Source organism: Phoenix dactylifera, chromosome 2, assembly GCF_051530095.1.
Source record: "Phoenix dactylifera cultivar Ajwa chromosome 2, Ajwa_hap1_PhDact_Kaust_v1.1, whole genome shotgun sequence".
NCBI lineage: Eukaryota > Viridiplantae > Streptophyta > Magnoliopsida > Arecales > Arecaceae > Phoenix > Phoenix dactylifera.
This window is the reverse complement of record NC_143191.1, coordinates 4,760,449-4,831,227: the sequence shown is the minus strand read 5'-3', so window position 1 is coordinate 4,831,227 and position 70,779 is coordinate 4,760,449. Positions and strand designations below refer to the sequence as shown.

Here is a 70,779-nt window from a genome sequence, read left to right as displayed (position 1 = left end):
ATCATATGTTATAGTATATATCGATCGCTTGTTTTTGTATTTCTTGAATAATTCGACATCAATGATCAAGAATACAAATTGGCTACATAGAAAACAATGTCTTTTTTTAATATTTTAATATTCAAAAAAATTTAGACTAAGCAGTTTAGGGAAGATGTCATGGCTTATCAACACATTCATGTGGACAAAACATTCGCATGCAGCACCCTCCATGCAAGCACTTACCTTCTACCATGCCATCTCATATGATGCCATGTGTTCTCCTACAAAACTCAAAAACTTGCCAAGTACAAATCACATGTCCATGTTTTTCATGTACATGCTTCTCTAGATGATGCATTTATTCACTCGTAAATATATTTATCATATATTCTTCGCTCGTATATCTCTTTTTTTCTTATTTGGATGGACGATGCATGGAGAAATCTTTTATTGTTAATTATAAAGGTTATTGTACATTTATTTTATCATTATAGATCTAAAATCTTTGAAGAGCTTAAAGACATTTTTCATGCAATACAGAAAACAATTTAAAATAGTGAAAAGCTTCTGTTATGAGGGATTTGTTTTAATTCACCCAAAAAAGTTTCAATTTTCTTTGAGATATTGAGATATTGAATTAGGTGGAGTATATTGGGTAATGGAGTAAAGTGATTGGTTCCACTGGTTGTACGAGTGCAATCACTTACAATCTGCTCATCAATCCATTCATCACAAGGGACTGCAAACACAATAGTCTCTCAGCTTTCCTCTCTCTCTCTCTCTCTCTCTCTCTCTCTCTGTTTCTAATTTATCTCCCTCTCTCTATTTCTTTTCCTTTACATTCATCTCTCAAAGAGGCAGCCTATATAAAACCAGAGACGAAGAGAGCGAAAGATGTCAAGGTGACCAGGTTCAAGCTTGGGCAGTTGATTAGATAGAAGAGAGAGAAAAGGAGATTATGGGAGGTAAAGCATGAAGAAGGCCATATTAGCAGGATTTTTGATCATTGCTGCTACTGTCAAATGCATATATATATATATATATATATATATATATATATATATATATATATATATATATATATATATATATATATATATATATATATATATATAGTTTTAATTAAAAAAATTATTTTTTTATTTTTTAAATTTTAATTATTTTAAATATTTTAAAAATATTTTTTTGTGGGACGCCTCTCTCAAAAGAGTTGTGACTTCTCGAAAAGGAATGTTAGTTTCTCAAAAGATACGAAAATATCACGTCTCTTCAGTCTTTCAGATAGAGCTGGGATTAATAAAAAAAACAATCCAATCCAATCTCTCTATTTCTCATCGGTACTCTATTTTTCGAGAGTTTCTTTCACAGACAGAATTTATCCACCCCTTAACTTTTTGCTTTCTATCTTTTTTTTTTTTCTTTTCTGAGCATCTAAAATAGTCGGTCAAGTCAAGCCTCTCCAATGATCGTGCTCATTAGAGAGGGATCAAGATATACCAAGTTGTTGTACCTTGTTGACAAGATCGCCGCAAACCAGCATGTAGAGGGCGAATCACGTTCTTAGGGCAGCGTATATCACACGCCTTGATCTAGGTAAGCTCTTTTCAATCTTCTGATTTTATTCTAATAGATTATTTTTTTATAATATTTTTATAAAATAAAGGTATAGTAGTTTATAGACAAAATTATTTTTTTAACAATAGTTATATATATATATATATATATATATATATATATATATATATATATATATATATATATATATATATATGATGATGATGATGCATGGGTACACTATTTTTTTTTCTTTTTTGTCATCACTGCCGCTAATTTTTAGCCCTGCCTTTCCTCTCGTGATATCTTTGATCCCCACTATTAAACCCAATGTGCTGCATGCCATCCCCCTTGGTTGCCATGTATCTCTTTCTACCATCCAAAATAGCTCTGTCGTCGGGCAGATGAAGTTGATGCCTTGATTTGACAGTGTTTACCCTTGGAGTAGTTCAGAGCCATCCACTTCAAAAGCATGGATGTCCTGTCCTAGAAATTAAGAAATATACGGAGAAAATCTTATGTTATAGTTGCATACCCCATGGCCATGCATTCAATTTAATCTGGCATAAAATGACAAAATGGTGAAGTCATGGCAGATGTCAAGATATTAAATAATAAATAGTAAGGTTCCCTTAGGTGGCGTCATTTAATTGGTAGAATTTAATGCGAGGAGCATGGCACCTACATGTAGCAAAACTACGAGGATCCTGAATCAAATGAAAAGTTACATTCACGAACTGCAAGGATAGAAAACCAAAATAGCTATTTCCTAGAAAATACCTATCTAGTTGTCAATTATGTTATCAACGGTGCACATCAAAAATTTAATAAGAATCACTATCTTTAGATTCAGCACGGAAGAGTTTCTTGGATCATTTGAAGGGCTAGTGGATCACGCATCGATCGAGTTGCATGACTTTCACCAAAAATGCATACGTGATAGCTACTGATGGTACGTGCTTGCGAATCATGGGATAATGACTAGGGCTTGGTTGGAAAATCCAACAGAGTTTTTTTATAGAAATTAGGCTTGTTAACCTTATCTAAAGATTTATTCTAAATTCAGCCTAAATTTTATATATGGACTTGTTGGACTGAAGGACAAAAAAAAAAGAAAAGAAGATATATGTATATATATATATATATTTTTTTTTTTTTTCTTTCCATAGAATTTAGACTGGAGAGGGGTTGGATTGATATGGGCTTACTTAAATAGACTATATAATTTATGATCCCATAGAAAATTTAGGACTTGATTTTCCAAATAAGCCCTAAATAGAAATTTTAGGATGTTTAGATTTTCGTTGCCGACAATTCAATCAATATAGGGACAAGCCAGTTAGCTTCCTCCAAGGGTTGAGAACATGGAATACCCCATTACTCAAGATAGATATGTGGAGGTTTAAAAAAGTATTTTCTCCAAAATGACCATTATTACCCTCAATCATTTCTTATTTATCCCCTCTCCTTTGATCTTCTTTGCACCCTCTTTATTCTGGCCACATCCACCTCGGTTTGTGATCCATCTGGCCAATTTGTTTCATTCTGCACTCGGTTGAGCCTTTACTCCACCATTACTCCTCTATGACCCTGTGAGGTCTATTTACTCAAGCCCTTAGGTGCTTCTTCCTTCCCTTCTATATGACCCTATTGGAGATGTTTCCTATAATATAAAATTTTATAGTTTATAATTTATTTCTTAATATGTTGAAAATAATATGTTAATGTGCATATGCAATCGCATTATTATATATCAATAGTTTAACTATACTGTATTATTTATGCATATTATACTATAAATAAAGCTATTATAATTTCTTCTTACCATGATTCAAATATAATTTATTATTTTAGTATTTAGTATCCTTTATTATCGTAATAATATTTTAATTGTTTTCAAAAACAATTTACATTGCAAATATATAGAGAATAGTTATGGTGTTGCAGAGACAAATTTGACTAAGATGAGATTCACATTTTCTAGTTTTTGTCAAATTTTCATCCAAATCTGATTTTCTTATTCTCAAAATGCATCCAGTTACATAAAATAAAAGCTGCGATTCAGAACAAAAACTAAGGACGTACCAATCTCAGTTAAATTTATCCTTTTGTGAGTTTACTCTCATGGCAAAGAGAAAACAACCCAACTAGGGAAATAGTTTTATACGTAATTTATCAGTCCTCAAATGAATCTACGTATTAACAAGTTGTTTACTCATCCAACGCAGAGAAAGTTCTTTCTATTTCCTTTAACAGGTTGAACCTTTTCTGAAGATCCTTGACTATTGAAGACCTAAACTTTTTGTTACTGAGGATGAAGTCTTTTTGTGCCGAGAATTCCTATTCCTTTTCCAAACTGGGTCAAAAAGTTGCACTCCCACCAAAGATGCTGAAGTGCCGAAACTTTGCCTTCACAAGTGGCACACCACATGATATGTGGGAATCGGCATTTTATATGCAGTCAATCCCTGAGTTACTGCATTACCATTGGGCTAAGTAGCATTACAGTTGTGAGGAGAAAATTTTTCATACAGGGGATGGGGCCCATGGCACTACTATTCGATCCCATTGCATTCTCAAGGAAAAAAAAATTACATTTTCCTTTCTGTTTGTCCCCCTCTTTCTAATAGATCATTCAAATTTTGATTGAATCAAATGACAAACTCACCGGCAGGGAGTTCCCACTGAGCAATAGTGATATCCCTGCGTTTAATTAAGTCTTTGTGGTAACTTTGGATTCTCTTCTATCTGCTTTGGAACTGGAAGAGGTCTTGGACGAATTCACTCTCCTCTCCCTTGGTATCACGTAATAGCGAGTAATTCAATATGATATAGGACATGGATGACTCGACCTCGTACGGTCATCTGACAATCCCTAAAATGAGATATTGTATTGGTCGATATTTTGTAGTATGCAAACTACAGTATATAAGATTGTTGGCTATCAAACAAAACAGTTTTAAATGCAATATATATTATATAGCTACCGATAGCCATCCAATCTCTTGATGAATGAAATCTATGCACACTACGAAGGATTTTGGACTCCAATTCGCACCCAGAGAACATCCTCAACATAGGACTTATAAATTTAGCAGTAACTGAATGAGTGATCTTTAGTATATTTCATCATCTCTAGAGAATTTTTTCTTCTCTGGGTGAATCAGATGCATGTTCCTAATCAGTTTTTTTTTTTTTTTTTTATTGGCTGTATTCATTTTTGAATGGTGTGCGGAGCCAGTATAATTAAAAAAAAAAAAAAAAATCTTTAAAACAAATCAATAGGCGAGGGCCTCAGGAGCTTTTAATTTGATCCCCAGTTACCCACCGAATGTGGCTGCTTCCACCACCCCAATGTCTAAGCAATCAATCGAGCAAATCCTCCGGTTATCATTACCACTACGTTGCAATCATAAAGTAATCCCATCACATCCCCTCAATCCAAGCCGTCCAATCCATATACTCCCTACCATACCCTGGTCCCCGCTCCCTACCCAATCATTGGACAATCAATTCATAGAATATCCCATCCAATGGACGGCCCTGATCCTCCCAATCCCGCTACCTTCGCTCCGAAGGAAAAGTTACCATAAATAAATAATTTAGCCAATCTTTCGACGAGAGAGAGAGAGAGAGAGTCTGTGTTATATCGCTCTAAGACACTCGCAGATTTTTGGCAGCTTTTATTCCTCAGTGGATTCACCGCCGTCCTCGAGAAACTCCTCCGCCACTCTCGATCCCAGATCTCGAAGAGCAGAGGGATTAGCGAGAGAGAGAGAGAGAGAGAGAGAGAGAAGGCGATGGCGATGGGATCCGGATGAGTAGAACTCAGTACTAGTCCTTGGTGAGGTAGTGGTTTCGAAGGATCTGTTCTCGTTTTTGAGGGATATTGGAAGGGTGGGAAGTTGGGGAGATCTGCAGATGGAGAAGTACGAGGTGGTGAGGGACATCGGATCGGGGAACTTCGGGGTGGCGAAGCTGATGAGGAACAAGGAGACGAAGGAGCTCGTCGCCATGAAGTACATCGAGAGGGGCCGCAGGGTTGGTTCTTGCTCCAATTTTGATCTGTATCCGTAGCCCTTGATCTCAGATTCTGGATGGATCTGATGATGCTTTGATTTGTGTTCTTGGAGTGCAGATTGATGAGAATGTGTTGAGAGAGATCATCAACCACCGCTCGCTGCGGCACCCCAACATCATCCGATTCAAGGAGGTGGGAGCTTAAAATCCAATTCCTTTTTTTTTTGCCCTTTTTGGGTCTATTTCTATGGGATTTATTCTGCTATTTTTTTTGTCGGTTATGATTTGGTTAAAAAATTAGGTGGTCTTGACGCCGACGCATCTGGCGATCGTGATGGAGTACGCCGCCGGCGGCGAGCTCTTCGAGCGGATCTGCAACGCCGGGCGATTCAGCGAAGACGAGGTTCCTCGAATATTCCGTTTTTTTTATTACTTTTTACACCGTCTTTTGCTTTTCTTAGTATATATTAATCCCGAAATAAATATCTCATGACGATCGTAATAATTCTTCATTTATTATTAATTTTTTTAGGCAAGATATTTCTTTCAGCAGCTCATCTCCGGCGTCAGCTACTGCCACTTCATGGTAAAAAAAAAAGAAAGGAAAAATTGCTAAAAGGTGAATAACTTTTATACTTGGGGATTAATTTTTTTTTGATGAATTTTCAGCAAATATGCCACCGGGATTTGAAGCTGGAGAACACTTTGCTGGATGGAAGCCCCGCTCCGCGGCTTAAGATTTGCGACTTTGGTTACTCCAAGGTTTGATTTATTTTTTTTTTAAAGTAATCTTCATCGGAAAGTTAGGAAAGAATTTCTTTGGAAAGAAAAAGAGAAATAATGTCAAAAAAAAAATTGGGGAGTGCAGTCGTCGCTGCTTCACTCGAGGCCCAAATCGACGGTGGGGACGCCGGCCTACATCGCCCCGGAGATCCTCTCCGGCCGGGAGTACGACGGCAAGGTAAATAAAGTCCTCCTTTTGTACATTTTTTCACTATTTAGACTACTCTTACCATGATGCCAGCTAATTTTACTCCGCGTGATTACTAAAAGACGGTAAGAGACTGGAAGCGTGGTTCGGGTTGGAGGTGGGTCCCACTAAAAGGGTACGCTTGGGGTGACAGGTTGCAATATTCCGTATACGTGTGCGTAGGTAGGAATATACTGTGTTCTATGTGGCCACTAGCAAGTTGCCACGTAGGGTTGCATATGAAGGAAGCCTGCATGAGCAGGACAACCGTCCGTAGGGTTTGGTTGTCGTGGAATTTGGAAGGCGGGGACCATTTGGGACAAGCGTTCCTAAAGCAGAAATTTAATTAAATTATTTACAGCACCAGTAACAGCATTGGAGAGAATTTAGCTGTAACCATTTATTTTTTTTAAAAAAATTATATTTGGAATCGAATGGTGCATAAATATTAAAACAAAGAACAAAAAAAAACAAAGCTATGGTTTTTGTATGATAAACAAAAATTTCTTTTAGATAAATCAAAATCAAGGGAACAGTATCATCTTTGTGATACTAAATGGGCATCAGCCCAAGAAGATCCTCTTTCACCCGTCTCTTTCTTGCTTTTCGGAGAGAGAGAGGGGGGGTTGTGTACAAGTCAATCTTTATCGTCTGTAGAATCTTTTGGAGAGAATCAACACTTCTCTTTTTCTTTTCAAACTTTGCCTAACAAGTTTGTCTCATCTTTCTTGGAAGATCCTCTTGATCCTTTGACAAAATAAGATTTTCTTGGCTCCCAAATTTAGATTTGTATGATACAACTTTTGCTAAATAAAATGAGTTTCATGCCTGCTAAGAGGCAAGAAGCAGCACGACTAAAATGCTAACTAAAAATGTGGCCACACTAGAAATGCACACAATTGGCCAGTGGCTGGAGAGCTGCACTCTGAGTTGACTACATGCACCGTGTGGTACCCACTGCGCAAGGCAATCGCCATGCAAACACAGGGAGGACCATAACGAAGAATCCGTGCCATCGAGAAATTGTGATTGCAGAAAACTGGACACCCCAGTGACTGCTGAGGCATAACATGGATGTCCATTTGGTTGTGTGTGTCTAAAGAAGCATTGCTTGTTGCTAATGCAACATTTCTTGCGGTCACCAAACTAGTAGTTTAAGTGCATAGATAGGGCAAATAAAGGCTATGATCATGGGTGCTACTGATAGGACATAAGACCTTTTTCTTCTTGAAAGAAAATCTTTGAACTAGAACATGGCATTTGCCTTGCTCAAGATACTTCGATTGGAGTGTTTGATGACTAGCTAGGATCTTATCAACTGTTGAAATATGTATATCTTAGACATTTTTTGTCAAAACTAGTAAAAATATTTAGTTTGGGTTATAATTATCCTCTCACTATAACACTGGATTCTAGGAGTGCAACTTAATTTTCAGATTTGTTTGAAGAGCATGAAACAGCAATGCTGTCAAGTTGCTACCTTAAGATTTAGATGTCTGGTTAAAAGCTTTGTTGCTATGTTTAAGTTCTTTTCTTATATACTTCCATTCTCCAATAGAATTTAAGGATGGTGTAATCTTGTCACAGATTTGGCTTTTGATATCATCCCAATTTTTCTTGGAGTTTTTTATAATTGAAAATTTTGTTTATTGAAATTTTATTTATTTATTTACTCAGAAAAGAAAAACTTACTTATTTGAGTTCATTATTGATTGAGTGAGTATGGAAATTAATGTGTTAAAACCAGGGGCCTGCACAACAGATGAAATCTGATAAAGCAAGGGCGTGAGGAACATGGGATGTTAGGTTGGATATGAAATCTTTCTATTCGTCCAAGAGATTATCTTAACTGAAAAATGCTTTCGTAAAAGATCAATTAATGGGACGGATTATTATAAAAGGGTCCAATTACTATAAATGCTCCTAATTTCAAGAGCATGCCATTTGTCAAGGCCTCTTCTAAACAACAAATCCAGGTGCCTTAGACACTTTCATAAGCATCCTGTAATTTGAAACAATAATGTGTTAACAATTCCTTTCCTCCAAAAAAGAAATGTTCACGATTTCCTTTACTTCTTTTGAGAGAATACATATTCCCTTTATTCTATAACAAACATAAACAACAAACCTAATGACATGTATTAGTCGTTCTCGAAGCTTTGTGTCTATGGCTGGTCACGTTGTTTTTTCTACCTTTTTTCATAGCATTAGTTACAGTTTTAGTTATCTTTCTTTTACTTTTTGAATCCTGTGTGTGGACTCCCCACTTGAGCTAGCTTACTCAGCATGATCACCTTAAGCATGTCCTGCACAAGTCTAAACCATCCTGAGTTGTTTTCCTTATTTGATCCATTCAATGCTGAATTTTTCCTTAATCTGCTTGTTTCTAGTTATCTCCCTCTTGTTCTGTCACACAGTAACCTTGGAACTGGTTCATTGCATGCTTTTGAGCATTCCTCTTCTCTTATTATATTTTTAATTGACATTGGAGGGAAAAAAAGAAAGATTAAGCATTCAATCCTTTTGTCAAAGGCAAGTATTCTATGCCTCAACATCCTTTGAGTGTTTGTCTCATTTAAAGAAGAAAAATCCTTCGAGTGGTTTGGCAGCAGTTTGCCGACTACCTTTTATTTAGCTGTGAGTTTATTTAAAACTTCTTTCTCCACCTTCTGTTTTAACCGCAATTAATTTTGATATGAAAGTGCATCTGGTTGTGCAGCTTGCAGACGTATGGTCATGCGGAGTAACTCTATACGTGATGCTGGTGGGATCCTACCCATTTGAGGACCAAAATGACCCCAGGAATTTACGGAAAACCATTCAAGTTAAGTCACAAGTCTTAATTTGTTCTTCCCTTCACCTCATTACTTTTCCTTAACGCTAACTTTTCATCAACATTTTGTCAACTAATGCTGTTTATAACTTTGGAATTCCGTTATTCGATCCTTGATGTTATTATATACTGATGAATGATTATATATTGCTTGCTTTCTTACCTTCTCTGGGTGCAGAAAGTCATGTCAGTTCAATACAAAATACCCGACTACGTTCACATATCCCGGGATTGCAGGCAACTTATCGCCCGTCTCTTCGTTGCGAACCCAGCTAGGGTAATGCTCACAACCATATTAGAAAGGCCACTGTTAAATGCTCGCTCTGCTTGTTATTGTGTTTATTATGAAAAAATAGTTCATAAGATGCGATAGATATCAGAAATTACTCCAATAATACTGGAACTGGGTTGGTGTTTCTTAATACAGAGGATCCCAATAAGGGAAATAAAGAACCACCCATGGTTCTTGAAGAACTTACCAAGGGAGCTAACAGAATCAGCTCAAGCAGCGTACTACAGGAGGGATCGTAATGCACCTACCTACTCAATTCAAAGTATTGAGGACATTATGAATATTGTTGGAGAAGCGAGGACTCCTGCACAGGCATCCAGGTCCATCCCAGGCTTTGAATCTGAGGAGGACTCAGAGGAGGAAGAAGAGGAGAACCAGCAGGAGCAAGAAAAGGAAGAGGAGGAAGAAGATGAGTATGACAAGACCGTAAAGGAAGTGCATGCCAGTGGAGACTACAAGATCAATTTACTGAACATAAATGAGAAGTAAAATGCGAGTTGTTCTCCATAAAGCAAAATGCTATGTCTTCTACTTAACATTCTACTGCTAGCTATATATCCCTGTAGAAATCTGTGTCTTTTTTGCTTTTACTTATTTTGTGTCTATCGTCGTTGTAATATAATTTAATGGTTTTCTTATTTCTAAGGTCTGCTATGTTTATCTGGTAAGTTTTTGCTCTTCAAACCCATTTTTATTCTTGAAAGTAGAAGCAACTACAATCCCATGCTTAAGTGAGAGGTGGGAAGAGCAGTGGAGATTACAGGATGAGTTCGGATCCTGTCAAATTAGCTGCATGAATAGAGGTTAATATCTGGATAAAATGCAACTCCATAATAATTTCTTGGCTTTTGTTAAGACCTTGGCGAAGGACCTGCTAAAAAATTGAAAAGAGGAGAAAAGAAAAACTCTGCATATAGTAACGTGACCTACACAACCCACAATACATAGATAGGTTTAGAAGATCGGCTCTCCAAGGGAGTGCACCGTATACACAACGGCTAAAGTGCGAGAGAGCCCTTTTGCAGCGGGACCAACTCTATATTTCAGCACGTTTAATCGAGTTGAAAGGTCTTTGAAAAAAATAATGGCATTACGCTTTACTCCTTCCTTTCCTCTTAAGGTTTCCATAACAATATTATTCCGTTATAATGAACCTTATCCTCTTAGAAACTAGTTTAAGATAAATGGAAAAAATCTTATGAAAAGATAGTTCAATGTGGGGAAGGAGATGACATTGGCACCATTGGTTACAATGTAGAGAGAGAGAGAGAGAGGCTGGAATATTTCAAAGGGTATTGGGCTCCAGATACTTTCCAGTGAAAGTCAATGAAAGGCCACCAAAAATTGACGCCATTGATTGCAATGTACGATAAAATAATGTGGTTAGAAACCAAAAATCATGAACTTTTGTACTTTTATATATGATCAAATGAAAACAAAATTAATAATTTCAATAGTTTAATATCATGTTTTAATTTGATCTATAACTAAAAAGAATATAAATAATTAAAATCTAATCTACATATTTTTTAAAATATTTAGATCAAGATCAATTATTTGGATTTACAAATTAAACAGTTTCTATTACATTTTTACTCACTAATTATATTGCTATCATCCACTTTTGTCAACTATATCTATAAGTTAGAGAGTTTCAAAATAAATAAATTTTAGTTTTTAGCCATTTCATATATCTTGATCAACGGTGTTGATGTTCATTTTTCATAAAATCTTCATTGATTTCTTAGCTAAATAATTTTCAGAAGCATTTCAACTTAACTCTCTCTCTCTATATATGTTTATATATTTGTATGCGTACATGAATAAAGAGAGAGAAAGATCATATGCATTATGTTAACATATATTATATATTTACAGTTAACTCCTTTAGAATGAAATTAACAATTTTAAAATTAACAATAATAATAAGATATCTAAATTGAAGATCCAAACTGTTAACCATAATCTACATGATAAGAAATGCCTAAGAGGATAGTCCAATGTACGAGGCTCTCATCATTGTAGAGTCTAATAAGAATTAGATGTACGCAACCTTACCCACAAAAATAGGTTGTTTCTATGTTTCAAATCTATTGACATTTAAACCATAATGAAACAACTTCACTGTTGCACCAAAACTTACCCCCATAATAAAAAATATATAAAAACTAAACTTCATATATTTTTATGATCATTAATCTATGCATCAAGTTGATACAAGAATAAATGATATCAAAGGTACTATTATGATTTATGACTTGACAGGGCACATAATTGAAAATCCATTTTAAAGATCTATACAAGTTAAAACACAAATAAATTTAAATTTATTAGATTTTGATCATTAGAACGTAGCAAAACATAATATCATACTATTAAAATCATCCACACTTGTTTGACGATTAGGTTAGAGACCGTTAGAATATATGAATTTTGGTTTATAGGTATTTTTTTTCGCTCACATTATAGAAACTAAGATAGATCCAAATCCAGCCAAGCTAGGCCCAAAAGATCTGTGACCAATCGGTCCATGTTGGCATCTTTGGGGACCAAACATTACCCATTTGCCAGAAATGCTTTTGTCACATGATTTTCAACTTATAAAATTCTATTATTATCACTACCAATGCAAGCTGTGATTATACCAAATTAAGCAAAGACACAAGGCAAGAATTATCTTTAAACTGGCCAAACAGATCCATGAATAACTTAGAGCAGCAATGAAAAAATGTACGGAGATGCAGGTGATCAGCTGTACAAACATATACAGACCTAACAATTAAAGATAGGATTAGTACGATTCATTGGCAGTTTGGTTTGATTCTGTGACTATCTTCCTTCTTTTTGGTCAATAGGGACTTCCGTTACGAATATACAACAGCTGAAATCAAACAGTGAAACTTACCAAAAACTACCTTATGACTTCATTCTCCATTAGAGATGACAACAAAAACATCATCAAGGGACCACTTTCTAATCTCTGATTTGTGTGTAGGATTAATTATCGCATTGTCAGTATTGGCTAGGCGATAGCCAATCACAATCTCCTGTCTCTCACGACCCCTAACCATGATATCGTAAAAGCACAATTCCTCTTGCTCATACAAATAATATTCTGCAGGCCGTATGCGCAGCTCATTACCCTGTTAACATATGAGCAAATTTCAGTTCTATGAATATGTATCCAGGATTGCCAATGCTGACACCAACAAAAGCAAGGAAAAAATATCTTGTGAAATCTTGAAATTATGCAAGACAAAAGCGATTCAACTTGTGTTCATGCTAAAAGTATAATGAAGAACTCTTACCAGTCACTGCAAATCAAAATGTGGTGTGAGTATTGTAAAACAAAATTGAAAGGTTTCTAAACTTTGTTCTTCAAGTGGCTAAGTTGTGGGTCTGTTCAGTGACATTATGGCAGGGCCAATGACCAATCAGAGTCAGAGTTATTACATATCCTACTAAAATAAAATTTATTTGCAATTGTGCCTCGGAACAAGTTTGGTGCCATCTTGTTATAGAATATTGAACAGTGACAAGAAGTACCTCTTCAGCAAAAAGCTCTTCAAGAACCCGGTTAATTTGCTTGTCTTCAGCTACCATAGCTAATGCCATGCTAACTAGCTCATTTGACAGAACATAATCACTTATTCTAGAGACAGATACAAGGTTCCTAGTCCTGGAATCCAAGATTTCACTGATGATTATTGATTTATCTGAAGCTTGCTGCATCTCACGGATCCAGGAGCTGTGAGAGAAGCCAGCAAACCGCAGAGATTTTGCTCCCTTGGATGGAAGACGCTTGGACTGCAAACAGGCAAGCAAACTAAGTAGATGCTAAGTAGATGCTTTGCAAGATTAACTAACTTGATTAAGTTTCATACAGCATCAGTTATATGCTCCATACAGAAGCAATTGTAGCATTCAAGTGTAATGATCCCTCTTCAAGGAGTAGCATTGCATACATGCATATAGATAAGGGTGAGTGGACATGGACACACAAATATCAGAGCCTTCCAAATTCTACAGCATCAGACACTACCTTCAATATATAAGATTTAAAACATAAGCTCAACCTCCCGATCAACTTCATCCAGCACTTCATTCAAAACAATTAATGTCTCACCTTCTTCATTAGGAATTTGTTATGGGGCGTAATAATTAGTGCAATTTGACAAAATGATTGCAAATAAGGTATGTCAGGGTTGTTTCTTTCTCTAGACCTAGATCCGTTGAAAGATTAGATTAAAATGTCAATGTTCCTTGAACTATGATGGAGATGTGGACATGGGTATTTTTGGCTTTTATCATAATTGTTTTTGTTGATATGCTTGCAAGCAAGATGACAAATTGTTCGGTTTATTGTTCGATATGATAACATACTCTCACATAACCAGGCAGTATTTAGTATGGGTTAGGCCTCATAAATCACTAAAGATATGAAATCATCCTTTTCTGCGACCAGTGTTAACAAACTTCACCTTGGATCCATTTAGCATAATCAACCCAAGGACACTGATTTTTAACAGCAAAGCAACATATTGTGTAATCCATTTAAAAAGATCAACACAAGGTTAATTAATCTCAATAATAGAGGAACCAATTTGTTTATCATTCGAAATAATACTTCTCTATCAAACCATACAGTATAAGCTAACTAAGCTTTTCCCAAGATATACTGTAAATAACAAGAAGGAAATTGTTCTGTCACCAGTGCTAAACTGCCAATAATCAAAATCCATTTTATCTCTACTGTTCTACTGAAACAAGGCTTCCAACTTGTAAACAACAAAGCTCAAAGCCACAAAAAATCTTCATTGTCTTCGTGATGGACAATGTAGTGCATGTCGTATAGCATATTGTCCAGGCCAAGGGCTGGCACAGTATGGAAAATAGTACTAATGCTGACACTCCAATGGAAGGATAGCAACACTGATGGAAGGTATGAACGTGGCAGGCTAAAGAAAGGTTTCCATCTTTGCCAAGATTCGGTTGGTGTCGGCATTGGGCAACCGCCATATGATGTTCAGAATATTGGCCTCAATATCCTGGCCAATACACATCAATATCCTGAGATATTGGCTGATGTTTACTAATCACCATTTTACTATCTTAATTAGAGATTGAACTCATAAATTTCAAAATCAATGCCTCACTATAGTTGCTAACCTTTGATTCACCGTATCAGCCAAGATTTTGATACCTCAGTCCTAGAATAGCAGTTGAAACTTCAAAAACTCTCAATTCCTTCCAAATTTTCCTACCTTTTGTATAGGCCGAGAAAAACCAAGATCTCTGTTCATCCTGGTCTCAGCCACCCATTGAGATGACCGTGATCTCAACTCTTAAATCCTGGGCTAAGTATACTTCGATAACCTTTTTATGTTTTTGTTTACCAAACAAGAATTAAGTTTTCAGTTGAAACCAATCTATTCAGTCACAGATCGCTTTTGGCCGACATCTATGTGAAACTGATTGAAGTTTTAAATTTCAGCCAACTTTTCATTAGTTTCAGTTAGTTTCAGGTGGTTTTGACAATATTTGCTGATTGGTAGTTTCCACCAAAAGTAACCAAAATTAATTTTTAGTTAACAAGCACATATATTTATTGTTTATTCTCCTTTTCCATGGTTTTCACTAATTTCTTTACTAATTAAAAACACATTGCATGTTGATATGATCCATTTTTCCTTGCATGTTTTCAAAAATTAAAAGAAATATTAAGATGAATAAATGAAATAAAATGGTTCGATACTTAGACTGGATTTCTCTTTCTTAGATAGGTTATCCAAATGAAATAGAAAAAAAATATGTTTAGATGGGCCGTCAAAACAAAATAAATTGGCATATGCTTAGATGGGTTATCATTAAAATGGCATGCTTAGAGTCCCTTAGTTGCCAAAGTTGGTAACAGGTGGAGGAGCAGGTAAGTGGATATTTTAAAAGCACTTTAACTATGAAAGTGCTTAGGAACCGGAAGCAGGTTAAAGATTCCAATTTGGGTGCATTATCTTAGGTAGAAGATTTTGGCTACCAAGTCTTAGATTGGCTTTCTTGCTTAGCTTGGCAATCAAAGGATATAGAACAAAATATGCTTAGATGAGTCCTCTTGCTTAAATGGGCTATTAGTTTTATCCAGTATTAAGTAAGGTCCCATTTGATATGGCAATTGGAGGGCTAAAAAGCTCTACTTGGAGAGTCAAATGCCCTTTTGGATGATTTTAAGATGTTTGGTAAAAATTTTGAAATAGCCTTCTACCACCTCTAAAAGCTTAAAGAAGTTTACAGTGGAAAGCTCCAATTTCGAGCTTCTGAGCAAAACCTTTGCTCGACAAAACAAAAGGGAAGTTGTTTTCGTTTCAATAAAATTTTTGCAAAGATAGAAAACCCCATACTAATTCTTCATAATTCCATTTGTGCCCTTTTAAATACTTATTAAAACCTAATTCCATTTCACATTCTTCTAGTTCCCCCCATCCAAGTCTAACCAAGCTTTGGGGACCTCAAACCCTGCCATCCATCCATGGTCGCCGCTAAACCCCCCCAACCCAATGACTGCTGTGGTGGATAGAGGTGCCACCCCCACCATTCCCCAGCCCTATATCCTCTGCATGAACTTGACAGCCACAAGTGTGTCATCTCGTCAGTAAAGTCCCCCCCTCCCCCCATGGCTCCCTCCTTGCTCAGCCTCCAACAAGACCCTGCATCTGGTCCATCGTCGACCTCTCCCTGCATGTCGAGCTCTCTAGCCACGATGAGGATGTCTCCAACATTTCTTCCACCAACAATCACTACCGCCCCTCCACCTTTGATGATCGAACCATCTGCAGTTGGAGACTTGCCACAATAGCCCCCATCAAGACCCTCACTGGTCACACCAACTACGACTTCTGCAACTCCTTCAACCTGCAATCCAACATGATCACCTCCGGATCCTTCAAAGCGACCATCTCTCTAGGAGGTCAAGTCCGACAAGTGCTTCCACGTCCTCCCTACCCACTAGGAGCTCATCGCTACCATCAACTTCAACCGCAACTACAGCCTCATCGTCTCCAACAACTATGACGGTCTTTGCCAGCCTTAAAACTTGGCAACTAGGTTGGGCAATGCATGAAGACTGTCATTGATGTCGAGAATGAAGACCCTCATTGATGGCAAGAGCCCTCCAATGTCATTTGTCAAGTTCTGACCCAATGGAAAGTTCGTGACAACCACACTCAATAGCACGTCAGTCTGATCACTAGCTTTTGTTCCTTTTGCGGTACATTTTGCATTGAATAATGAAATATGCATTGCAGTAGCCAAGAACCTATTTCATTTGCTGAATCCAAATATAAATGATCGTAGAGTGGTGAATTTGAAGTTTTCGGATCAAATTTAAAAGTATAATTGGATATTGAATAAATGTACGAACAATTTTATTGCCACTTTGTATGTGGGTAAACAAAGTCAAATATTTATGTTGTTATTAGAATCAAGAACTGCCCCATTTGATATTATGATATTCTTTGTTACTTGGTAATCACTGCTAAAAATAATTACATAATTTTTTTATTATTTAGATTAATAGTAAAATAAATAACTTATAGGATAACAATTTTGATAGTATAAATAGTTAAATAATTGAAAGCACTATGCAATATCTTTTATTGTCATTTCCATCTACTAAAAGCACTATCTCAGTTCGGTACAAAATAGATGTTAACAGTACTTCAAAAACATAGTTACCAAGCATCAAACAATTTTTATTATTAGTTTATGCTACATTGAGTGATACTGGTATTTATTCAATAGATTAGTACATTATTGTGAACTACTTAATGCATCAAGATTCAACTCGAGTCTACCCACATCAATCTCAAAAAATCCAAATTTGGTTTGTATTCATGAGCGGAGTACACGTCAAACACATAGATACTCATTAGCTCTTTGGTTGTAGATTTTAAAGATCGATGGAGAGTAGACCATCCTCATAATGAGTTTGCCCCTCCATAATGATGTTTGACTTTCTCAAAATAACTTCACAAAATGTCATAGTTTTGGTGTCCTTAAGCAAATTTTGGAGTTCGAATGAGAAACATGTATACTTAAACACCTTAATGAATAATATATTTTAATATAATCTATCATAAAACATTTTTAAAAAAATCAAAGGCGCATAGTTTAGTTAAAAAATAGTACAGTTCCAACATGTCCCCATATCTCCATGACTTCCTCATGCAAAGTTAAACACAGGAACACTTTTGTAAATTTGACTCTGACAGCTGGCTCATGCAACACAACCCAAAACAAGTTCATGAAACATGAAAGAGAATGTTGTAACGTATCTGAGCACAATAAGTATAAAGAATAAGGGAAGGGTAGAAATCGTACAGCATAATGATCAGGATTTTTTATATATATATGTAAACATATAAGTTATCTATATTGAAACCAACTGCAGAATCCATGAATGGCAAATGTCTTGATCTCTCCAAGAATGAACACATAAGAACAAATGTTGCAATATATATCAAATTGATAGAATGATGAAATAAGTCGAAGCTTACTTTGTAAGTTAACCATACTGATATGGTATAAGAAAAGATAAAGAAATTTAGATTGTGGACTATGAGGTGACTTTGAAAGCAGAGAAAATATTAACTCACATGAATTGAAAGTCAAAGGAAACGAATAAACTTGTGAACTCAAATTCACAATCCCATGCACTAAATACCTGAATATCACGAATTAGGAGAAGGGTAGCCAGAGATCGTGAGTCAGAATGCACAATGGAGTCCTCTACAGACTCATCTGCCAGTATTAAAATCTGTTGGTTCAAGGTTAGCATTGAACATAGTTGAAGAAATTAAAATATTTGAACCAAGCTTTTCAGCATAAAATCTAAATATATGGTGCATAGCATTGAATTTCGCACCAAAATTGAATAATGTTACATAAATTCTACAATAATGTCTTAATCTGCCAAAAAAGTGTCTAAAAACCAGGGTAATATTGGCAATATCACCAAAAAACCAAGCCTCCTAACCAATATTTATCATCATCATAGAAATGATGGCTGTTATTTGCCTGGTCAACTGTTAACTTGATTTTTTGGAAAATACGATAATAGCTGTTCAGATGACCATTATTAGTCAACTATAACAGGTAATAACTGAGAATAAAATAATAACATTATTTGTTCAACTAACCATACATAAGACAAAATATATTTTCTGAACTGGTATGGAGATTTGAATTTTTTAAAGAAATTATTTTGACTTGATGAACAGTGAAAGAGTCATGTACCTGCCATTAAACTTGTCATATTATGACCAACACACAGACATTCAAGCACACATGCACATTACCTCGGTGCATGTACATGTATGTCTGCTTGCATACGCGTATAATGGTCAATATAGTGTTATTTTATCCATTACTTTAAATCTTAGTCCTTGCTCAAACTTCCACTAGAAGGTGACCATCACACATTTGACTCCTTAGCAAGATAACTCATAAGGTTAAAAGTGGCCACCATATTTTTCAGGAAACTGCATTAACCATGCCCCCGCATACAGTATTGATAAGAAGCCTGAGCAGTTGTCATGTGTAGAATGATCAACAGGAAGCATATTCAATTGTAATGTATATAACTTTTTATAGCCTTTGCAAGCAATCCTGTAGGCTTACTATTGATAATCAGTAAAAAGATAATATGAATCATTTAACTAAAAAAACGTGTTACCCAAAACATACAGTGGGATCGCATACTTCTGATATCTGGCCCACTAACTCAAGCAGCAAAACAGTTGAAATAAAAATCCTGAAGGCATGTATTTCTGAGATTAACATGAGAAGAACATAGGTCTCCTAATAATCTAAGAGCACAGAAGACTCTTAACACCCATAATTTTGCCTCTCACCATCTGAATTTATGCTTCTCAATAACCAACAGCAAGATAAGCACAGAATATAGCATTGATCCCCCTCACCTCATGCCTCCAAAGTTCAAATGTACAATCCTCTGAAAGTTCGAAAGTTAAATGGACCACCAATAAGTTTCTGAGAGGATTATTACATTTTCTTTAAGATAACCCATTGATTAGCTTAGTGGCTTACCAAATTATCTTAGCATTTGCGAATCATATAAATTCAATGTCTCAATAAGACTTTGTTTGCTGCATGAATCTAATAAAATCAAGTACACTGGAATACCTTCCTATATGTTTCCCAAAGTATGATAGTTATTCACCTCACTGATTAGCAAAATGCCCTTGGTTCTTTGATGTGTGAGAGCTCTAAACCTATGCAAAAGATTTTCAACCTAACAATAATCACATTGAAATTCGAGGGACTTGGATAGAGATAGATGGACACGAATCGAAGGGACTATTCTGATAAGTTGCCGAGCATAGCTCTAGAACTAGATGACCAAGCCAGAAACAATGGCGAAGGTTCGATATGCTCGCATTCTTACATGAAAATAAAATATGTGTTTAACCGGCTCTAGAAATTGTTATCCTTCTGGATTTAATAGACTAACCTTGTTAATTTCAAAATTTTGTTCTAACAAAAAGAACATCAAAGAAAAAGCTGAGTCAGGGCAGATATTAAAAAAAGAGAAAATTTTCACAATAATTTCAAACATTCTCATTTCTTATATCTTAAGTCAGACTAGATTTCCTGAGTCGTTACTCTATGAAGTTAAAACCTCAACTTCAACAAAGTTAATATTCAGTATCTAGGAATCTGTGAACACTTACAGAATCGAATGTTTCCAAAGGAAGGCTTTCTAAATGTCGACGGATGACAGCATTTCCCTCCTTGTGGACAAGTTTAATATTTATCAATCGTAAAGGATCTAACCCACCATCTGCCAGCTTCTTTTCTCTTTCCTTCTCTGGTACCTCATTGAACAACCACAGTTCAGAATTTGGAGCAAGAAAAGCCTCTAACACCTGAACATGGAAAACTGGGTTTGGATCAAGGCGGTAACTATTTATATCTAAAAGGAAGAAGAAGAAGGCACACAGGTCAGTACATGTATGGAAATTGAAGACCTGAAGGTACTAAACAGATATATAATGGTTAAGGAGAGAAAACTATAATCAATATAAAGTTACCTAGTATCAAAAAGTCACAAAATTTTGAAGATAACTTAGAAAATTAATGCAATACAAGCTTCGAATTACCATTATCATATCATCAATGTCCCGACGCCAACCACAGAACAAAATCTTTTCTGGATATTTACGAGGGCAAGGAGCATTAGGTAGAAAACCTCTGCGTACCTGAGACAAGAAATATCCAGAGTGAACCGTGCCAACAGAAGAGAAAGAAAATGCACAATCAAATATTACTCAAATTAATCCACCATCCAAAACAAAGAAGTGTGGACAAAAACATGAATATTTTTTTAAGATACCAAATAGTAGCTTGGTATTTACTTTTGCTACTAATTTTGTAATACAGAATTGAGAAGCAACTGGTGTCTAGTTACTCAAGGCAAAAACCAAAGGTCAAAAAAAAAAAAAAGCTCAAGAATTTTTAGATTAGTAACCGTCAACACAAATGTTTTAGATATCGCAATGATGCAAGAACGCAGAAAGAAAAAAAATGAAAAAACAATCAGATAACAGAAAACTCTTTTGAAGAAAACTCTGCACAAGAATCAGAGTGAAGCAAAAGAGCAGACTATCACTCTATCCTGGACAACCAATAGCTAGGTAGCTACCTCCCCATAATCTAAGAAGCTTCTAGAATTCCTATAAAAGTTTTCACCAGTTAAAATCAGGCTGAACAGTGGCCAATTAGAAGGGGAAAAAGGAAAAAGGACTCAAAATATGAAATGAACATCAAATTTTAGGAGAAAAGTTGTTGGAATTATTTTACTGAAAAAGTCAAACGAACTTGTTTAAATGGCTTATTTATTTTATTTATTTCACATTCACCAAATTTTCAATGAAAACATGAGAGTTATATGTATAGAAATTGTCTACTGGAAGTCAAACTGATTATTGGTGATTATTTCTGTTACTCTGTTAGAGTCAACAACAAGATGCACAAGGAAAATGAGAAATGAGAATTGAACAGAACAGAAAGTTCACAATGAGTAATATGTTTACCACAGAATGACCATTCTTAAGGATCAATAAGAATATAAACCTGCAGCTGTTTGCCATACCTATCACATATGGTATTTTTGCTTGGAAAGAAAGCAGAGAATACATTACATACAGCATATCTCCTCTCTTTCAAGTTTTTTCATGGACCTAACAATGCATTTTATACAGAAGAACATGGTTCATCATTAAAAATGTGGAACACATAGATGCAACAAGCTTACAAGAATCTATTCAAGTTAAACTTTTAGTGTTGTACTTTATGTGCATGCACACAGATAACACAAGCACATAAACAAATTAACTGGTGTGAAGTAGCTCAGTATTGATTTACACTGCAAGAAAGGGCACCGGTGGAAGCAGACTGCCCAAACACAAGATTTGGATGCTCAAGATCTTGTGATACATGAAGAAAAGTCTGACGGTATACCTCTGGTAAAGGACCCGGAGCATAAGTATCATCATCTTCAGCAATAACGAGGATTTCGTCGCCATCATTTAGAACATAATTGTCATCAGGGTTTATTATGATTTTCCCATCATTTGCAGCAACCTTAACTCCACAAGGTACTGCATCAGGGAATGAAATTAGTACATCCTCAAAATGCATACCATCCAACTGAGGCCACCTTTTTATATAGAACTCAGCATTCTCAAATCCCAATATATCTTCCCATATCTGCAAAAGTTAGCAATAGCAATACTATTTTATGTATGATCCAGATGAACTCAAAGAAAGATTTACACAAAATAATTTGTAACCACAAAAAAAAGAGGAAAAAAACACTATCCACAAGTTTCAAGTCTGAAGAAAACACTTGTCCAAAGAATAAGACCACTTATGATTATTTACAAGCCATGCCTATGTACAGTTTAAGTGCTGCAAAGAGTTCCAAACACAAAAACTTTGATACTTATATGTCTGTAATCGCATATGAAACATTAACCATTCCAAATATATGCCCTTTTTTACAACTGATTTTTGCTGAGCTGGGAGAAGTAAACATAAGCCATAAAACTAATACTTTAAATTGAAAGCAAGAAGAGATTTCTCAGCTGAAAGTTTAATTTAAAATCCCAGCACTAGCACTCAGTTCTTCCAAAAAAAATTCCTGGTAGTTGCATGTTCCTGCATAAATGGGACTAAATCAGAATAGATAGACGAACTTGAGTATACAACAACATTCTTCTTAGGAAGACCACAGCGGGGTGGAAAGAGAAAAAATAAAATGAACAAGAATAAATATAGAGCAACTCAAAATAGATAGAACTAACCAATTTCAACGCCCTCCTATTAGGAAATCAGGGGTTGAATGCTATCAGTGCAAGGCCCATATGGAGTCCACATTATATGATCAAAAACACAAAAATTGAGGAAAAAAGAAAAATGTAGGAAACAAAAGGAAAGGGAAAAAATGAAATGCTTTTTAAAATATAACTCGCTAATCTTAGCACCAGATAAATAAGTCAGGGGTTGAACATTACCTGTGCAAGGCCAGGTTGGAGAGCGCATTGTATCATCAAACGTCCAATCACATCATGAGCAACCACAGTTTCAATTAGTTCTCCTCCAACAAGTTTCACTAAAGGCTCATTATCAAGATCACTCATCTCGACAACAACGTGACCCCTTAAGCCCTCTTTTACACCAGTAAGGCTCAGTACAACCCGCAAAGCACGTGCATCACTCTAGGAAAACATAATACAGATAAGAATTATTGTCTGGCTCATAAGGTCTAAAAACAAGTTCTGGACCCTAGAAGATGTTGGGGGAAACTACTAACTTGGTCTGCATTTTCATCAGCCGCCAAAACAATGATAGCACGTGCTTTGGAAACTGAAACCTATCAATATGCAGTTAAAAGTCAAGCATGCAGAAGCTTACCGTTGTCTTGAAAATGACAAGAAAATTTGCAGTCAAAAGGCTAGATAGTAAACTATGTTGCATAGTTTCACCTAGGGGTACCTTTTTCAAGTCGGCCAGTATGAGAGGACTGCCACTCCTACAGATAACAGATGTTTTCATGAAATCAAATTCTAGTTTTGCTATGTCCATCTCCATTTCTTCTTTGTCTCTTTCTGCTAGCACCACAACTACACCACCACCAAGGCTCTTATTTGCGATTGCTAGCTGCTTGAGAAGAGAGCCCTATTGTGCAATCATCAGAAAATAGTACATCACTTAGCAAAGAAAATTATAGATTTCTAAGATGTTAATTTGAGATTAAAAAAAGAAACAACACTAGAAGAAGCAATTATCATCATGGAAAAGATAATTGGAATAACTAAAATAACCATAAAAGTTAAATAAGATCAATATGTTAAAGCCAAACATTTTTGACCCTTACCCTATCAGCTTAAGCTTTTGGGTCGTTTGGTTACTCAACATGGTATTTGCTGGAGGGTCATAAGTTTGAATTCCTCTAATTAAGTTATTTATCTAATTATCCCTACTTTTTCTGTTATCCTGATTCTTGTTTGTTTGTGTTGACTTAGTTATCCCTCCACGTACATGGTCTAGGCTACATGTGAAGAGGGGTGTCAAGCCTAATATCCATTGTTAATCCTTTTCCTATCAGCTTAAGCTTTTAGTGTCATTCAGATACAATATTCATTATTTATAACATAGACAGAAAGTAACAATCTGCATGTTCTTCAAGTTGAAAACAAAAAACGTAAAATTATATAGATAACTTATGTTTGTAATATTCGACCTTATGGTGGTTCTTAAACCATTTCTTTTATCCAGGATATGTACTATCTATTTCAAGATAAAGTAACAACAAAGCAGCCATGCCATTAAATACAAAACATACATGCAGAGTGTTGTTTACATTGCTGGAAACTATGCAATAGAGTGTTGCTTGTATTGATGGAATCTGCATGTCCATGGTATGTCGTACCGACACTATACTAGTGTGGCACCGGTACAAGGTCCAGTACCAGTACGGCGAACCTTCCACATGTCTTACAACTCCACCAAACATGTATAAAAAGATAAAACTATATAGTCAATCATATGAAAACATAAAGGGTAAATTGAAGAAAACCAAGAGATGGGGTTAATTGTACTGGGTGAACATTAAGGCCTATATGGAAGCGGGATAGGCAATTGGGGGATAAGGCGTCATTATCCTTGATGAGGTATAATATATTCTAGAATAAGGTAGAATTTTTTTTTGGATAAATCATTTTTCCCATGTCCAGGGCAGGCCATTTGTGACCCTGACCAACCAACCTGCCTAAACCCACCTTAAATGGATGAGTTTGGGTACATGTTTTTTTATAATTGGATTGGGACGGATAGCCAAGACCAACCTGATTACAAATGAGTCATGTAAGGGTCTGGCCCTTCTAACCTGACGTGTTACGAGGGTCAAAAAGCCCTTCAAAATCCCACCCCAAACCTCCAGGAAGGTGGTAATTGTGCAACAAGCTATGGCCTATTCAAATATTGGTTCAAATGTTTAAGCAGATTGTGACAGTTAAAGAATAAAAGAAAAGCACTCTAATTAAAGTGAAGGAAACTATGTGTTTAAGATTTATTGCATTTTCTTCTTCATGTTAAGTTTCCTTCATGCTTTCTTACTTTATTTGGATGCCAACCTTAAATCCTCTATTTTTTGCTATATTTTATTTTTATTTGCTATGACATATAATTGACAATGAAGAACTAATTGGGTTGGCATGTTGGGTATGGATTTATACTTTACAACCTATTATAAATGGGATGGGTATGGGTTGAGAGCTTTGTGACTCAACCTGTATTTGACCTGACCTGAGCCTAACCCATTCTGATCCATTGCCACCTCTATCTATGTCATGATTGCATTGCACCATAGTACAACATAACAAAACAATAATGATTATTGTTGGAATAAAGGACAAAAATTCCCCTCTTTCAAGTTTGTCTTTGCTAATAAAGGTTTATTATGGTTATTCCATAAAGGTATGTGGGAAAAACATGAGGACACCCCAATACCAGGGTACCTTGGGTATTGTTAATCTCCAATTATTCCATATTTGACCAAACTGTCAAGGATCAGCAATCTCAAACCATTTTTTGACTTGTTTGGCCTTGATTGCAGGGATAAGGTAGTCCTGCCTTACCTTATCCCACCACTTATCCCATTTCCAATCTAGGATTAAAAGTTTACTATTCAATTTTTGGTTTCTCCATAATTTCTCTATAATGAGAAGAGCAATGGTTAGACCATTAGAGTAAACAAAGAAAAAGAAACAAAATAATGTGCCTAAATTTAAGGAAGCATTCTTCAAGTCCAAACAAAAGATATGGATAACAGGACAAAATAAAGCGTCTAAAATTTAAGTAAGACATTGGGATCCAAATAAAAGAAGAGGATAATATGGCAAGTTTTACGTTCCTTGAGAGTGGAAGAGGTAAGTGAGTAGAAGGTAGTCACTGTAAAGCTAGTCACTCTCCCAAAAACGCCAAGTTATATTAAATTGCATTAGCCAACCAGACTTAGCTCAATCAGTTAGCACCCCTCTCCACATGAGAATTCGAGTGCTGGCATCTCTCTCTTTCTCCCCATCTCTCTCTCTCTCTCTGTGTCTAACTGCATTTATCCCTCTCCGAGCTTAAATATGCTTTGCTCGTTCTATAAAAATATAATGGTATATGCTCCAAACACTACCAAATATAGTTTAAAACTAATTCATACATCTCATTTTTATGTTAATCTCCAATCTACCCAAATGAATGCTAACATTAATAAATAAAAGATTTGCTGCTTAATTTTTACAATTTTTATGGGTAGCACATTAAAACACACATGCATGCACTCGCAAAACATTCAAAAAAGAAAATTATTAGACTCCTTTCCTTATACTTCAAACTTGAATCCACTGAATTGACCAACCAAAATGATGCTGACATGCAGAAATCTAGAGCATTCTTGTCAAGCCAAAGGTACAAAAGGATCTAAATGAGCTGTGACCCTAGAAGAAAGTGACTTTGGCGAAGTTTTTTGATGCTTTGTTTTGGTAACTGCTCATGATGTTGGATGCACCATTAGAAATATTGACAATTTGACATTGCATCCAACTAGTAGCCAAGTGCATGCGAATGAATGATGAAATAAATGGAGAAAGAGATCAGATAGGAGGTGGCAATCCGAAAGTTTGGTAGTGCATTAACGTGAGCTGAGAGGAGTGTGGCAAAATCAATAGGGTAGTGGAGTCTGATTTTTGAGTGCAAATTAATTACTCAAAATTAAAAAAAAAAAACTCTGGAGTCTCTTTTCACAATAATTAGTAATTATTTAAAGGTGCTAGCCCAAAAGACATCAGAACAATCCTAAATAATTTTTCAAATGTTAAGAGCACTTTCAATCAAGTTATAGGACAGCTACTTATTTTAACATGTGAAACAGCGCAAATGCAATGTTATTACAGACAGTTCCCAGTTGCCTGGTTGACTGCTTGGGTAGTTGACGTGTCTGAAATTGCATACGTGACCATTCAGAGCATCATATAAATACATATATGTGTGTGTGTGTTCTCTTACGTATGCATGCCTATACGAAAATATGTCCACAATGTAAAGTATATAATTATAAATGTGTTTTCTTGCAAGCATGAAGTTACGGGGACATATTGTATATCCCTGACAACATTATATATGTCTGTGTACATAGATTTGCATTTTACATACCGCATAGATGTGAACTATGTATGCAAAGTGTTGTCTAGTGATTTCATTTTCTTTTAAAATGATACATGAATTCTGAGAATGGAGTAAGATGCATTTTCCAAGGAAAACTCATTGAAAATAAAATGAATAACTCAATTTTTATTTTTAAACAAGTGGCCACAGGTATTTCATTCAAAACCTAAACTTGAACTCCAGCCTGCTATAATATGGATTATTGAGGAAGCTCATCCATCTAGTGCCTTTATCTTGCTTTTTTCAAAGAAAAAATTATGAGCTAAGTTAGTATTTACGAGCTAATTTAGCATAGCTTGTATAGACTATGATATATCTTGAAAGTATACCCTAGAAGTAGACGTCGGCAGTTCAGGCCCTAAGCAGTCAAGTCTCCACCCAATTATAAGGAAACCTGAGCAATAAATATAGACCCAATAGGCCAAGTCAGGCCGAGTTCTTGAAGCCTGACAAAGATAAGGGACAGTCTTAGGTTCACTGAAATTTGGCTTTTGCCCAACTCCTCCCAGGTTGATGCATATAATGCTATAAATGTTGATAAGTTTTAACAATAATTACCTACATAACCATCAGGCTTCTGCTTAGCACATTGCCACCCACTTCCCCCTCCTTCCCTCCAACCCCCACATCCTCCTCCTCCTCCTCCTCCTCTCTCTCTCTATCTATCTATCTATTGCCGCCACCAAAAATAGCAATGCCAGATCAAGCACAGGATGGCATGAAAATATTTTGTACAATCCAAGAAGCAGTTTAAAGGTGAATATGGAATTTTTCAAAGTTGTTCTCTGGACCTCGAGGACCTTAATCAAAAATGATGCCACAAGATCAAATTCTCCCTTAGAGCACCAACCTGAAGCCCACAGAAAAAGCATACTGCTATACCAAATTCCCTCTTGGGGCACAAACTATCATGAATTGTATTGTTGGTTCTTCCATGAATAAATCATTTGACGGTAATTTATTAACAGTGCACCTGATTGTTTACCCACTGTCATGAGATATACTGTTGCTTTTTTCCATGAATAAGTGATGATTATTAATGGTACCTCATTATCAATGCACCATTTTTTTCCAAAGCACATATGCACTTTATCAAAGTCTTTTTCATAATCTAGACATCACCAGTGTGAATATATTGCATAGTGTGTGGAGAGAACTAAAAGCACCAGCCATGTTTTCTTATTAAAGTACAGCTAGCATTCAAAAGTCCAAAATTTCTCAAACAACTTACCAGTTTGTCACTCCATCCAAGGATTAGGATGTGATTACTCTCAATCACTTCACTCTTCCCCTTCCGCCAAGAATCCACCTTTTCTGATATTGCATCTGATACAAGCCCAAGCATCATCGCAAATATCAACATGCCCCCAGAACTGATAGACACTGAAACAATCCTTGGCCCCAGCCCAACCTGGTCAGCATGGTTTCCAGAGTCCGCCACAAAGCTCCACGAAAGCCAAAGAGCTTCAGAAATGCTAGCATCACTAACGGCATACAATGCCAACCCTCCAAATCCAATAAGAAGCACAGTAGCAAAAAGAAGAGCAAGGAGCTTAGCATAAGGATACATAGAGAAGAACACATCCACTGTATATGCAATCCGCTTCTTTAAAGGAGCTTCTTCCTCGTTATTCTTCATACTTTTGGATGGGGTCTTTAATTGAGGCAGGTGATCGAGGTATTTAAAAAGAAAAAAAGGTGTCGCTAGTGAGATCACCACAGTATACAAAACAACAGTTCTACTGTCAATGTTACCAAAATAAGTAATGGAATTCCTATCCTCAGGCTGCAAAATTTTAACACCATCATCACTATCGACACCATTTCCTCTACACAACTGACGGATGTTGTTAATCTCTTGCTGTCAAAAGAAATTAAAATTACATACTGGATATCACCAGAGCCAGTATCAAATGCAACTATAATATCTTTTTTCCATTTATTTGGAAATCCAAATAAAATTGAAAAAAAAAAGTACAGGAGAGGTACAGAGCAAAGGCAATACCTCAAGCTCTAAAACTCTCTTTCGCTGAGAAACTGCAAACAAAGCACACGATACAGAAACTACAAGTAGCTGCCGCAAAAGAGATGGTGGAATCAATCACTAGAAGCTAAAGAAGGAATATTCTTAATTTAATGAAGGCAATACGGGGGATTAGACAACTCACAAGTAAAAGAATCAAAGAATTGTCAAACCGGAGAGCTGCCCCTCCAGCTGAAGCAGCTGAAGTAGAAGAAGGGAGCGAGAGCTGCTTCCTTTCTTCCAGCACCAGCAGCCGCTTCACTGCTTCCTTCTTCTTCTCCGCCTCCGAGACCCGTGCGAGAGTCCGATGTGGAGAACTCGCAGCCCCCGCCGGACCCTTTCGGTCCGGCAAGGGAGGACGAGGCTCCGGCCGCCTGGGCGCGGGCGGCGGCCGGGCCCCGGCGGGCGCCCGAGCGGCGGTCCGGGGGCGGGAGGGGTAGGGCCCGAGGAAGGAGGGGAAGCACCATTCCCGATCGAAGGCTCCGGCATTGGGAGGGGCGTCGGAGGGGTTGTCGACGGCGACGGTGAGGCGGCGGGGGGGCGGGAGGGGGCCGGTGGAGGAACGGCGGATGGCGGGGTGTAGGGGCCCGGGGAAGACGGCGCCGGTGGCGGCGGAGATGGTCCGAGACTTCTTGAGCTGTGGCGCGCTTTCGCCATTTCTAGCGCTAGAATTAGGGTTAGGGTTTGGATCCGAAGTGGAGTTTGAGCTTTGGCTCGCGTCGCCATCGCTCTCCGGCATCCTCCCGAGAGGTCTACCTGTTTTAAATTTTAATCTATTTTCAAGAACAACTAGTTTCCTTTTTTCGCTTTCTTGGGTTATTTATCAGGAATCATAGGAGCTCAGAGGAGTTCCAGTTCTCCGAGACGCAAACAATGGGATCTGATAACGGAAGTATTAATTTTTAAGTGAATATTTTAATTATTTATCGATGGGAGGGAGGAGAGGGCTCAGAGAGGAGGGAGGGAGGGGTGGTGGGATCCAGCAAGGATTAGTGGGGCAATACGTAACCCGAATCGTACAGTCCGTGGTCGATGGCAGGCGGTAATCGACGGACGAGGTCCGTCCGAGCGCGCCGGGGGAAGCATGTGCGGCGCACGTGAAGAAGGGACCCGTGACGGCGGTTAATACTGTTTGAGAAGAATAGGTACGTTCCGGTTGGCTGTCAAGTCACAGGTAGCGACGGGACGGAGGAGACCGTGGGTCCTCCGTGGGCCGTCCAGTTCTGGCGGACCGAATCTCGTCCTTCCGTCCTGACCGGATAGCTTGGTCTGAATAGCATGTCCAAGTTCAGCCAATGTCCTAAAGGGCAAGATTTTCGCTCAAGTACCGGCTGCTCTGCTCTCGAGTGAGAGCGCAATTTCATCGTGGGCAGAGGCGGCTCGATGTATTTTGGAAGCTTAAGATTGGTTTATTTTAAAGTCTTTCATATAGTGGGTTAGCTTAAGATGTACTCATAGAGAGGGTTTTTTTTTATTTATTTATTTTGTCTGAGGCTTTTTCTATGGTGGGTTTTTTTTGGGACGAAGCCTTAGACGACTACCTAAGTTGCCTAACGATTGGGTCGGCCCAAGAGAGTCGAGGATTGATGCAGTGCACTAATAACGTACATAATAGATTGATATAGGAAACTATTTGGTTTTTGATATTTTGCAAGAGCGACGGGGTTATGATGATCTCAAACAGATTTCCTAGGTCAATAGGATAAACGACTTGGTATGCTGTTGGTTCTATTGACCCCCATATGACTCTATAAGTGTTACATCGCAAGTTTGGTAACATACTTTTAAAGTTTGTTTCTTTGTGATAACCAATAATACTATACTTTAATGTTATTGTTTATTATTTTCATTATATTTTTTTTATAATGATGTTCCAAAAATGATACAGGTACATACATGAAGAGGAATGAAAATTAAAACATAATTTGATGATAATAAAAAAATAATAAAAAAATTTAAAGAATAAAAAATATATATATTATAAATGAAATATATTTGATAATTATTGATAATGTTTGTGAGGACCTATATGGGCATGTGTTTAGTCCCATATCGATTATTTGCTAAGTAGATCTTGAGTACTTATATAAAATTAAGGAACCTAAATAATACTTTCTAGTTAGCCATTTTGAAGAGATCCTAAGTTGTTACAAATGGTATCATAGTAAATCCGACTCGTAGCCTATGTGGATTAGCGAACACTGCAACACAGATCCATTGAAGCTGACCATGGGCCGACCGTGGTGTTTGTAATTAAATTTGAATGAATTTGAATTTTTAGTCTGATGAGGGCGTCAGGGCTTGAACCAAATAATACTTTCTGACTGGCCATTTTGGGTAAGGTCCTGAATTGTTACAATGTTATAGTTATTAAATGTAAAAGTGGCAAATTTATCTTCGAAGTCCACTAAGGTAGGCCACCAACTAAGTTTATTATAACTAGGAATGTCCGATGCATTGTTTTTTTCTTTACAGCGACATTCTCTTCAATGTTTACGGCCGATGAGCAGATATCAAATATTTCTATGGAACTTATTTGGTCCTTCACTTTTGCAAACTTTTAATAGGTTACGCATATTATCCATGACTCAGATGGCAATGTTTCAAGCAATACGAGATATTTTTCTTGAAAGCTGTAATTACTTAATTATATTATTCCACGAGCATATACAAGTATCTAGGTCATTAGTTTAACTTATGTTTTTTTTTTGTGCATATTTTTAATTTTCTTATGGTTATAGGATCCCATCCTATTTAAGTAGTCATCCCTGCCACCAATTTGCTTGTTATACATCCAAAGCAGGATTTGGAATTAGATAGGGAGTGAGCATGAAAGACCCTCTCTATGCAGATCACAGTATAGGTACAAGGTCAGGAGCAGGTTATAGGAGCATATTCAAGGGATTGGTTTTAGTACTAAAAGATTCTTGCTTCCAAGAACCAGTCAACTCACCTAGCACAACAATGTAAGACAAATTTTCTTATAGATCATATTTACCATAATATTTTAATTAAGAAGCCTAAATTGCAAGAAATCATATATCTCATCCAATGCCTTGCAAATCCTTATAGAGACGTAGCAGAACTAGGAAATGTTCTCTCACTGAGTTCCATTTTGTCAATACTGCCCACTAAATATGATGTGATAGGGCCACCATAGAATAAAGTACAAATCCTAATAGAGACATGTAGCAGAACCAGGAAATATTCTATCACCAAGCACCATTTGTCAATGTTGCCCACTAAATATGATGTGATAGGGCCACCAAATATTAGGGCAAAATTTAAAAGGAAAACTGATCCTCCTTTAAGAGGATTCAAATCTCTAGATTTGGTGGTAATTCTTAAATGTGAAATATTTCATTATTCTTCATTCCTTCATCTCTTAGGATATCTGCCAAGAAATTATACCCTGAAACTTCATGTTAAATTCCTGACTGAGACAAACTACAGCTTCAGCAGACTTAGTCTTACATACTCGGCACTGGCTCTTTCAGAAAATTGCTTTGGTTTAGGACGTTGCAGTAAACTTCTCCTCTTCTGCGGCCGTCACAAATGAATTGATTTATAAAAAAGAATTTACACGTCTGCTTCAAGAAAGAATGTTTTATGCTTAACTGTAATTTGGAAAAGATAATGCTTTTTTTCAATAATTGCAAAATTCAAGATATAGCCGACAAAAAGAACATATAATCTAGGGTGCAAGAAGGCGATAGCAACATCATCCATGCTTCCACCCTTGTATCTTTAGAAAAGCCTACCACAAATACAATGATTCTCAGGGACACATATCATTGGTATCAAAATGAGCAATGCCTGCAAGTTCTAAGTATATTCACCCATGATACAGCTATATGCACACCCCTCAAGGTTCTAAGCAACATGTAGTTTGAAAGCTTGCATGCTGCCAAGATAAACATTGTTGGCATCACTCATTTTGCCTCCTCAACAGAGTCTTACAGGTGTTAACGTATCTGGAGATGCTGATGCATTTCCTTATTCCTTGGTACCTGAATATTTGAACTCTGAACATATCACATATTCCAGCTCATCTCCTAAAGACTCTCCGATGGATTAGTTCAAAGATCTCAATACTTGTATCTAGTTTTTGTAATCTGTTTGTTATGCAAATCTGTTTGTTATGCAAACTCAAAGTCCCTATAAATATACATGAATAGAGCACTATCGGGAAAACTGAACATCAAAACATTTTTCCAGAATCTGTGTATTCTTTCATGGTATCAGAGCTATATATAAGCCTACGCTTTTAGATCCTACTTGTGTTTCACCAATGGCCATCTCTACTGACAATGCTTCCGCTGATGTGTTCGTTCCTCCGAATGTTGGCGGTATGATTTCCGTCAAATTGGATGGTGAGGCAACCTATCTGCCATGGTCTTCACAATTTATTCCTGTTCTCAACTACAATTCACTGATGGGCTTCGTTGATGGTTCTGAACCGAGCCCTCCTCAATTTCTTCCTCCTTCTGCCGGGCAGACTACTAGTGATATTAACCCGGCCTATGTCTTGTGGCATCGCAAGGATCAGTTTGTTTTGTCTCTGATTCGAGCCACCCTCTCTCCTAAACTTTTGTCTACTGTCTACGGTTTCACCACTGCTCAACAGGTCTGGACCTCTCTGTCTCATCGCTTTGCTTCTCAATCTCGCACTCGCATTAACAACTTGCAGCATCAACTGCGAAGCTTGCGACTAGACAACCGTACTTGCTCTGAATTCTTGGCCTATGCCAAGTGTCTTGCTGACCAGCTCTCCTCTGCTGGTAAGCCGTTTGATGAAGAAGAACTGGTGTCCATTCTTTTGGGTGGTTTAAGTGCAGCATATATTCCTTTTCATAATTCTATCAGCATTGCTACTAGGGACAAACCTATGTCCTTTGATGCTTTTCAAGAAGAATTGCTTGCGTTTGAAGCTCTACTTGACTCTCATCAGAAATCTGCTTCTCCTGAGCATTCATTTGCCTTTGCTGCTCGCCACCTTTCTCAACCTTCCACCCGTGGCAATGGCAGGTTTAAGCCCCCTTACAAATCTGGTGCCTCTTCATCCCACTCGGGTGCTCCTTTGCTGCCCACGCCCCAATCCTCACCACCATCCAGCGACACCATTAATCCAAGAGCTTGTCAAATTTGTGGGAAATTGAGTCATCGTGCCCTGGATTGTTTTCACAGGTTTGACTTCTCCTATCAAGGCAGGCATCCGCCACAAACTCTAGCTGCTATGGTTGCTCAACTGAATGATGCTTTTCTAGCAAAACTCAATGATACTTCTAGCGGTGGAATTTGGTATGCGGACAGCGGTGCAAATCAGCATATTACTGCAAATTTGGAACACCTCTCCCTGAAGCAGCCGTACACAGGAGGTGACAATATTGCTGTCGGCAATGGCACTGGCTTACAAATTGCTCACACTGGTTCTGTCCTTATCAACACTCCTTCAAATCTTTCCATGCCTCGTGTCTTTCACTGTCCTCAGGCCTTTGCCAATCTCTTGTCAATTAACCAGTTTTGCATTGATAACAATTGTTACTTCATACTTACTGGTACTCATTATTTTGTTCATGATGTGCAGACGGGCAAGATGCTACTCCAGGGAAAGAGTGAAGGTGGCCTTTATCCAATTCAGCTGCGGAAGGATTCTTCACTCACACATGGTCCGTTTACTGCTTTTCTTGGTATCAAAGTCCCTGTTTCAATTTGGCATTCTAGATTAGGACATCCGTCCCCTCCTATTGTTTCCAGAATAATTAAGGATTTCACCTTACCTGTTAGTGGATCCTTAAAAGACATAGGTGTTTGTGTTCCCTGTCAGTTAGGTAAACACAAACAGCATCCTTTTCATGAATCTAGTCGTCTGTCAACTTGTCCTCTTGCTCTTATTCATTCGGACGTATGGTCTTGTTCCACCCGTTCCAATGGTGGTTGTATTGCTTATGTTTTATTTATTGATGATTTTTCGCGATTCACTTGGGTTTATCCATTGCAATCCAAAGCTGACGTATATTCATGCTTTATCCGATTTAAATTATTAGTTGAAAATCAATTTTCCATGAAAATTAAACAACTACAATCGGACAATGGTGGTGAATATATCTCAGCTCGTTTTAAACAGTTCTTGGCTGACAATGGTATCCTCCAACGTTTAAGTTGTCCTTACACAGCTCAACAAAACGGATTAGCAGAACGAAAACACAGACACATAATGGACATGGGTTTATCTCTCCTTGCCCAATCTGGTCTTCCCATGGAATTTTGGGTTGATGCATTTTTAACCTCCACGTTTTTAATCAATCGCTTACCCACTCCAATTTTGGATCATTTATCTCCTTTTTTTTAACTTTTCGGAAAACAACCAGATTACTCTTTTCTACGTACCTTTGGGTGTGCATGTTACCCTCTTTTACGTCCTTATGCCTCTCATAAACTCACGTTCCGTAGCAAGCAATGCATTCTCCTCGGTTATAGCTCCAGTCATCAAGGGTATCGATGTTTTGATCCTGTCACAAAACGTGTCTACATATCCCGTCATGTTGTGTTTGATGAAGGATTGTTTCCCGCTTTGGATAATTCCACTCACTCGGCCTCCACTACATCTCGCCCGTTGCCTCATGACTCTAGTGAGCTTCCTGTTGGCCCTCCAACACTATCAGGTAATGATCCTTTGAATTCTTCTCCTCCTTTATTTTCTCCTACTATTTCTCTTACTCATAACCCTCTTACGTTGCCTATTAGCCCTACCACTGAACCTCCCCATATTTCTATTACCTCTCCTACTATATCCCCACCACCAAATCTAGGCCCTATCGAATCCTTGACCCCTCCTCCTACCAATAATGACTCAGCTGCTTCACATGAGTCATCTCCTACAGACAACCAACTTCACCCTACCACTTCTCCAGCTAATATAAATTCACTTGTGCCCCGTGCTATTACACGTTCACAAACTGGCAGTCTTCGTCCTAAACTTTTTCCGGATTACCATGTTTATTATTCTACTCGTCATCCCCTCAAAGCCCTGCATACTGTCACCTTACCCCCTGAGCCGACATGCTTTTCTAAGGCAGTGCAATCACCGGAGTGGCGTGCTGCGATGGGAGAGGAGTTTGATGCGTTGATTGCTAATGGTACCTGGTCTCTTTGTCCTAGGCCCTCTCATCATAATGTTGTTCGTAATAAATGGGTTTACAGGATTAAACAGAAGCAGGATGGCTCCATTGATCGCTTCAAAGCAAGACTTGTGGCGAAAGGATTTGATCAGTGCAGTGGTGTTGATTTCACTGAGACTTTTAGTCCAGTAATCAAACCTTCCACAGTCCGGGTTCTTTTGACATTGGCTGTTCAGTTTGATTGGGGTATTCATCAACTGGACGTTTCTAATGCCTTTTTGAATGGTGTCTTAACAGAGGAAGTATATATGGAGCAGCCTAAGGGCTTTATGGATCCTCAATATCCAGATCATGTGTGTCGCTTACACAAGGCTTTGTATGGCCTTAAACAAGCACCTCGTGCTTGGTTTACCAGACTTCGGGATTCTCTTCTTGAGTTGGGCTTCTTCTGCTCAGCGGTGGACTCTTCTCTCTTTTTGTATCATCTTCGTGATGTTCATATCTTTGTTCTAGTATATGTCGATGATATACTAGTTACTGGCTCTCACCCTTCGGTTATTTCATCTATTATTGCCAGCCTTCAGAAGGAGTTTCGGCTAAAGGATCTTGGTCAGTTAAATTTTTTCTTGGCATTCAGGCTTTTCGTGACTCTGATGGTATTCACTTACGCCAATCAAAATATATTAGTGATCTTTTGAGTCGTGCTCGCATGGTGGGTGCTAAGCCCATTGCCTCTCCATGTATTATTGGCTCTAAAATGTCCACTTTGGATGGTGATTTGCTTGTTGATGATGATGTTACTGAGTATCGAAAAATTGTGGGGGCATTACAGTATTGCACACTCACACGACCTGACATTTCCTACTCAGTTAACCAGTTGTGTCAACACATGCATCGCCCTTCAACGACTCATTGGTCTGCTGCTAAACGTGTTCTACGGTACCTTAAAGGAACCATAAATTATGGTATCTGGTTTTCGAAGGGTTCTCTCCATCTTCAAGCATTTTGTGATTCTGATTGGGCTGGTAATCCCGATGATCGCCGATCTACCTCTGGCTATGGTGTTTTCTTTGGTCCCTGCTTAGTTTCATGGTCTGCCAAGAAACAACCTGTGGTTTTCCGGTCAAGTACCGAGGCTGAATATAGATCTCTTGCTCTTGCCACAGCAGAGTTGTATTGGTTAAGGATGCTCCTGCGCGAACTTCAGCTCCCCTTGTCTTCCACTCCTGTTCTATGGTGTGACAATGTGAGTGCCATCTCCTTGGCTTCCAATCCTGTCTTTCACGCTCGTACAAAACATGTGGAGGTGGATTTCCATTTTATCAGAGAAAAAGTTGTCAATGGCGACATTACTGTGAAATATGTCAGTACTCATGATCAATTGGCAGATCTGTTCACCAAGGGACTTACTACTCATCGGTTCTCTTATTTGCGAGGCAAGCTGATGGTGCTTCCACCCCCGCTCAGCTTGAGGGGGGCTGTTAACGTATCTGGAGATGCTGATGCATTTCCTTATTCCTTGGTACCTGAATATTTGAACTCTGAACATATCACATATTCCAGCTCATCTCCTAAAGACTCTCCGATGGATTAGTTCAAAGATCTCAATACTTGTATCTAGTTTTTGTAATCTGTTTGTTATGCAAATCTGTTTGTTATGCAAACTCAAAGTCCCTATAAATATACATGAATAGAGCACCATCGGGAAAACTGAACATCAAAACATTTTTCCAGAATCTGTGTATTCTTTCAACAGGTATGGAGGCTTGGCCCTCTCTCCAGTCTGCCCTTCATAGATGGCACCTCACAGTTCAGCTGACAACAGAGTCCTGGCATCTTGCTCTCCAGCCCTCCTGTCGTGCTCGAAATCAGGAAAATCCCCTGTCAGCACCCCGCTGCTTCATAATGCTGCTACTTTACCATGACGCATGTTGAATCTGCTAGCCACACCAAGACTCGTCCTCATCTGGCCTATCACAACTGCTTGCTGCTGCTGCATCAAGGACAGGATTTGCTCTACATACAACATTGAGGGTTGAGCCTGCTGGGGCTGCATCTATCAAGGGCATGAGAGCATTCAGGGGATACTGTTCAAAACAAGATAGACATGGGTTGAGGTGATGCAGTCAAAAAAGCTCCACATATTTTTAAAAGCTGTGCTTTATACAGAGTAATTACGATCAGGCCTCCTCTTGGAGAAGAATTAGAACTATTCAGCTATCAGAACCATGACTAAAAGACTTACTGACTGATATTGATTTTCGATTTAACTGTAATAGAAACTTAGTAGTAAATTTACCAAGATAATATAGGTTCATAAATTTAATATCTGCAACCAGTATGATACAAATGAAAAGAGGTGGAGGGGTTGAGTTAGGTCGACAGCCGGTCATAGATAGCATTCAGACTATAAAACAGAAATTTTGATGTTCAAGGATACCAGAGTATCTTGATGAATGATGATTTATTATGCCAATCCAAACTAGCTGAGTTTGATGGTTAGCATTCTTGCTGCACTAGTGTTTGGGAGAAAGGAAGAAGTTCTTTTTTTTCCCTCTAAGAGTTTTGAAGAGAAGAAAAAATTGAATGAAATAAAAACCATGATGATCCTTCTTTTCATATAATATGTAGTAACTTAAAGGTTAACTATAATTGTTATAAAGCTAATACCAAATACGATGGTTTATAAGTACAAAAAATTTAATCAAATTATAATCACTGGTTCATGCTTACCAATGGAAGATATTTAAGTAGCGATCAACATAAATGGGATCAGATCCTGAAGTTGTTTCTCTAGGTCCTCAATTATCCACCCAAAAAAAAAACTTCATCAATGGAAGCCCGCATCACCATTGTGTGTGTGTGCATGAGTGAGTGAGTGAGAGAGAGAGAGAGAGAGAGGGAGATGGCATATGAGTGGCATAGAAGGGGGACTTCCTTGGCTCTACATGTTGAGATTCATTGCTAAGTCCTTATTTTATTTGGAATTTATTTTTAGTGCTAGTCCACTTTAGTTAAGTTGAGCCTTAAGCATAATGTTTTTGAGTTTATTTTTCAGTTGAATTAGGATAGTGATGTTTTCATCTTTTAATGTGGGGACGTGTTTGTTTTTGTCTTGTAGTAGGAGAGAGTATGTGGTTTTATTAGGAAGGGGAGAGAGTTAGAGAAGGAAAGAATGAGACATCTTTGAGAGTGGGAGCCAAACATATTGTTTTAGCTTTTATTTTCTTTTGAATAAATTTGTCATTCTCTTCCTCTCTTTTTTCTTCCACTGCTGTTGGTTGATTTAATTGATGTTTGTTTTGGATCCTAGGCCAGCACGTTTCATTAGCGTCAAGTAGCATGTTGTTCTACACCGCTAACATTGAGACACATATTTGCATGGAAAGTTCATGTACCAAGATCTAAATGAAGAATGATATTGGAGTAGAAGATTCAGTCACTCATGCCATGAGTTCATGACATCGTAGGAAAGGGAGGAAAAATGCTATTTTTCATATCACTAAAGACATTGCGATAATTCAAGTATGTTTAATTTGTCATTGGCTGAACTGTTCCCTAATGATTAGTTGTCCTCAAATTGTTCAATCTCAATCTTTATGAATTATCATTATTACTCTTCAAAAAATGAATCATTATCATTTTTATTACGATTACTTGTTGTAGTTGTTATATTATCTTATATTACGATGCAAATATATGCGGATGGATAATATTTTCAAAGAGAAGCTGGTTCCCTTAATACTCATCCTTCTCTTTCTTTTCTACTCTCCTTTTTCCTCTCCTCCTTTCCATTCCACTGACGGAACTTGAGAGACCAAAGAACTTTGACACATCTATTTTTCTGGAAGGCAGGCAAAATGTTGAAGTACTATGGGACTTCAAAACAAAATACAAGACTGTTTATCAACAGTCCCAGGGGAGAAAGCGAACAAAATGGACCAGGAAAAAGAATGGAGAAGTCGGAATTGGAAATGTAAGCAAAAGCTTGAAACTTGGTCTACTAAGCCCAAGGCTGGGCACAGCCTCACAGAGTTGCAAGCCAACTCATAGTTGCCATATTTCTTGCCTGATTATTGGCAGAAGCTCTGGGCGTGGTTCGCATAAAATCATGGTTCAGCAACGCCTAAGGCATTTCTTCCACAGGGTATTTCAAATTTTAACTACTATCAGGTTTATGATGTCTGATACTTCCTGCAGATGCCTCGGCTCTGCGAGGCAAATATCTACACTTTGTGTCATTATGTTAAGTTCCTTTGCACATTTATGATTCTTATCATGGCGAAAGAAGATGAGTGATAAGTGGTAACAGACGATGTATAATTTCATATGGTAAATATTTTGCCCCAACAAATGATGATAATTATTAAAGCCAACAGATCTGCAAGAAATATTTTAATGAGGGAATCTCCAAATTCTGTGATGCAGGAAAGTAACATTAGAAATGAGTAAGCAGCCGTAATTCATACATCAGATATGACATAAATGACCTAATAAACTATCATACCTCAGCTTCAAGTAATAAGAATAACTGAAAATAACCAAATCTGGGAGCATGTATAAGCAATGCCTCAACGAATGAGATCTAAAATATTTCTATGATGCAGCAACCAATACTACAAGTGAATTAGCATCTGAGAGTGTCCAGGCAACAATAAATCTCACACTGATTCCAAAATAACAGCATAAAAAAGTTGCATTGGAACAGGCATCAAGAGATTAATCCCTGCTTACTCGAGCACAAATAATAGCAAATGAAAGGTCATAGCCCAAACAAAATGCAGGCTTGTGTACATCTGATCATTCAACTAGAAGATTGTCACCAGTTGAAGTTAGAAACAATGATCGTCAGTTTCTAATAGTTGATAAACAGCAATTAGCTCCCTGTACCTCAGTTCCGATGAACTTGTAAACTGTGAAGGATGGACAAGTACCTCATTCTCATAATTTCCTGAATCAAAACTACAGTACTGCATTTTATATTTCATCATTCAACCGGCATTTTTTTTTTCACCAATTGAATTCTAAAAAACAGAAAGACACCCCAGCTTGTTATTAATACACGCAACGCAATAAGCTTCCCATATCTTAGTTCAGATGAAAGTACAGAGTGAATTGGTGGAGAATTACCTCCTGCTAATTACATTATTCAAAAAGCAGCATAATACAGTAACTGAAATGTGGTGTCTTCTCCTTCTTCCTGATTGCCCTTGTGGGACTAAGGTTTTTCAAGTATACAGACATAAAGCAAGTTTTGAGGCTCTGTGAGGTACGTACTTATGTGGTAGATTGATCTGAAGCAAGAAGCGACGAGGAAGCTTTCTCTAAGTTCCTCCTGGAAATGAATGATGAGCTACCTGTAGTTGGATATGCACTTGATGAAGAGGTTGCAGGAGCTGAGGCAGCAAAAGTAGTGAGAGCACTAGCACTTAAAGTGCCACTGGTGATATTAAGTGAGCAATCTGTAGCCTTTGGAGCAGGAGGCCTCTCAATCTCCATGATCCCTTCCAACATCTGCACCACTTTCCCCATGGATGGCCTCAGAGACGGCTGCTCTTGGGTGCACCAGAAGCTCACCTGTACTGCCCTTTCCAGTTGCTCCATGTCCACATCCTGCTCAGCAAGGCTCTCATCCACGATGTTTCTGATGTTCCCATTTTCAAACTCTTCATACGCCCATATGGAAAACTTCTTCCTGCCAGTCCCTTCTGAGACATCGAAGTTCCGCCGCCCACTCACAATCTCCAGCAACACCATCCCGTAGCTATAAACATCGGACTTTGATGTGATCGGGAGATTTGCGAGCCATTCTGGAGCTAAGTAACCTCTAGTCCCTCTAACACTGGTCAGCGTCCGGTGCCGGTGGTCTTTGGGATGTATGAGCTTTGCAAGACCAAAATCTGAGACCTTGGCATTGTAGTTCTCATCAAGGAGAATGTTCTCTGGCTTTATATCGCAGTGGACAATGCAATCCCGACACTCTTCATGCAAGTAAGTGATCCCTCTTGCAGTCCCCATGGCCACACTGAAGCGAGTCGCCCAATTTAACTTCCCCGACGACTCCCTAGAGAAGAGGAAATGATCCAGTGAACCATTTTTCATGAACTCATAAACTAGCAACCTGTGTCGTCCCTCGGAACAAAAACCAATCAGCCTGACCAGATTCAAGTGGTGGGTGCTGCTTATGGTGGCTACCTCCATCCGGAACTGCTTCTCCCCTTGCTCAATCCCCTCAAGCTGCTTCACTGCAACAATGGTCCGGTTTGCAAGGACCCCCCTGTAAACAGCTCCAAATCCCCCTGCCCCAAGCTTCTCTTTAAATCCCTTTGTCGAACGCTGTAGCTCTCTATATGAGAACTGCACAGGAGCACCGGAAGCATACTCAAGAAGTGCATACTGAGCTGATGAAGGGCCATACTTAGGACTGTTCCGGCAGAAGCACCAATACAGCCCCCACTCCAAAGCCATCAACCCCAAGATAGTGCCCACCACCACAACAGCTACCACCCAACCTTTCACTGTAGATGAATCCTTCTGGATATTGACTGAAGCCAATGATAGCTCGTTTGGAAGAGCAGGAGCACAGACCTTGACGAATGAAGTGCTCGGGAGAGACTCAGACTGATACCCACTGACAAAATTTGATACCTTTAGGTAGCAATAGCCGGACCCATCAGCTAGGGCGGTGGAGGCAACACAAGAGCTGCCCGAAAGGCAGTTCAACCGGCATGCTGTGATCCCGACAAAGAACCGCTCCGTCGTGATCTCCGGCGGGTAGGTCAAGAACTGCGAATTATCCAATTGCAGCATGGTAGAATTACCAGGGCAATCTGCGATCTCGGTTTTCATCTTACACCCCTTCCGGCTATCACTCGGATCGACAAGCTCAAAATTCCTTGACGGGCAGCCGCAGACCGGCGATGTTTCATTGTAGCTACAAATTCCCATGTTGCCGCACCAGCCGAAGACCTTGCACTGGTCCGCCACGGCCGACCACCGGTCGACGGGGGTGGTGCTGCCACTGGGAACACTGTAGGCCCTCAAATTCCCATCAGTATCCAACCTCAAGAACCGCATCGCCACGCCACTCTCGCCATAATCGCTGCTATAAGCTATGACAACCGAAGTCGAGAGCGATTGATCATAGAGAGAAACAATTCCATCGGTCTGGAGGGTCAAGACCGGGGAAGTAAGGGTTTTATTGGCAGTAAATGATGAATTGAATCCGTTATTGAAGTAAGAAACGCTGTTGTTCCAAGTGAGGGTGAGGTTTCCAGTAGCATTAAGAGAAAAGGAGTAGTCGATCCCGGACCTCAGAGTCTGGTTAACGGTGAAATTTTGAGTCTGGACGATGGTGTCGGTGGGCTCGTCGAAGCTTTGCCAGACGGTGGAGCCGCTGCCGTTCTGGAGGACGAGGTTGCCGCTATCGCTGAGGGAGGCGGTGGTGACGCCCTTCCCAGAGGTGTTGGACTGCCAGACGACGGAGCCGGAGCCGTTAGTTAGGCGGAGGTCGCCGTCGGAGCGGAGCTGAAGGGAGGCGGCGGAGTCGACCGCGGCGGGGGTGTTGTCGGCGCCGACGGCGGTCCAGACGCGGATGGCAGCGGAGTAGGTGATGGCCGCGAGGAAGAGGGAGGGGTTCTCGGGGTCGGAGACGAAGCCGACGGAGAAAGTCTTGTTGTTGGAGGTCCAGGAGGAGGAGTTGGAGGCGGTAAGGGTGGAGCCCAGGGGGATGTCGGCCGCACCGGCGAGGGGGAAGCGGCGGAGGAGGAGCAGAGAGGAGAGCAAGAGCAGGAGGAGGGCAGGAGTACTGGAGGAGGATAAAAATCCCATTTTCAGCTCCATTTTTCTCCCGCTCTCGGCCTCCCTTCTCACCGGGTGGAGAGTCGGACGAAGGGTTAGAAATAGAGAAGAGAGGAGACGACCAGGACCCGTGCAACGTCCGCTGGAAGGCGGACAGTTTTGACGTCTGATAGTCCATGATGTACACGTGGCACATAAAAGTCGTGTTCAGCATTAGCTTTGGAAAGCACGAATATTGGGGATTACGTGTCTTACCCTAGATGGAAGTAAAGTTTCCATCGTGCGGCGGATCTAACCTGGGGCCGTGAAAGGGCTGGCGACTGGCGAGAGAGTATGGCAGAGCTAGCACGGAGTGTAGAGAGAGAGAGATATTTATTTTTGATGCGAAGATTTGGTGAGAGAGTCCATCGGTCGGTGGGCCAGGGACTGCCATCGTATTCTAGATCCGTGTGATCATGGAATGGGTGGCTGGTGATTGGGGAGGATCTTTTGGAAAGATTTTTCTGTTTTTAGTTTTTTTTAGTGTTTTACCGTTTCCAGATGGTCAGAAAAAGAAGGGAGGAATTGGTCAACCGTCAATGTTGCTGGCGGTCGAGACCGAGACCAATGCCCGGTCCAGGTGGAAAGCCGAACGAATTTTGAAGCCGGACGTGTACGATACTGTAGCCGGTGGAGTTGTAAATGGATCCTGATGATTAGAAATTAGTTTTGAAGCCGAACGAATTTTGAAGCCGGGCGTGTACGATACTGTAGCCGGTGGAGTTGTAAACGGATCCTGATGATTAGAAATTAGATTTGATACATTCCGTTGCATGTTAATGATGAACGTCCATAAATTTTGTTATGTGTTACTACTACTTTCCGTACGCACAGTTTTATTACTTATTTTTTTTTTTTTGATAGAAAAATATACCAATTGTACTTAATACTACAGGGTCTTGATTGATTAGCTAGCGCAAATGTTATAATTTAGGGATATATTGAATTGCTTGAATTGAACGGGTCTTGGATTGTACAATTATTCTAAGTACCAATCAATAATGAAGTGTGTGAGGATCTGTTATCAAGCTTCCAGTCTAAAGATTTTAAATTGGTCATTGGCTCTAGAAAAATGAAATTTTAGATACCTCCCTTATGTAATCCTTCACAATGGACCAAAGTCAAATGGACTCTTTTCCTATAATTAAGATTGCCACTGGTTAAAATCAGAGATTCTATAAGTAGAATAGGTGTAGAGGAGTTCTCAAGGAAGTGCAGTATGTAGAATGAATGTTCCGCAAGCTGCTAAGGTAGTCAACCATCGCATGTTGAAGTTATACTTTTTTTTTGCATCTTTATAAATATAGTAATAATCACCTATTCTCAATTTATTTAATAAAATTTGTGTGGTTTCATTGATCACTCTTATGATAAATGTTTTCTAACTCGTTGAAATATTTTTTTATCTTTATTTACTTTTATTTTTATTTTTTTATTAGAGAGGTGGGTGTCTAGAGTAACATGAAGGTACAATTAGGTGTTAGACTGTGGTTACATAATTTTTTATTTTAACATAACACATGGACCATAAGGTTATATTTTAAGAAAAATGCTTTGGAGTGCTTATCTCTCAAATAGAAAGTTTAGTGGACCTATAACTATTGACTTGGCAACTCCATAATTAATTGATCTAACTTGTTTGGCAACAAATGTAAAAGTTGTGATAATTCCCTCTTATCATGGAGAATCATATTGAGTGAGATGCTTTCATATTTCATAGCTACAACTATTATATTTTTTGACTACAGTAAACGTTGCTTGGATTAAAAAGTTTGACTAGCATTAGAATAGTTTATCCATCGCTAGCATCATAAAAACTACTACTAAGATCACATGCAAAACCCCACACATCTTACAAAATGGACAAATTTGACGAAATCGAATTGTACCATTAAAATATAAATGTTTACTTGGCATCATGCATCCATCCAAAATAATGCAAGCTAAAAGAAGAATATTCAAATACATATACTGCAAAATAGAGGCAAACAAAAAAAACGCAAAGTAGTTCATGGAATATTCATATTTGCATAGAAATCCTTTGAACTTACAACCGTTGGAGATGTATTATTCCCTGAATTAATCCATATGTCAAGACTAGATTATCTTTATTACAATGCATGACCTTCTTTTGATTACAGTCTCTAGATATTCCATAGAATTGACCTAATATCCATGAGATCATAATTTTAAAATCCTCTTCCAAAATTATATTTGACGCTCCCGATACAGTGTCTACTTATGCTAGATCCTCCCATGCAACTCGTATCTCTACCAATAGCACCGTAGTATCAAATGGATGACATCCATCCACAACCACAAAAGTTGACCTACAATTTTCGATCACAAATTTGGCACCATTTGGTAAACCATTCTCTTTTACATTGTCATCAAAATTACTCTTAAGAAAATCAGAGATTAAAAGCTTTTAGGTGACAAAAAGTCACTTAAAAAAGCATAAAAACTACTAAGTAAGAGTCCTAGATTTTTTCTGGCTGTCAAAAATCTTTCGGATATGAGAATGAACTCGCATACCTGGATTGAAACCTTCATAAAAGTTACTCGAAGACTGATCAAGGTTATCAAATACTATTCCTTTCCGTACCAGCAAGCCGCCAAGCGAAGAGAAATCACGCGCGAGCGGAAGATAGTTTAAGCCAAAGTCGGCAAGCGCTCTGCTGGCTTTAGTTCAAAGTAAATGTAATACCTCAACTCCCGTGAAAGCATGATGCCAAAACTAGCAGAATAATAGAATAGAATGGAGGAAAACCCCCGAGGGTGGATCCATGGCGACGAGACCGCCAAGGCGATGCTCGCTAGGGTTCTCACGGAGCGCCCCTTCCTCCTCCTCCCTCCCCTCCACCGCGTCCCCCTCCGCGTCGGCAACGTCGTCGAGATCGCAGGCCCTTCTCCCTCCGCCAAATCCCAAATTCTATTGCACGTAAATCCCCTTCCCTCGTTCCCCTTCTTTTGATTTCCTTGTTTTTAATTATTCCTATTTGACACTGAGATCCGTTCTCATGGCTTCTCCCAGGCCGCTGTCCACTGCATCCTTCCCGAGGAGTGGAAGGGGATACGTTTTGGAGGGTTGGAGCGGATGGTGATGTACTTCGATCTGGATTGCCGCTTCGATGTGCTTCGGCTCTCCCAGATCTTGAAGCATCGTATAATGGAAGCTTACAGTAAGAAATTTCGCTTTTCTATGCTTCTTTTAGTTAGTCGGGTAGCGGAGAATGTTCATGTTATGGAATCCTAGGAAATATGACGTCGAATTGTTCCAATTATGCAGCATCTATGATGGACTGAGAGATAGGAAGATAGAAGTATCGGTTTGTGCTTAAAAGCAGTGACTTTGTTACTTACGAATTAGAAACTGCAATGTCTATTTTAATGACAGTAGGAATGAAGAAGGATTTGCATTGCATTCACTTCTTCTGATAGATTTTTGGTGAACTCAGCTGTTGGTTGTTTTGATGAGTGCAATGCAATGGAGGTTTGCTTTGGGGAGCTATTAAAAAGCGTGGGAAGTGCTTCGGATATTAAATCTTAGATAGAAAGGTGAATCTAGCTCTGAAATGGAGGTTAATATGTCAATAATTGGAGTAAAAAGTCAAAGTCATCGTTTGGTAAATCCAAGTTGTAAGTCACAAATGATAGTTGTCTTTGGTGTTGATAGCTAAATGATTAGTAGTTATTTGTTACTCACTTGAGGACCATGCTCTTATGGGGCTCAGGAAAGGTCCAAACATTGAATTAGATAACTTTTTTTCTGTTATACGAGTAACTGCAAGTCTGCAAAAGCAGCTATGGTTCTTGAAAGTGGTTACATATCAGAAAGAGATATACCTTAATCAAACCTTATATCCTGTCAGTCAGATGACTTTTCTTGCTTGTGATGAAGTCTCAAGACTTAGATTTATAAGTTTGAATGAATCCTTTAGCCACGCATTGCTCCTTAAAGTGGTCCCTGCCTATATCATCATGCCCCAAATGAAACAAATGATCATTTCATTTTGCAAGTTAGCTGTGCGAAGTACTTTTAAGTTAATTAGTATTGAGTTGTAGCATCCCTAGCACACTGAAATTTCAGCTTAATATTTCACAGAATCAGCCAACAGTACCTATTGGGAAGACAATGGAGAATATCAGAAGTATGATGCCACTGAAATTACACAGATGTGCCTATGTGATGATGAATTATTCTTAGCTTGCATGAGACGCTTCCTGTATATCCGTTGTTACAGCAGCTTTGAATTTTTGGCCGCTCTCAAGGTAAGTGTGTTCCTTACTCATTAGAATACTAGCCGTATTGACATATATTAGACAATTATGATTACAACATGCATCTCTAGAAAATATAGTTCTTGAAATAGAAGTTTTGATGGTTATGGTATGTATTAGACTGGTTTCTTCACGGTTGATTTCCAGTTGAATGAGATGGCTGAATTGATTCCCAAAACATTGTTTAATTTTACTAATTTCCAAAAACATTGTTTAATTTTACAGGCAATGCATTTTCACTTGCAAAGGGAAAGTGAAGCTCTTGGTGTCGGTCTCCATTTTCTTATGATAGACAGGTCTTCCTTCATTGCCAAGAACTTTTCATTTCTGCTTGCAAGATGACTAGGTAACAGTATTCATGTTCAGTTACCCTCATGACCTTACCTTAGCATGTGCATTCCTCTCACATAAAAAATCCTTTTCATTTTCGAGTTATGTATTACTATTATGTTGCTGCTTACCAAAAACTATAACTATGATAGCAATATTCATTGTAGATGTTTGTGTTTATAGTAATTAACTGCTGCTTACTAAGTGTGAGTATTGAAAGTTTGGAACTACAAAAGTAACCAAATGAAGAAGGTTTCTTCAATCTCTAAGGGCCATCTATGTGAATCATTTCAGAATTCTCCTTAACTATGATCAGTCAGCTACCTTTTTTTCTTTTAAACAATCCTTTAATTTATTCTAGATTTTCATTCATGAGCAATGTTTGCTGGCATAGGACTCATAGTTGAATTCACAATTAGATATAAAAATATGTTTGAGATGGGGACATCATATAGCTATACTACATAGACTATATGTAGTTATGCAATGTGAATAAATCATGATTTCTTCTATCATATGGGAGAACAATATGTGAAGGGTAGATACTGAGCATATTCCTCAATTTCAACAATTAACATTGGTTTACATTATATTAAAGTTAAATATTGTACTCCTATGCTTGTCTTGATATCGGTAGGACCTCAAATAATGCTTAATGAATTAGTTTTGTTCAGCAGTCTCCATATTTTGATTTTTGATGTGACCCCCTCATCAAATTATATATAATGGTTTAGTTAATGTGGAGCTCAGTCAGAATTGGTTTGAGGTTTCAACCCTTGTAGTGTCATGCCTCCTCGCATGTCACTTTATCCCTTCTCTTCCTTGTAGGGGTGTAAACAAGCCGAACACAAGCAAGCTAGGTTTTGCTCGAGCTTGGCTTGAATTAAAAAGAGTCATCTTGAGCTGGCGGCAAGTTGAGAAAGCGTATCTCAAGCTTGGCTCTTACATTGTCGAGCTAGCTTGAACTTGGCTCCTTCAAGCTTGAAAAGTTAATCGAGCTGAGATTAAGCTCACTTAACTTGTTTAAGTTTAATAATGTTGGTGGGATGGGGTAGGGGAGGAAGGAAGAGAGGAAGGGAGAACTACCTAACTACCCTTGTTGGAGGTGAACAAGTTCGACATTTTGGCTATAGTGCTAACTCTTGGTCTTGATGATGCAATGGCTATCCAAGTCGAAGGCAACAAATCTAAAATGATGGCAATGGGTAAGGTTGGGTCAAGATTCTATAGCAAGTCCAAATGGTCATGGTCAATACTTGACTAATTTGCCAATGGGTCAACTATGGTTGATTCAACCTGATTTGGGTATAGTTGATTGTCTCGGATCATTAGTTGTTAGAATTCGGGAGTAGGTGCGGGTGCAAGGAAGTAGATATTTTAGGAGCAATTTTAATAAGGAAGCACCTAGGAAACATGTATAGATTCAAGATTCTTAGGAAAATTTTGTAGTGGGTGCATTATCGTAGGTAGAAAAGTCAGCTACTAAGCTTGGATTTGACCCATTTACTTGTCCAATGTTAACTAGGGAGGAAGACAACACAATTTAATCGCTAGATCAAGGGGTTATTGGAAACTAGCAAAAGTATGCTACTCAGATTTATGGTGGTAGGATTATTGGATTATGCATGGACAACGTTAAGGTAGCTGGATTTGGTGATGGGTCAATAAAATTTGCATCTAAGAGTTGGATCCAATGATGGAGTATCCTTATTTGGTTGTGTATTAACATGGCTTGATTTGGCGGAGGGCGGATTAAAAGGATGAGGAGGGAGAGGAAGAGAGAAGGGGAGAGAGTAGAGGAGAGGGGAGGATGTAGGAGAGAGATGTGAGGAACAGAGAGAGTCTAGTGGAGGAGAGGAGAGGTATAGGAAAGAGACATGGAAGTGAGGTGGAGGAAAAATTGGGACAAGCTTAGGGAACTGAATGGGGATTAGAGTATAAGAATTTCGATAAAAACTTGTGCTATATAATATAAATATATAATACTTATAATATATAAGATATATTATTGTAAGTTGATGAGTTGGAATCTTCAACTTGAACTTGGTTCTCTAGTGGTCAAGTTTGCTGGACCTGTAGATGTCCTGTAAACCAAATGGGTTGGGTTAAACAGGTCAGTTAGGGGTGTGTAATAGGGATCAGTTATAATTGCTCCCATAACAGAGTCTAGGACTATTGAGGGGGAGATGGAGGAGGTGAAGGAAGGCAGATCAGAGCTAAAGGGCAGCAAAGGAGGGGGAATCTAGGCTAAGGGCCTATGAAGGAGGAGAAGTGGATGGAAATCTAGGTGGATTTTTGGTCAAGTATGATGGAGTTGATGGATTTTTCAGTTCTCCAGGATTCTGTTTTCTTCCCTGTTTGTACATCATCCTCTTTTCATTTGTCCCTGGTTGTACCTTATTCTCTTTTCATTTGAAAATACTTTTATTTGCTCATAACAGAAGTTGACTTGAATCTGATGCCTTTTTATGGGTTTTCAGCATTGGTGCCTTTTATTGGATAGATCGAGCTTGTCAACCCATGCCTATAGGTGGTAGTAAAAGGTAAATATGCTTAAAGCTGTATTTGTATGAACTCGTAATATTCATGCCATCCTTTGCAAAATTCTCTTGTGAAAAATTCCATGCCAGTTTAAGGTTGTAGGGAAAGTGTACAAAAGTAGTAATCTCTCAGATCATTGCACCAAAATGTCTATGCATGCCTGAGATTCAAAAATATGTTTACCAATATAAATAACACAATGGTTGTGGTTGGACTTGCCTGTGAGCTGTGAAACCCGATTGTCTAAAGAAAACACCCTGTTCCTTTCCCCCTAAATGTTTTATAATTACACCGTCCAGTTTATTTTTGAGTAGAGTGTTGCATGTCTCTGCGACACTTTGCAGTTATACATAAACTTCACATTTATTTATTCATTAACCTTGTCAGATAATATTTTCCTTATAGCCTGCTTACAGACTTATAATTTTATGGAAGTATCCTTTTTATTAAGTTATATAGATATAACCCTTGATATAGAAACTAGTGATCTTAGCATTGAACTTTTAATTGGTAAAATAGTATTGCATGAAACCTCCTAAGTCATAACGAACTCGTATAAAAAGAAAACCCTCACATTTTGTGATCTATAAATAAATTATGGGCGGAAGTGGGGTTAGGATGCCTAGTTCAAGATTGAGGTAATATAACTTGATTTATTTATTATTTTTTTGGCTCTAGGGTATGCATTCAACCTGGGTAAAATTTGTGTGATGTTGTCATATTTTGGGTTTTAGGTCTAAGGATTTATGCCTGGCAGATTGTTAATTCTGTATGCACTAGTTTGTTATCACATGATTTCACACAAATTATGAAATGTTTTAATATAAAATGTGAGGTTAATGCACACCCTTCTCAGCTTAAGTGATAAGTTTACGAGTTATGCAAGCACCTGACTTTTCTTTTTTCCTGAACTCAGTTATCCTCACACTTTATCAGATATCACATAGAAGTTTACTGGCATCCTTCCTAAACTAAATTTCTTTCTCTTTCCAGCACCCCTGCATCTCTTGCATATGCATAATATGAGACTCTTATTCTCTCATTTGAATCCCTAGCAACTTTATTTTTTGCTGTTGGTCTTCCAATATCGATTGTTATGCAGGAAGAACCTATCCCTTCAAAATGTGGCAGAAGCTGTTGTTCAAGAGATCTACAAGCTCTTACAAACGCAACCTGTGTTGGTTTTAGCTACAAAAGCAACCATTTTTGGAGCTGGAACCTCAGGAAATGATGCACAGAGGTTAGCTCATGATGTAAATTTGCTCATATTGAGGTCCACTTCTCTTACGTTGTAAAAACAGTACAACTTACTGAGCATATTCCTGTAACACATACTGATCCAAGATTTAGAAACAACACTTAATAGCTTTTTTAGTTAAATATAACTTTTTTGGAAAAAGATTAAGTAGGTGCCCTTCTGACATGTGCAAGGTGCGGGCACTGGCATAGCGTAAGCTGGCACTTGGAAGTGTTGATAATGATTATTTTTTCCCTTATTACTTTAACCAATATATTCCAATCTGCTCCTATGGCCTTGGGTATATGCTTTATTTGTACAACAGGCTGAACAAGAAGTTGGGATACAAGTTCAAAATTAAAAGAAAAAGTATTGGAACCAAGGTACACCGTCTTAGAACTGGCCCCCATACCGGTGCCACACTATCACTGTGTCAGTATGGTACTACTGTATGGGCCCGTTCATTGTATGGAGTGTCGGTACGCTCTTTGTACCGGTATTGAACTGGTACGGTATGGTGAACCTTATTTTGGTCACAAGCTAGATATGTTTAATTTTTGTCCTTCGTGGTTATGTATTGTGGAAGAACTTTACCCTTCAAGGATTTAGTGTTAACTAGTTTTTGATCTGCATGATATGTTTCAGTTGAGATGTGTTCCAACCTGGTCATTTTTATGTCCTAGTGTTTAAAAGTGGTGCCATAAGGGGATTTGACTTATTTACATGCTACTTGTTTTTGAACTGGTTAATTTGACTGCCAAAACACATAAATAGGCCTATTAACATACCATATACCATTCTATTGCCAATTTTAACATTTGAAAATACCAATTCAGCGAGCAAAAGTTCATAAGGTAAGATTCAAATTTTTAAACTAAATCTTGCTTAATATAATTTTAAAGTCCATGTGTGTTATATCTTGACACTAGTTTCTAATTAAGAAAATAATTTATTTTTGTTTTTGAAAAATCTAGCAGAGTAGTTTTTATTACCTGACAAATTTAATGCAATCTATTAGAAATCAGTTGCTGATATTAAACATATCATGAATATCAGATTAGCTTACTAATAGCAAAGGTTTCATGAGAATTGGTTCCTTTTCTTTTCCATTGATAATATGATGTCTTTTGTCAATTCATGTACCATTTTTTCATTCGTTCCCCTTTGTGTATTATCAAATCGTTTAGTTTTGGCATCACTCAGCCTCATTATAATGTGAAGCATCTACATTTTCTTCCTTCTTGCAAGTCAATTGTGTTGCAAGAGTTTGCATCTTTGTCTGAATTATTTGGAAAAGTTTCAAAACAAGCAAAAGAAATTGTTTCAGAATGGAACTGGGGTTTGGCTTACTCCTGAATTTATGTTTTATGTATTGTATGAAGACAAAAACACATCTTTGTCATGCTTTATGAATTCTAGCTATTAACAAGATATATGATAGAGAAATCTTTATGTAAGCATCTCTATAATTATTAACACGCTCTATTTTAGTGGCCCTTATTCATCATTGTTGAAAGGATTTCCCATTTATATCATCTCTTATTATTGTGTAAAATGGTTATACCTCAGTTTCTTGCTCTCAAGAGCATACTTGCTTTTTTTTTTCTTTGTTCAAGTTGAAGTCTTGTATGCCACTTCAGTTATGTCGGATATATCTTGTTGATTCTTATCAACATTATGAATTGTTAAAGTAAATTCCAGATCAACATATCTACGTATTCACCTGTTAGCACGATGCTATTAAAGCACTATGCTGTTGCATTGGCTGCCAAGTTCTATGATACATCAAGTGAAGTTAAAATAACAAGTTATTGAAAAACTAGTGTTGTGCATGTGATCTTGGAGTAGCTCATGCTAATATTATCACTGCTGGAAACCAATACATTACTGCATTGAAATTCCAGAAAGAGAGATTCGCTGTCACTTAATTTTATGAATGGGACATATTCCATATTTCTTAGTAAGCTTTGATGTATCAGGTATCTAATATGATATTCCTAATTTACGTGCAATAGGGCATTTGGAAAATGGTGTTCAGAGAGGAAAATGGACTCGAAAACTTTAAATAAGGAAGGGGAAAAGCTCTTGTACCGTGAATACATGCCTTCAGCATGGCAGGTTCACAGTTTACTATGCTCATTTATTCTGTGTTTATACAAGTCACTTTTTGTTTATAAAAAACACATACTTAAGAGGAATCCTGAACGTTGCTTATAATCTTTTACATTTAGAAATAATTTAGAGGGACCAGGAAAATTTTTAATCATTGGCAAAACTTCTATGAACCTAATTTAAGGTTTGTAATATAGATCAATGTAAGAGATCAGATGAATGATAATAACTTTTCTGGATGAATTCAAATATGCTCATTCTAGTATCTTGCTGTCTTGAGTCGTGAACATCTAATAAGTGGTTATGCATGCATGAATGAGAAATAGTAAACTTTGTTTTCTTTTCTTGCAGTCATTTGTTACGCACAGGGTACGTTTGCAAGCTTTAGGTTTGTAAGCACTCTTTCCGAAGCTGATAAAGTGTTTCTTGATGGCAAATGTCTGATTAAGGTATTGTTACATTTCTTTGTATATGACTTGATCTGGTAACTGTCCGTGCAGATGAAATTATATCTGATGGGGAATATGGAACACTTCCTACGTATACATCTCAATGGGTGCAGCCTCCATTGAATATAAAGGACAAATTTTCAGTTAGAGATGTGAGGATTCCTTTAATTGTTCGCCACAGATGAAAATAATGCATTCGTCTTTTCTGAGTTAATCTGCATGGTCAGATATATAACTTAGATTTTTTCTTTCTTTCTTTATTTACCTTTTCCCCATTTCAGGATGGTATCTTCTTGATAACATGAAGCTATTTTGTGAGAAAGTGCTACGATGTTCTGTTGTTTGCTGCTTGACCTTGGATTCGTACAGGTTAGTATATAATATTAAATAAATAATTGTTTAGATGCATGATCAGGTTACATCAAGTGCTTACACTTTCATTTAGTTTCGTATCTCCTCAAATTATAAATGCATATACAGCAACCCAAATTTTAATCAAACAATATATTATGCAACTATGAATTACGTAATTGTTGGTTTTAAGGGCATTTTGGTCAAAATAATTTTCTAAATTGAAATGTCTTTAGCATTCATTCTTTCCTGGTCTTGACAAGGATCCACATAGTTCACTGACTGAATAATTTTCTAAACATGATGTTGGATTTGAACCCCAACGTGGGGAATTTTGCCAAAAACCACTCATGTCAGCAGCATGCATCTCATGTGAGTGGCAGAACAAAGGGCGCAATGTGCATCTCAAGGCACACTGTGGCTATGTGGTTGCTGAAAGGACCTTTTGAGTCGTACAACAGGCGCACTGCTGTTGTGCGCCTGGGCACTTGTGTGCTAACATGGTATGTAGTTTGGGTCTGACAAGGGAGCAAGTAGGTTATGGCTGGTTTCCTGACTGTCTGGACCCGATTCGGATCAAGTTTGTTGTTAGTTGACTGGGTCAAGTGAGTTTGCCATGTTCTAGGCACATATTGGGCCCTGCCCTTTATTAGTGGGCATGAAACCTACCAAGCTGACAGGTGTCTTGGACACTTTTCTAGACTGTAGATCCATCGAACTGGACCATGTATCCTGCTGTCTCAATAGAAGTCCAGGAACTGTACTATAGCTTAGCTCAATTTGAGAGAGACGCTGGCTTGAGGTCTGAGCGCATAATTGAGCAACAACACTCTTGTCCATTTTATTCTCTTTCTTCATGATTATTGGTATGTAGCATGCACAGGAAAGGAACTATAGAACTGGGAGTTCCTGCAGCAGTCACGCTCCTCTTGGGAAGAGGAGATTCTAAGTTTGTCTAGGGTTCCACAAATATTTGAATATAGGTAATTTATTCCAGGGAACTTGATAAATATATTCCTGCTTTTATTTAATACAGTACTCCTGCTTCCTCCTTAAACAGGGAGAGAAGAAAAAGAACTTAACTAAGGTGGGTGCATGCATCAAAGAAGTAGATATATTTACAAAGGTGCCCGAACACTTATCAAAGGAGGAAATTCACTTCTCCAGACCCTTGAACATCACAGTGGTTGAATGTCAGATTGGGGAGTTTGCTTTATGATGTAGTAAGAGACTAATTCTCAGTCATTTTGGCAGGTCTTATTGTGCATCTCATTTTGGGCCTCGCATCCATGTGCTCAAGAGGTAAGGGTATAGTTTGGGGGGCATTTCATTGAAGAAGCTTGATAGCCTAACAAGCTACGCCTGTTCGATTCCTTAAGACTGCTGGCTGCACAATTGATAGCTTTATTCTTTTACGCTCGGTCTTCCCTAAGGGGTATTCTTGTTTCAATTTTAGCTGGGGTGAGTACAAAATTTCTGAGACCTAGAAATTGGACTCAGATTTTGAAGAAAACCATTGCTTAGTCTTACAAGGCTTAAACTTGTTAAACATGATATAAAGGAAAGAAGAGGAAGTTGGATCTTATTAAATTATTACCACAATCAAATTATGTTTCATCTAGTAACCTGTGCTGATCAAGTTACTTGAGCCAAAATTTAAAAAGAGGAGACAACTTGATATAAACTATAAGTGGTTCTCATTTCCCATAATGATTTGGGTACATTATACTGTAGAGTTGATGAAGATTAATGAAGATTAATTGATCATAAAATGCTCTAACTTATATTGCAATGATTGTTTGTAGTTAGGTCATATTCTCTAGCATGCTTTTCACCCATGAGATCTGAGTGACTGCACGGCAAGCCCTGAGGAATTTGGGTATATCGCCAGGAATTGATGCCGGGTCACAGTGAACTTTGCTGATGCAGAGGTGGCCTTAGCATTAATGATGAGGGTTTTAAATTTTTTCTCAGGCCCGATTGTGAACTACGCAGGTTGAAATTTGCTACGATGTTCAAGGAATAGGTATAGGCTTGTCCATTCATCTGATCATCCGTAAGCTTGTTGATAACAGATTGTTGGTTTTGGGCATTATTTCATAAATAACAAAATCAATTGTCTATTACTTTTCTTGGTGCTTAACCAATCATTCTTGATGCCCAACAAAAAATGAACTTCAGAAGATATGATCATCTTAAGAAAATCATAGGGGATGTTGGTAATTCCAGTCTTACTGCATACTGCTATAAACATGATGGAATCAATAAGATGATACCATTGCTTCTGAATGTGAGGATATATTCTTTTACTCTTGTTCTACCCATTTTTGTCTTTGTTAACAGAGTTATTTCATGATGTTCAATAAACTACTGTGGCTGCAACACAGAAACAGGTCATACAAATGAACATTGAGCCTCGACTGCAAATGTTCAGCCCTGTGCTGGGTTTGAGAGTTTGGAATAGCTGCAGGCTTCGCAATATGGTCGAAGGCTAAGCTTATTGATAGTTAGTATCAAGGTTTGTCGTCTCGGTACCTGATCTCATATCAGTGCTACACTAGCACTATGTCTTTATGATATGGCACGAAATTTTTTCGACGTACCGAGTGTTGGTATGCCTCTCTATGGGTACCGAGCCGGAACTGTACGACGAACCATGGATAGCATTGCAAGTTGACTCTTGATTAAAGCATGACAAAGCTGACTGGGTGTACAGGTCCTCTTACGACTCATTTCTTATTCCTTTTCATTTTCTCATCCTCCACCTCATTTTAGGAAGTGACAACAGCCAAAGATGCATTAGCTTACTTTAATCTATGATGCCTCCTCCCTTGGTATTTGGGAATCCAATTTCTCCAGCTTTGAAATCCATCACTCCGGACCCTCGTGTTATATTATTGGATTCCTTATGCCGGATCTCCTCGTTTATTTATTGAAGAAGACAACCTGGGCCATGATGCCTGATCCCAAAATAAAAGCAAATCAATTAGAACTATAGGAGCGAAGGGTCGTGTGAGCTACAAACCCGGTATTCGGTGTGAGCCGAGTGTCACGTTCTGTTGTCTACCCAGTTCTGTCAAGGATCATGTCAAGCTGCTTCCATTCTGTTCCTTGCGGGATGATATGATTTTGGAGATGGTTTTGATGAATTTGAATCCATTGATGTGCTATGTTTTCATTAATCGAACAAATAGCTATTATATGGTTAGATTGTGCTTAACCTAGATGGCAAGACCTGGACTGAATTGGGGTTTTGGCATTTTTGTTAAATTGTTTTTTTAAAATTGTTAAGAGCTTTATGAATTTGTGGTGACATGGTGTCCATATAAATCTTTAATAGCGCCACCTGGTGCATTTGTGGTTAAGTTTGGTCCTCGGTGATATTTATGATTTCTTTCATTGATTTATAATTTAGTTATAGATGTAAGATTGGATACTTGTAATAGGAGAGACAAGATGGACATCTACTTGTTTTTGTTGCTCGCATCCCATGCATGAGGCTATATATGCATTCACCTCATTCAGGAGATTTGAATTATTTTCTTGAAGGCAGAACAGTCATTCATCGTTGTAGAAGGATTTGCCAGTCGAACCTCATGCATGAGCAAGCTAGATATCCATTTCATCAACAAGATGCAAGCTACTTCCCTTTAGCAACATGGAAAATTTTAGACGCTAGAAAACCTTGTTTAAAGCTTGATTAGGGTTAGGCTAAACTAAGTTCCTAGAGTAGACCGAACTATGTTACACTCTCGAGAGATGTTTAAAAGATGGTTAGCAGACTCGTTGCCTAATATTTTCTAATTTGCTGCAGAGAGCAAAATATTTTATCCACTATTGTCTTCTGTTTGTAGTTACTCTACAGAGCCTACTTCCAAAAGCTTGATCAAGGTTATTGTGATTGAAGGGTTGAAACAACACATCCTATCAGCTCATTAGATCGTGAGTACTATGCACACCTTTTTTTCCAGTCATTAGAATAGTTCATATGATTACCACATAGCACCTTTCAATCTTGTGTGCATAGTTTTAAGATAAACATCAGATCATTTCATTTTGAATTTTGCAAGAACTTTTGTGTGTGTGTGTGTGTGTGTGTATACATGTATGTATGTATGTATGTATGGTGATAGAAGATTTAAAGTTGTCCCTCTGGATTTTGGCCACTGAACTTCATAAAATTTCGTTGGCACCCATCTTTTGCCATGAGTAACCAAACCACGTCTTACTCATAAAAGTCACATCAAGCTCTAAATATGAAGGTCAACCATAACTGCTCAAAAAGACTAGATGTGAAATGGCGTCACCTGCAAAAAAAAAGCGGCTGTGAACTGGTCCAACACTTCATGGAATACGGCAATTTATTCCTATTAACTAGTTTGTAGACTTTGTCCCGAACTTCCATGGAGGCAGATGCTATGAAGCTTCTTCCAGCAATATCATGATATCATCCAAGTTGGCTCGAATTAAAATATTATTGTTTCCCTCAAATCTTTTCTTTGCCGATGCTATCACTTGGTGGAAAAATAATTTTCATGTATCAATGTACTTTGGTTGAGGTTTTCCTTGGGTTGTTGGAAGAAAATAGGCAATAAGACCTCTGCAATACCTCCATTTATTGCATTAAAAACCCGGTTTAGTGCTTAATTCCAAAGATGCACTGGGTCCATGTAGCTACGTTTGCAAGTGGGTTCGATTGGCCAATGATTTGTATATTCCAAATCGAATTGGATCGGAAAACTGAACTCTGATTTTAATTCTAATTTTGGATCAAACAAAGTTCAAATATGGATCATGATAAACATGTATCGGTTGCCCATCTAACTACATCGTAAGCATATTATGTAAATTATCAATAAACAAAGGGTAGATGTTATGGTCAACCTTTAGGATTTGATATAAATAACACAAATTGATGATTTAGATTTTTATATATATTAGTCTCAGGTCAATTTGAGATGATTTAAATAAAGATTAAAAAAACTTTGTGGTTCAAATCCATTGCATATTCAAAACCGGTAAGATTTTTCGATCCAATCTAATTTAAACAACTTCCCTCTAGATTGGACATGATTGTTGAGTTGTTTTCCAACCACTTGTAGCTGGCCAATGCATCCTAATATTCTAGTAGCATTGCTGCAAGCCTTGGTAGATTTAGATATAAAAGTGCTATTATACCTCAATTAGAAGGAACGAAGTAAATGTAGGGATCTTGCGACTGACAAAATTCTAGTCCAAATCATTCTTATGTCATAATGATGTCACAATTTTAAGTCTTTCATATTTCATTCAATTCCTAGTACCGATGATTTCACATAGATTTTTCTTTATGGTATTTTCTTCCTAGAAGCAAAAGCTACGATTGAAGAACAATTGGCATAAAACCAGCTCACATAGCATGTTCATGGTTTTCATTATTGAGTATGGGATATATTTATGATTCTCCCAATCATATTAATTTGAAAGCATAGGAGCTAGAGTAAGATTGGTCCATTTTATATAACTTTCTTAGATACCAAAGCTACTCTTCCTTCAAAGATACAAGCACGCACTCTCTTGCAATTGGCCATATTCCCGTATCTTCAGGATCTAAGCTTAGCTACGTGTTCCGTGGGCTGGTGTGGAAGGGATGGTAATGTCTTCAATGGAAGTTTATGGTTCCCATGGGTCAAACTTTTACTAATTGGTGGCCTTGATAAGTACGGGGATTCACCAAAGCTGCACGGATAATTAAACATCGTCATGTTCTTGTCACTTGTCCGCATTAGTTGTTCAAAAATCTTTAAAAACTTAAGAGAATATTCTAATGCAATGCAGTTGATTAGCACTCATTTAACAAAGAAATTTTACATTGTCCTCGCAGCATCACTTTCTTCAAGTCAAATGCTTGGGTCTTGGATCAGCCAAACAAGATAGGATTCTTTACAAGGTTTGCTTCTATAATCTTTTCAATCGTGGGATCATCGTGTTCGAGAGCACGGCCTGTCGACGCACTACATTAAGCAGTGGATTATTAATCAAATTCCTTGTCTTACACCAATGCATTTATATTTTTATACTCCATTCTTTAGTATATTATACAGATATATTTTTCTAATGTAGTTTATGTGGTTAGTATATACATGCTTTCGCTTTCTATTGCTCCCTGATGTATCATGGAGGCAACTCAAATTTTTATTAGCCTTAAGGATTACTACAACAATTTTATGTCAACTTACATTCTAATTGATGCTAATAAGATGATGTGTCTATAATATATTTTGTTTTTTTTTAAAGGAAGCTTAACATCTAATAGGAAATTATGCACCAAGTTAACATCTTCAAAGCTAAACCAATTAGCAAATGAGTTCGGCTTTGAATCGGATTGTGCACTTTTTATTGATGAATCGAAGTTTGAATCACAGCTTCATGTTTATTGTACTTGTGACCTAAACATTACATAATATTATAGATGGATTGTTCATACTGTATAGCATCTTTCTTGGGGATTAGTGGAATTACCAATAATACTATTATCGGAGCAAGAGATGATTTTTTTTTTTTTCCTTTTTATTGAGGACGTTTTTCTTAAAAGCTAAAATTACATGTTCTATTAGTAGCCAACTCTTTTCTATTCTTTTTAGTAGTTCCTCTGGACCTTTAAAATCTGAATTTAAAGATAAACCTGGAAGGAGCAAGAGAGCTAGGGTTGAAAGGAACATGTGGTAGTGGAAGAGAGTAAATTTTCTCAAGCACTAATATCTTTATCTTTTGAGGATTTTCTTTTAGAAGCACTTAAATTTTGAGCAATCACATAATATCTCCACTTTTTTTTTTTTTTTTACCATGATGAACAGACATCGCCATCGATCATCTCCATCCATTCATAAGATGTTTGTCTCTCAAGCCCAGCCACATGGAAAAACCGAAAAAAGTCAGTAGGTGGACTTGGAAAATATGGAAGGCATGAACGCTTGGACAATTCTCTCTTCCACTCAAAAATATCCGAGCACATGGGCGGATACCAAAGGGTCATGGTGTGAATTCTTCCTTTCTTTCCAAGATACTATAGCGTGGGAAAGAGAGGAAGATTGAGGATGGGCATGAAATGCATCAAAAAGTCAGAAGGGCAAGAGATTGACAAATTGGACTTTATAATATTGGGAGGGAAAGTTCTTAGACATTTTTGAATTTTACAGAAAATAGAATCTTTTGGACCTGAAAAAAAAAAAAATCTTTGGCTAGTATGAATCATGGGGACTTGTATCTTTTACAAGGACTCATTTCCTTAACTTAAATCCACCATTACATCATCCATTGGTCGCTTTTAGAACACTTTGAGATCATGAAGTCGATGATCCAACAGCGAAGGAAGGTGAATTCAAAAGATAGAATTTGATCTGAATCTTGGAAGTCTATTCCTCCTTATTCAGTAGCTTTATTTTTTTATATATAGTTTTTTTCATGGGTAGGTATAAGCAGCCCATTCACAAGTTATCTAGTTGAGAATATTCAACAAAACGGTTTCAATAAGAGAGAGATCAGTTTAGTTAGAACAGTCTACTTCCTAATTAATTATCTACTGTTTTTCATAATTTGCAGCTGAAATTAATGGTTCAAATCATTAAGGAATTGGGTAAAAAAAATACTTTGGTTAATCTACACAATTTGGTAATCTAATTTAACAAAAAATTTTAATACCTTAGTTTTTATATGTGTATTGAGAAAGGCGAAGGATCTAAAAAGTCTGCTTGACTTGTGATCCAGATATATGAGATAAATAATATATGTGAGATCATTCTTCTTCTAAGGGAGAGATCTAAGCAGCAGCGAATAAATCTTCATATAAACACTATAATTTCTTCATGCTGATCATGTCGTAGTGAGAGTTGGTATCATGAATAAGCTGGAGTAGTGCCATTTCCCAATTCTTGTTAAGAACATGCCTGAGCCGGCGCATCTTGTTTAATGTTTCACCAACCCCCTACTCCAAAAAAAAAAAAAATTTCTGATTCACGAATCACCTTGAAACCACCAAACTAGGCGACGTCGACCTTGGAAAGCCGTACAAGTTATAGAAAGTCTCAGATGAAAACTAAGGCTTAACGAAGCCTCACTTGGAATCTTCAACCGAATCCCTCTACTTGGCCTCATATATTCCGCCCTCCCACTCATATATATATGGGTACAACCCCAACTCCACCTCCTCCCTCCAACCTTCTCCTTCTTTGTTTGATACTTCCAGTCCTTCAACTCTTCAGCCTCCTTTTTTTTTTTCTTTCATAACTCATATCCTATAGACGCAGCAGCCATGGCGGACGCCGTCCCGGTGGCGTACCAAGGCAACACGTCGGCCGCCATCGCCGACTGGCTCAACAAGGGCGACAACGCATGGCAGCTGATCTGCGCCACCCTCGTCGGCATCCAAAGCATCCCGGGCCTCGTAATTCTCTACGGAAGCATCGTCAAGAAGAAGTGGGCGGTGAATTCCGCCTTCATGGCTCTCTACGCCTTCGCCGCCGTCTGGATTTGCTGGGTCACCTGGGCTTACAACATGTCCTTCGGCGACAAGCTCCTCCCCTTCTGGGGGAAGGCCAAGCCCGCCCTCGGCCAGAAGTTCCTCATCAAGCGGGCGGTCCTCCCGGAGACCGGCCACTACTACAACAACGGCACCATCGAGACCGCCATGGCCGAGCCCTTCTACCCCATGGCCTCCATCGTCTACTTCCACTGCGTCTTCGCCGCCATCTCCGTCATCCTCCTCGGCGGTTCCCTCCTCGCCCGCATGAACATCTTGGCTTGGATGGCCTTCGTTCCCTTGTGGCTCACCTTCAGCTACACCGTCGGCGCCTTCTCCCTCTGGGGTGGTGGCTTCCTCTTCCAGTGGGGTGTCATGGACTACGCCGGCGGCTATGTCATTCACGTCTCCGCCGGCTTTGCTGGTCTCACCGCCGCCTACTGGGTCGGTCCCATTCAAACCAATCTCTACATCTAGCTTAGCATCACGCATGATCTTATTGTTGGTTGGTTCGGTGCAGGTCGGGCCGAGATCGGTGAAGGACAGGGAGAGGTTTCCGCCGAACAATGTGCTCCTGACGCTCACCGGAGCGGGGCTGCTGTGGATGGGGTGGACGGGGTTCAACGGCGGCGACCCCTACTCGGCCAACGTCGTCGCGTCGATGGCGGTGCTCAACACCCACATCTGCACTGCCATGAGCATCCTTGTGTGGACGTGCCTCGACGTGATATTCTTCGCGAAGCCGTCGGTGATCGGAGCGGTGCAAGGCATGATCACTGGTCTCGTATGCATTACCCCTGCTGCAGGTATTATAAGCCATTTCTGTTCATCATATTTTTTGGGTAAATCACCTCCATAGGAATTAGAGAAATATGTTATAGAATTCTATAATATTGCATCTATATGATTGGCCATCCATTCAGCTGCACTATTAGTTTAATTTTCAGACATTGAAAAGGGAATAATGAACATAACAAGCATCAACATTTCAGTAGATAATAGATGTAAAAGCTATCTAATGACTAATTGGGAGTCTCCTCCAAGGTAATATCGGTCGTCCTCAATATTTGAATATCACTATTCGATATGGTCTTAGTCCACATAGCTTTCCTCCGTTCAGGGCGGTTAATTTTTGACTAACATAATGGGATTCGTCTCTAGAAGATGGACCTGGCCATAAAGTTACCAACCAGCATCTACGGCACCCAATGCAATCTTTCTTGTTTTTTTTTTTTACTTCAAGGGAAGGAATCTATGCATCCCTTCGACTCTTGCGCTTGCCATTAATTATTCTTGCCAACTGTCGCCTTGATAGCAAGTCAAAGTCAATAGTCTGGCTTGGGAATCAGGGTGAGTGGTGAGAGATATCCCTTGTTGTATGGCCTATTATCTATTAATCTTTTTCTTTAAAAAATATTATTATTTCAATCAGATGCTTATACCATAAATAGCTAAATAATAACTATTACACATATTTCTTTTAAATTTCAACTTATACTTTAGGAGTATTAAAGAAGTAAGGCTGAATTTTAATAATTTTATGGTAAAAGGCATCATATTCATAAATTTATTAGATCAATAATTTTAGAAATTATATACATGATAGCTTATGATAATAGAAAGATGTGTATAAAAGAAAGTAGGGATTGATAATTTTATTTACTTAAATATTAAGTGAGCTTAACTTTTTTTTCATCTCTTTCCGAGAAAACATTCTACTTTCATCCTTGAGCAAGGCAATGAATGACCACTTCTTTTGGCCAGATTTTTTAATTAGTTCACTAAATGTCAAAGAAAAATTTGCTAAAGTTATAGCTCAAAGATTGCTCGCTTCATTTATTCCGAGGTTGCGCAATGTTCAAAACTTAGTACAAATTTTAAGTATTTAACCGATATAATATTTTTATAATACCTTAAAAGGCCTTGTAATGTCTCTAAGGAAAAAAAACAGTAAGAGCTTTCCATTGCAAAAGATCTGTTACTTAGTCTTTGAAAATTCCACCTTTGACTGCCCTTTTTATCTTTGAAACATATTGAATAAAGAGCCGTGCTGTTTGACTGCTACTTTGTTTTCTTTCCGTTTTCTTATCACAAAATTAGTTTCTTTCTTTCTTCCTCAAGTAAATACAAAGCTAAACTTTCTGATGTACCTTAGTACGGTATGTTAGTACCACTAAATCAAACCCCATTCAATGATCCTACTTAAACCTCTGACCAAGTTTCCCCTCATCATGCTTTGTCCCTTTTGATCTCTACCTCTTGCTAAAAAACAAACTAGCGGCTTTGATTTGTCGTGTTACCAATGATGCAAGCCACACACGCACTGTGATCAATTTGATACACTAATAATGATTGCTGTAGACCTGACCACTAGGCCAATTTTCACACCATCTTGAGCACCTATATGCCACACCCATATGTGCCATGATGGAGCTCCTACCATACATACATACATACATATACATACATACAATATGTATGTATTATACAGTATATGATGCATTTTATTAAAAGATGAATGGTTATCAAGATCACTTATGAACCATTTTCTGCAAAAGATTTAAATTTGGTGGATTAATTTTTTTTTTTCTTTTGCAAATTTCTCTTTGCGTCATGCATGCATCATTTTCCCTGGAACAAAGTTTTTCAAAACTGGCTTCCTCTCTCTGTCTCTCTCTCCAGGGCTGGTCCAAGGCTGGGCAGCCATAGCAATGGGAGTCCTGGCGGGAAGCATCCCCTGGTTCACCATGATGATCGTCCACAAGCGCTCAAAGCTCCTCCAGAACATCGACGACACCCTCGGCGTCTTCCACACCCACGCGGTCGCCGGATTCGTCGGTGGCCTCTCGACCGGCCTCTTCGCCGAGCCCACCCTCTGCTCCCTCTTCCTCCCCGTCACCAACTCCCGCGGCGGCTTCTACGGCAACCCCGGCGGCGTCCAGTTCCTCAAACAGATCGTCGGCGCTCTATTCATCGCCGGGTGGAACGTCCTCGTCACCACCATCATCTGCCTTTCGATCAAGGTTGTGATCCCGCTCCGCATGCCCGAGGAGCAACTCATCATCGGCGACGACGCCGTGCATGGCGAGGAGGCCTACGCTCTCTGGGGTGATGGGGAGAAGTATGACTCTTCTAAGCATGGTGGCTGGTACTCTGATGACACGCAGCACCGCCAAGCTTCAAGTGGAGTCACACTAAATGTTTAGGAGGAACAAGGCCTTAATTTGAATGCAAATTGATGGAGTCCTGATACATTTGCATGGGCACGTTTTGAGAAAGCGGGTACCACATTTCGGTTGATGCTTCCTTTAGCGTTACAGCTCTGTATTTATCTGTTTATTTGATTCGCTTCTCTTGATAGATTTGGTTGTGTTAATATGGTCGGAAGGAGAAAGAAGAAGAGAAAGGACGGTATGTTAATCAACCTGTGAACGTAATTCGTATCCACTCTGGGGATACACTTTGGGTGTACGAAAGGAAGCTACCCAGTGCACTCTGGACCTGTTATCTTTTGAGTTTTTTTTATTGTATTCATATCTATAATGTATGATACATCTGTTTTAGCGCAGCAGCAGCAGCAGCAATGAAAAAACAAAAAAAAGCCCCCATAATTCTTATCTACATGTTTGTCATCGTGCTGAGTAGACCCAAGTGGCCCAATTCTGGACCCGAAGAAAACCTGGCCTATAGCATTTTTTTGGTCCAAATGCCAGAGTGGGGTCAAGAGAAAAAGATTTTTTTTTTTTTTTTTTTTCGCGCGTGCTAAGAACGGGTGCTTCATACAGTGCGTGTATGGATACATCCAATAAGATCAAAATACAACGGTTCGCAGAGTGCTAGTGGCAGCTCTCCCTCTCCGGACCAAAGGGTGTACTCTGAGTGGTAGGCCGCGTAGGCTTGGGGAGGGGGGTTGTTTGGGGATGAGGGGTCACAAATGATTTTAGGCTGGTTTGGGCCCAATTTACTTGCAGACAAACCTGGAAATGGGCTTGGCCCAAGTATCTTTGGGCCACATTTTGTCGGTCAGCCCTTAGTGGGTGGAATTGACACACCTGGCCAAGGCCTACTAGCCCGCTGACACCCTTGTAATTTGCTACCAAAGAGGGGATTAAGTTAATCCACCATCTCTTATCATTTCATTGTGTTTAAGCCTTCAGTGCTACATTAGTTCTTATATTATGCATCATTGCAGGTTAGACAGACTGTGAATTTGGTTCTTGTGTCTAGATTTAAGGGCTCTATTATTATAAAACTTGCTTAATAGTGTGTGTGTGTGTGTGTGTATTCTACTATTCTACTTCCCAGTGTGTGTGTGTGTATTCTACTATTCTACTTCCCAGTGTCCTTCAGTCTTCAGGTTATGCCCAACGAATCAGTTGTGCCCTAGGGATTTCGAAAAGAAACTATATACTCTCTTGTATTCTTGTGATGTATAAATAAGTTGGCTTTAGATTTATAAAAATAAAATGTAATGCATAGGATACCATCAGCTTTTATCAATCTGAGAATGCCGCATACGACATAGGTTTTAGATTTAATTAATTAAATTGATTCGCATATAATTGGCATTTCAATCCGATCGCGAAACTTATACTATTTGAAGCTTAATTAAAAATATTATGGTGGAGTGCAAGCTTTGCAGTGAAGAAATTGTTGGTTCTATCAAAGGTTAAAAAAAAAAAATGTTGGTTCTCTTAGATGCAAGTTTTAGAAGATTGCATTCTTGCAACCTATCAGGTTGGAAATGAATTTTCCCAGAATAATACCTCCAGTTTGGATCTCAACCACATGAGTCCCATTATGGAATGAGTATGGGACAGGGTGTCACCACTCATGGCTTTAGACATAATGTGAATGATGAATTATGTTTGATCTATGGGCTACCCTCATCAAGTGTTTGATCTACTTTCTGATATCTCATAGCAAGGAATGAAATCAAGAAGCCAATTGATTAGCTAGCCATGCCATAGGCTGCATTGGAGCAAAAATTAAGAATGATGGTTTCCCCACTTATGTGATGATTAAAAATAGGGGCTGTACCTATTAGACTGCTGCAATCACATTCTTGTTAGGGTAAAAAGCAAGTATGTTTGGCAAATTTATAAGACAATTTTGATTGATATCTTGTTTGCATAATTCAAAAGGAATCGATGCCTCGATCGAATTTGTATCAATTCTTGCAGCTGCATGAATAGAATCCTATGCACAATCATAGACACATAGATACAAAATGAATTAAGATGCCTCCATCGTGGAGCTTCTTGTCGTTTCTTGATTTGGCAACTCGCATATTCACTCTTAAGCAGGCGTTCAATAATATCGATGTACTTGATCAAGTCTATAGTATTTGATCAAAAATTATTAAAATGCAATATTCTTGCTTGCTTAAATTATTTATCAAAAAATTATTAAGAATAAATATTCAGTGCACTAACCCATCATTTGGACCCCACCCTAGACCCTCTTGCGCTTGTGGGAAATGCCACCCTGAAGGATTTTTATCCTTCACCATATGTCTTATGCTAGGTGGCGGTTGGAGGGTGGCTCAAATTAGGGGTGTCAAAATCTGATCCAAACTGGCCAACCTACATGAACTTGTTCAAAATAAATAGATTTATGTCGACCATTTTTAAATTTAGGTAGGAAATGGGTCAACTCAAAACCAATTCATTTATGATTGGGTAGTTTTGGATATAGTTCCGGAACTTGGTGGGTTACTTAAACCAAAATATATCAGAAATTTATCAAATTTTCAAATTGCAGGAAAGATAGTAATATAACTTGCACGAAGATGCACAAGCTATGATAGCTGCTGTGGAGCTATTATCCATAAAACAAGTTTTTATGTCCTACCATATTATTGTTATTGCTATTTGAGTTAGTTCATCTTTAATTATTTTTTGTTTATGGATGATGTAGCATATATTTGCACCCTGGTAGTCGACCAAGTTATTGACCTTAGTAGTTTGACCGAGTTACTGACCTCGGCAATAATCGAGCTAATGACTTAAGTTGTCATGCCAACCTGAGTAGATCGATGGTGGCAATATGCTATATGCCCCCAATATAAAATACATTGTAGACAATTAAAGCCTATTAAAGAGACACGGTTAAGATCCCACATACTTATGAAGTATTATTTTTATCTAGTTTTTAGATTGAACTTTTAGCGGATTTCTTCGTTCAAGCACTGCTGCAACCAACCACTCGCCATTAATTAGCTCGGAGCTCATCCAATCATTTTGGCTCGAATTTTGGTGGCACCAATGGATATCCTAAATTTTTAAATTTGTTTGTTTATAGTAATAACTTGCAAGTTAGATATAATTTGTGATATTTGCATACAATGTTTTGTTTTTACTTTTCAGTTAGATGTATAATTGATGAGGAAACATACAAATGGAATTGATCGGAATAGGTTTTGTTGCTGGAATTTGGACCCGGGCACCAGCCCGCACACCAGCCGAGCAGGGAAAGCATCCGCGTCCCTTCCAGAGGTATTGTCCGCTTTGGGGATCGGGGATCGTCGACCGCTCCCGGGGGTCCGCGCTATT

At 38.3% G+C, this 70,779-nt stretch overlaps 5 protein-coding genes across 18 annotated transcripts; 3 read left to right on the top strand and 2 right to left on the bottom strand.

Moving 5' to 3' along the window:
- The first annotated feature begins 5,160 nt into the window (after positions 1-5,160).
- On the top strand, positions 5,161-10,289 carry LOC103702675 (serine/threonine-protein kinase SAPK7-like). Its single transcript, XM_008785203.6, has 9 exons — positions 5,161-5,577; positions 5,675-5,749; positions 5,858-5,959; positions 6,089-6,142; positions 6,226-6,318; positions 6,425-6,517; positions 9,246-9,350; positions 9,538-9,636; positions 9,787-10,289. The coding sequence occupies exons 1-9, from the start codon at positions 5,458-5,460 to the stop codon at positions 10,138-10,140; spliced, it is 1,095 nt and encodes a 364-aa protein (XP_008783425.1). The 5' UTR covers positions 5,161-5,457; the 3' UTR covers positions 10,141-10,289.
- A 2,127-nt stretch (positions 10,290-12,416) lies between these two features.
- LOC103702674 (putative ion channel POLLUX) lies at positions 12,417-30,366 on the bottom strand. Of its 7 annotated transcripts, none has more exons than XM_008785201.5 (12): positions 29,613-30,364; positions 29,450-29,518; positions 28,676-29,305; positions 23,722-23,904; positions 23,540-23,599; positions 23,241-23,444; positions 22,186-22,434; positions 20,826-20,924; positions 20,397-20,591; positions 18,368-18,460; positions 13,198-13,458; positions 12,417-12,794 (listed from the first exon to the last, which is right to left on the bottom strand). In XM_008785201.5, exons 1-12 carry the CDS (start codon positions 30,204-30,206, stop codon positions 12,576-12,578), a joined length of 2,856 nt encoding a protein of 951 aa, XP_008783423.2. In that variant the 5' UTR covers positions 30,207-30,364; the 3' UTR covers positions 12,417-12,575. The 7 variants fall into 7 exon arrangements, 5 of the variants coding, with proteins under 5 accessions (XP_008783423.2, XP_088571193.1, XP_088571194.1 ...); XM_088715067.2 differs by having other exon boundaries at positions 28,676-29,098; XM_088715068.2 differs by lacking the exon at positions 28,676-29,305 and having other exon boundaries at positions 29,613-30,366.
- An 11,271-nt stretch (positions 30,367-41,637) lies between these two features.
- On the bottom strand, positions 41,638-44,729 carry LOC103702673 (lectin protein kinase family protein). The gene has a single exon (XM_008785199.6). It carries the CDS (start codon positions 44,428-44,430, stop codon positions 41,866-41,868), a length of 2,565 nt encoding a protein of 854 aa, XP_008783421.2. The 5' UTR covers positions 44,431-44,729; the 3' UTR covers positions 41,638-41,865.
- A 2,423-nt stretch (positions 44,730-47,152) lies between these two features.
- On the top strand, positions 47,153-61,786 carry XRCC2 (homolog of X-ray repair cross complementing 2 (XRCC2)). 7 transcript variants are annotated; one of them, XR_015974999.2, is made up of 12 exons: positions 47,153-47,368; positions 47,462-47,609; positions 48,533-48,699; positions 48,934-49,004; positions 51,519-51,581; positions 52,682-52,819; positions 54,832-54,934; positions 55,280-55,316; positions 55,429-55,529; positions 55,659-55,746; positions 59,583-59,670; positions 61,592-61,786. XR_015974999.2 is itself a non-coding variant. In XM_088715070.2 (10 exons), exons 1-10 carry the CDS (start codon positions 47,186-47,188, stop codon positions 55,680-55,682), a joined length of 1,035 nt encoding a protein of 344 aa, XP_088571196.2. In that variant the 5' UTR covers positions 47,153-47,185; the 3' UTR covers positions 55,683-57,311. The 7 variants fall into 7 exon arrangements, 2 of the variants coding, with proteins under 2 accessions (XP_088571196.2, XP_089784801.1); XR_016399101.1 differs by lacking the exon at positions 59,583-59,670 and adding an exon at positions 56,983-57,030; XR_015975000.2 differs by lacking the exon at positions 59,583-59,670.
- Positions 61,787-64,012: 2,226 nt separating this feature from the next.
- On the top strand, positions 64,013-67,846 carry LOC103702670 (ammonium transporter 3 member 2-like). Of its 2 annotated transcripts, XR_015974996.2 has the most exons (4): positions 64,013-64,669; positions 64,746-65,031; positions 66,908-67,507; positions 67,587-67,846. XR_015974996.2 is itself a non-coding variant. In XM_008785188.6 (3 exons), the coding sequence occupies exons 1-3, from the start codon at positions 64,019-64,021 to the stop codon at positions 67,429-67,431; spliced, it is 1,461 nt and encodes a 486-aa protein (XP_008783410.3). In that variant the 5' UTR covers positions 64,013-64,018; the 3' UTR covers positions 67,432-67,846. The 2 variants fall into 2 exon arrangements, 1 of the variants encoding a protein (XP_008783410.3); XM_008785188.6 differs by having other exon boundaries at positions 66,908-67,846.
- The last annotated feature ends 2,933 nt before the right edge of the window (positions 67,847-70,779 follow it).

Excerpts from the sequence above, each read along its gene's own strand:
- LOC103702675 (XM_008785203.6), top strand. The coding sequence starts at position 5,458 with ATGGAGAAGTACGAGGTGGTGAGGGACATCGGATCGGGGAACTTCGGG. Across the intron at positions 5,960-6,088 it reads GGCGATTCAGCGAAGACGAG|GCAAGATATTTCTTTCAGCA; the intron begins GTTCCTCGAATA and ends TAATTTTTTTAG. Across the intron at positions 6,518-9,245 it reads GCCGGGAGTACGACGGCAAG|CTTGCAGACGTATGGTCATG; the intron begins GTAAATAAAGTC and ends CTGGTTGTGCAG.
- LOC103702674 (XM_008785201.5), bottom strand. The coding sequence starts at position 30,206 with ATGCCGGAGAGCGATGGCGACGCGAGCCAAAGCTCAAACTCCACTTCG. Across the intron at positions 29,306-29,449 it reads AGAGAGTTTTAGAGCTTGAG|CAAGAGATTAACAACATCCG; the intron begins GTATTGCCTTTG and ends TTCTTTTGACAG. Across the intron at positions 12,795-13,197 it reads AAGAGCTTTTTGCTGAAGAG|GGTAATGAGCTGCGCATACG; the intron begins GTACTTCTTGTC and ends ATATGTTAACAG.
- LOC103702673 (XM_008785199.6), bottom strand. The coding sequence starts at position 44,430 with ATGGAGCTGAAAATGGGATTTTTATCCTCCTCCAGTACTCCTGCCCTC.
- XRCC2 (XM_088715070.2), top strand. The coding sequence starts at position 47,186 with ATGGAGGAAAACCCCCGAGGGTGGATCCATGGCGACGAGACCGCCAAG. Across the intron at positions 47,369-47,461 it reads AATCCCAAATTCTATTGCAC|GCCGCTGTCCACTGCATCCT; the intron begins GTAAATCCCCTT and ends GGCTTCTCCCAG. Across the intron at positions 52,820-54,831 it reads TCAGGAAATGATGCACAGAG|GGCATTTGGAAAATGGTGTT; the intron begins GTTAGCTCATGA and ends TACGTGCAATAG.
- LOC103702670 (XM_008785188.6), top strand. The coding sequence starts at position 64,019 with ATGGCGGACGCCGTCCCGGTGGCGTACCAAGGCAACACGTCGGCCGCC. Across the intron at positions 64,670-64,745 it reads GTCTCACCGCCGCCTACTGG|GTCGGGCCGAGATCGGTGAA; the intron begins GTCGGTCCCATT and ends GGTTCGGTGCAG. Across the intron at positions 65,032-66,907 it reads ATGCATTACCCCTGCTGCAG|GGCTGGTCCAAGGCTGGGCA; the intron begins GTATTATAAGCC and ends CTCTCTCTCCAG.